The 68,661-nt window shown below is 39.2% G+C and overlaps 7 protein-coding genes and 1 long non-coding RNA gene across 15 annotated transcripts in view; 6 read left to right on the plus strand and 2 right to left on the minus strand.

The window, feature by feature from the left end:
* The first annotated feature begins 6,361 nt into the window (after positions 1-6,361).
* Positions 6,362-13,022, plus strand: LOC311279456 (E3 ubiquitin-protein ligase TRIM47-like). The gene is made up of 8 exons (XM_084390975.1): positions 6,362-6,528; positions 8,382-9,022; positions 9,206-9,301; positions 10,349-10,582; positions 10,714-10,873; positions 11,715-11,741; positions 11,922-11,982; positions 12,914-13,022. The coding sequence occupies exons 2-7, from the start codon at positions 8,465-8,467 to the stop codon at positions 11,978-11,980; spliced, it is 1,134 nt and encodes a 377-aa protein (XP_084247101.1). The 5' UTR covers positions 6,362-6,528; positions 8,382-8,464; the 3' UTR covers positions 11,981-11,982; positions 12,914-13,022.
* Positions 13,023-15,315: 2,293 nt separating this feature from the next.
* Positions 15,316-17,981, minus strand: LOC311280114 (cobalamin binding intrinsic factor-like). 2 transcript variants are annotated; one of them, XR_014625637.1, is made up of 5 exons: positions 17,678-17,838; positions 17,255-17,396; positions 16,740-16,876; positions 16,467-16,615; positions 15,316-15,540 (listed from the first exon to the last, which is right to left on the minus strand). XR_014625637.1 is itself a non-coding variant. In XM_084392033.1 (4 exons), exons 1-4 carry the CDS (start codon positions 17,754-17,756, stop codon positions 16,521-16,523), a joined length of 453 nt encoding a protein of 150 aa, XP_084248159.1. In that variant the 5' UTR covers positions 17,757-17,981; the 3' UTR covers positions 15,316-16,520. The 2 variants fall into 2 exon arrangements, 1 of the variants encoding a protein (XP_084248159.1); XM_084392033.1 differs by having other exon boundaries at positions 15,316-16,615; positions 17,678-17,981.
* Positions 17,982-22,105: 4,124 nt separating this feature from the next.
* On the plus strand, positions 22,106-28,127 carry LOC311279453 (tripartite motif-containing protein 29-like). Of its 2 annotated transcripts, none has more exons than XM_084390970.1 (9): positions 22,106-22,219; positions 22,409-23,045; positions 23,310-23,405; positions 25,357-25,590; positions 25,693-25,858; positions 25,974-26,018; positions 26,396-26,438; positions 26,706-27,132; positions 27,963-28,127. In XM_084390970.1, the coding sequence occupies exons 2-8, from the start codon at positions 22,482-22,484 to the stop codon at positions 26,734-26,736; spliced, it is 1,179 nt and encodes a 392-aa protein (XP_084247096.1). In that variant the 5' UTR covers positions 22,106-22,219; positions 22,409-22,481; the 3' UTR covers positions 26,737-27,132; positions 27,963-28,127. The 2 variants fall into 2 exon arrangements, with proteins under 2 accessions (XP_084247096.1, XP_084247097.1); XM_084390971.1 differs by lacking the exon at positions 22,106-22,219 and adding an exon at positions 22,233-22,273.
* Positions 28,128-33,904: 5,777 nt separating this feature from the next.
* Positions 33,905-38,045, plus strand: LOC311279452 (E3 ubiquitin-protein ligase TRIM47-like). 2 transcript variants are annotated; one of them, XM_084390968.1, is made up of 9 exons: positions 33,905-34,063; positions 34,188-34,286; positions 34,503-35,096; positions 35,269-35,364; positions 35,644-35,877; positions 35,970-36,126; positions 36,496-36,534; positions 36,748-36,778; positions 37,304-38,045. In XM_084390968.1, the coding sequence occupies exons 3-9, from the start codon at positions 34,536-34,538 to the stop codon at positions 37,368-37,370; spliced, it is 1,185 nt and encodes a 394-aa protein (XP_084247094.1). In that variant the 5' UTR covers positions 33,905-34,063; positions 34,188-34,286; positions 34,503-34,535; the 3' UTR covers positions 37,371-38,045. The 2 variants fall into 2 exon arrangements, with proteins under 2 accessions (XP_084247094.1, XP_084247095.1); XM_084390969.1 differs by having other exon boundaries at positions 33,945-34,063; positions 34,602-35,096.
* A 1,535-nt stretch (positions 38,046-39,580) lies between these two features.
* Positions 39,581-49,213, plus strand: LOC311279454 (tripartite motif-containing protein 29-like). Of its 2 annotated transcripts, none has more exons than XM_084390973.1 (9): positions 39,581-39,695; positions 40,377-41,014; positions 41,793-41,888; positions 42,290-42,523; positions 42,623-42,779; positions 47,588-47,626; positions 47,803-47,839; positions 48,318-48,378; positions 48,863-49,213. In XM_084390973.1, the coding sequence occupies exons 2-8, from the start codon at positions 40,460-40,462 to the stop codon at positions 48,370-48,372; spliced, it is 1,173 nt and encodes a 390-aa protein (XP_084247099.1). In that variant the 5' UTR covers positions 39,581-39,695; positions 40,377-40,459; the 3' UTR covers positions 48,373-48,378; positions 48,863-49,213. The 2 variants fall into 2 exon arrangements, with proteins under 2 accessions (XP_084247099.1, XP_084247098.1); XM_084390972.1 differs by having other exon boundaries at positions 48,318-48,397; positions 48,836-48,979.
* A 2,948-nt stretch (positions 49,214-52,161) lies between these two features.
* LOC311279451 (E3 ubiquitin-protein ligase TRIM47-like) lies at positions 52,162-62,767 on the plus strand. 3 transcript variants are annotated; one of them, XM_084390966.1, is made up of 9 exons: positions 52,162-52,310; positions 52,426-53,378; positions 53,569-53,664; positions 56,725-56,958; positions 57,049-57,205; positions 60,002-60,040; positions 60,227-60,260; positions 60,804-60,919; positions 62,749-62,767. In XM_084390966.1, exons 2-8 carry the CDS (start codon positions 52,815-52,817, stop codon positions 60,880-60,882), a joined length of 1,203 nt encoding a protein of 400 aa, XP_084247092.1. In that variant the 5' UTR covers positions 52,162-52,310; positions 52,426-52,814; the 3' UTR covers positions 60,883-60,919; positions 62,749-62,767. The 3 variants fall into 3 exon arrangements, with proteins under 3 accessions (XP_084247092.1, XP_084247091.1, XP_084247093.1); XM_084390965.1 differs by lacking the exon at positions 62,749-62,767 and having other exon boundaries at positions 60,804-61,238; XM_084390967.1 differs by lacking the exon at positions 62,749-62,767 and having other exon boundaries at positions 60,816-61,020.
* Positions 62,768-64,787: 2,020 nt separating this feature from the next.
* On the minus strand, positions 64,788-67,227 carry marcksl1a (MARCKS-like 1a). The gene is made up of 2 exons (XM_084390976.1): positions 66,948-67,227; positions 64,788-65,472 (listed from the first exon to the last, which is right to left on the minus strand). The coding sequence occupies exons 1-2, from the start codon at positions 67,017-67,019 to the stop codon at positions 64,879-64,881; spliced, it is 666 nt and encodes a 221-aa protein (XP_084247102.1). The 5' UTR covers positions 67,020-67,227; the 3' UTR covers positions 64,788-64,878.
* LOC311279459 overlaps positions 65,363-68,661 on the plus strand; it is an 8,555-nt gene continuing 5,256 nt past the window's right edge. The window contains exons 1-2 of one of the 2 annotated variants that reach the window (XR_014625561.1): positions 65,363-65,495; positions 67,716-67,771. This is a non-coding gene — a long non-coding RNA (uncharacterized lncRNA). Of the gene's footprint in view, positions 65,496-66,119; positions 66,234-67,715; positions 67,772-68,661 lie in introns of those variants that run through there. The other variant, XR_014625562.1, reaches the window with a different exon arrangement.

The raw sequence follows: 68,661 nt of genomic DNA on the forward strand, positions 1-68,661 counted from the left end.
TCTGTCTGTCTGTCTGTCTGTCTGTCTGTCTGTCTATCTGTCTGTCTGTCTGTCTATCAGGTTACCAATCATCATATGCATTCTGTAATTAATTTGCCTTAAAAATATTATGCTTATCATTTTCTTTTATTAAAATATTTTAACATTCAGTTCAGGCAAGACAGGTTTTTCATGTGGAGCAATAATTTCTCATGCGCAGAGATCAGAAAGAAACCAAATACCAGCAAAAACACAGCCACCAACTGGTTTAGATTTTCACAGGCTGAAATAATGACTCCCATTATTCAAACGGATCATTTCTCCCTTAAGACATCTAGAGAATGTTGGTGAAAAGATTTGATATTATAATGTTATTTTAATATTTTGTAAAAATCTGAGCCCGTTAGTGTTCTTTTTTTTTTTTTTGCTGCGCTATTGTCACGAGGGCTGTCAGAAAACGTCCAAGCAGAATTCACCACCACACACAGACACGAGAACGGAAGCCGTAAAAACACTGAGATATTTGACTGCACGGAGTTCTCCAAAATACACTGAATTAATCTGCCTGAACTTGTGATTTATTCCCTGTATGAAAAACTTCAAAAGCTCTGAAACTTGACCTGCTTGAAGACCACAGTCTCTACATGAAATATGTGCAGTGTGAATAAGGAGCATGACAGCTGAGGGGGATTTTATTAGCCTAGGCATGAAAGTAATTTGCCTTTGATGACAAACCTTGGACAGAAAAAGTGATAAACACATTCATTTGTACCTTTTACTGACTTCTAGTGTTTTTAATTGAAGCAAATCAGTGGTATTTGCTAAGGCTCACACTTAGGGTTAGCGATCTGAACAAACCTCTGATGTTTATTTCTAACATGACAATTCTCGATGTGTTTGGCATGGTAATGGATGAAAGTGTTGATATATTTAGTCTTAGATCTGCTATTCTTCTGCTGCAGCTGCTTCTTCCTCAGAGAAAGTACGGGACTTGCAACTGCCAATATAAACACGATACGCTGCTGTTAGCAAGTCGTGCCGCTGCTGTACAATATAGCGTATACATGAATTACCCGTAGCAGATTTATACAGGTGGAGCTGGGGAAGATGGAGAGCTGAAAGCTACAGCAAATGCTGACCAAGTATTTGAAGGTTGAGCAGCGAGCTCATTGGCTACTGAAACAGCATGAACCAATCAGCTATGCCCAATAGAGAATGATGTGATTGCAAGCAGATTGAGTTCGGGTGCTTTCACATCTGTAGTTCGGTTCATTCGGTCCGGACCAAGGGCGAAAAATGATACTTTGTAGCATTTTTCAGGCGTTTTGGTTCCTTTTCACACCACACTGATAGCTGATCAGTTGATGAGTTGAAGAAACGAACAAAAATGCAGTCACGTGACAACATCCACATCCACATCACTCATTGGCCAGATGTGTCTTGAACGTATTTCCATAACTGCACTTCGATTGGTCAGAATTAAAATGCGGGAAAATTCCAACAGAACTCCCGGAAATAAACAAAGAGGAGGAAAATCCATTAGACAACACGCCTCTTTTTACTATGGAGAGACGACTGCGTGGGCTGATTGTATCCCTGGTCATAGTTTATTATATAGTTTGTCTACACCACTTTAGGCAAACAATAACATTTGAGAATGAAGCGGGGCATGCAATGCACTGCACATGGCGAAGGCGCATCTCAAGTCACTTCAGGACCTCCTCACAACTCCAAGTTTGTCCGCAAGCTGCCATGCTAAAAGTCCAAACTGTCAACAAACATTAGTCTTCATCCCATAATGCGCAGCGCAGCTGACTACGGCAGCTGATTTAGTCCAAAAATGTGCAGTTCTTTGGCAGTTGGGTCTGTTCGAGGTCGGATCACGTTCTCACCACAAACGAACCGCTCCAGAGTTTGAAAGCGTACCGATACCACCTCTTCGAGGAGGTCTTCGTACGCTTGTTTGGTCCGCTTTAGGTGCGCACCCGAGTGCGATTGCTGCATTCACACCTGCCCAAACGAACCGCACCAAGGGGGACGACGAACTCTAGTGCGATTCAAGCGAACTAAATGAGGCAGGTGTGAAAGCACCCTTAAAGACCAGATCAGCCAGCGCCATCTAGAGTTTCATTTCAGAACTTTGTATTAAGTATTAAACTTCTGTGCTGATCAAATCATGTGAATTTTTAGCGCAATTTTCCACCGGACAAAATTGCGATTGTTAACTCATGATTTCTGTTCTGTCTGTGCGCACCAATCTTGCACTTCTATCTACTCCTCCACCAGACCACCTAGAGACTTCGGGTTTTCGGCATTATGTTAAGGAAGGTCTAATCTCGGGAACGCACAAAAAAAATCCAGGAAAAGATTTACTATCTCTTAGTGTTGTGATCCCATGAGGTCAGAAAATTGCGCTAAAACACTCACTGAGTTTTTATTACTTGTTTATTCTTATTATTAAAAATTGCACTGAAGGACCCGAACCATTTTAAAAGACCAAAATATTACAGAAACCGGTAACCCAGATAACAGAGAACTTTCTCAGAACTTTAACTGTTGTGGCGATGTTCTCTGAAAGGTATGAACAGGCGTTCTTTGCAGTAACGGTATAATAAAACATTTGTTTAAAAGTTTTCTGGACTTTAGTAACGTTCTCCGAAAGTTAGCACAAAAACATTATATTTATACATCATTCATGAAAAGTCTTTAACCTGAATCATTGCGTTGCGTGTTTGCCTAAAGTTTTTTTTTTTTAAATGTTACTACTTGTTTTATTCTCGTCATGTTTTCAAAATGATAAAAAATTGAATGTTCCCGTAAGATTGACATAGCCAACAATGTTTTTTTTTTAAAACATGTTTATAATGTTCATTTAAGACTGCATTCAGAAATAACATTTTGTAACTCAATAACTCCACAACTCAATGGAGACATATTTTTGTTAGCAACTACCCAGAATGCTCTAGTAAATGTATATACTCTAGTCTAGTGTATACCTAGACCTTATAGGCACATTTTTTATGTAAGAAGTTATTTGGCCCATTTATGAACCCCTTTTTTTTTTTTTTTTTTACTAATGAGGATCATATTGACAACTTAGTTGTTAGAGGTTTTACTGTATTTGAGAGGACGTTTTCAGAAATTTGGCTCTCAAAGTGAAACACACACAGCCCACCCTGGCACTTATATTGGCGGCTGGGAATTTATATATTCGAATAAAATAGCAAATAGATGTTCTGTTTTAGAAGGGCCTCCTCATACCTCATTTACAACGAGGTCGTTTTTATGAGTGTTTAGTAATTGTTGGTCCCATTCGCTGCTCCTGGAGCTCCATCTGCATCTGAAACAACATTGAGTCACTATGAATCACATTTTTTTTTAAATAGTTTTTTCTACATTAAGGGTCTAAGTTACCTAAACCAGCTGTGCATACTGCTTTTTTTTTAAATGGGTTACCGGGTTAGGTGTGTTAAGATGATATGCCTGTGGAAACATTGTGGGAGAAATGACTGTAGTCTGTAGTCTGTGTTTGTGTTTGTGTCTTTCCCCTGAGTTTGCATGTTTCAGGCCTGTCTAGGAAATGAAGACAGGGTACCTTTATATTCACTGTGCTGTATATTCATAAATGGGTCATTCCTGTTATGAAGTACCTTTTGAACTTTAATATGTTTGAGTTATAAAAACATTTACCAGACTTTCAAAAATCTGCTTTGATCAGGCACTTTAACTTGATTCATTGTGAATGAAAAGAACATGCCTAACATATTCTAAAGAGGTAAAGTTGGTTAATAAAGTTAATAAAGAGCCAAACCTTGACCTCTAAGTTAATTCCCATAAAAAATAATGTTACTTCCTGTATAATGTCACTGTGGACACTGGCTTTTGTTAGTTAAAGGAATTCAAAAGAATGGAAAATGATACTGAGGACACGGGGGGGGGGGGAATACAATTTAAAAATATATTCCCAGAAAGAAATGGTTTTGAGAAATTTCAAGTGAAAAAGTAAAGAAACACATGGAATATTTCTTTATAATCTGCTATAGTTTTTCAGTAACCAAAATGTCATAACCAAAACCACTCATAATGTAAAACAAACTATGATTTCATCTTTATAATTTTGTGTTTAAAATTTGATCGAAAATATTAAGACATACACTACCATAAAAATGTTTGGGATCAGTAAGACTTTAAAGAAATTAATACTTTTATCCAGCAAGGAACCATTCAACTGATCTAAAGTGACAGTAAAGACATTTATAATGTTAAAAAATATATATATATATATATATATATTTTTTTTTTTTTATAAATGCTGGGTTTTTTTTCAACTTTCTATTCATCAAAGAATCCAGAAAAAAAGTATCATGGTTTTTCACATAAATATTAAGCAATTCAACTGTTTTCAACATTGATAATAATGTTTCTTGAGCAGCAAATCAGTAATAATTTTCATTTTTAAATATATTTAATTTGAAATATTATAACATTTATTATATATTATGAAATATAAATATATTATACAATTATACAAAAATATATTATGATATATTATAATATATAGAAATATATTAATACCTACATATGAAGGTGACATTAGTCATTGAAACATTAAAAATATGTAGTTTTTCAAACATGTGTTTAACTTAAAATCTTGCACTAATGTCTTTGAGACATTTGTGTTCTTACAGCATGTTATAACAGACACTGAATGATGAATTGAGCATATCTGAAGGAAAGAGCTGCATCAAAATAAGTTGGGTTTACTCATGATGGTGCTCAGTGTTCTGAATCAGTGTGCGTTCATGCAGTTACGGGTTACCCATTTAGCCTCACATTGATCCACAGATAAAGCACACAACAGGAGGTGTCGTGATAGATCTGCACGCTGATAGCCTGAACACGACGCCACGTCCCTCCTGTTTTGATATGGATGGAGCGGATCTGGGATTCCGTACAATCACTCAACCAGCGCATTCATCCTGCTATTCCTAAAAGTGCAATGTTGTCAGGTCTAACTCACAGAAATCTGTACTTATTTCATCAATACTTGAGCATGCTGATTTGCACTTTTTAGACAAGAAATGGTACGGATGTTACTTTACAGGCATGCTCTGATCTCCCACGTGAACTCTACTTTATGAGTGTGATTTAGTATCGAAATCTGGCAACCCAGAGTTGTGGGAACTTGAGACAGGCACTAAATGTGTCATTTACTGGTGATTTGTATTCATAAAAGTCTAAGAGGTCATGTGTGGTGCATGTGGCCTGTGTAATGTTCAAGAGGTGGACAGGAAAGGAAAGAATCACTGCAAAACCCGGACTGTGCTGCCATCTAGTGGACAAGATGAGATGCCACGTAGTCTAACACACACAGAAGCCTGGGTTCTTCAATCTAATCTGTTCATAGACATAATAATATATACAGTTGAGTGTCTTTTTTTTCTATTTAGTGCCCCCTTGATTAATAATAATAATATGTTTATTTTTATAGCGCCTTTCAAGTGCCCAAGGTCGCTTCACAAAATAATACAGTTGACAGACAAAGAGACAAGCAATCTGCTTATTATATCAAACAAGCAGAAAAGCAGACGGAGACAACTAATAACTACAAATAATTAACATGAGTTATATAATCAAAGAAAACATCAATTTCGATAAATTCAATTGCATAAACTCATTAAGCCTGTATATGCTTGAGATTACCGTATTTAATTTGTTGTGTGTTCGGGAAGTTGCAGTGACTAAAACAGTGACAATTTAAGGTGGAAGGGGATAAAGCCTGTGTTTAGGCTATTAACTTAATGCAATTTGTAGAAGAACTTTTACTTTTAAGCTGCAGTCCGTAACTTTTTTTGTGTTTAAACTGAACAAAATGTATAATGTAGCCTACATCATGAATTCATTTTCCAAAACGTGTTTTTGTCTTATCCTGAATCACTACACCAGCACCTATAATAAGTGTTTATATTCGGACTATTTTAGACTGGTTCGGTTCGTACCACTGAGAAGTAGTTCAGTACCTGCGGGAGTCATTGGCATAAACAGAGAGAAGTAACTCGGCTACAATGTCCTTCCGCAAGACGCATGCAGTTCTGTTTATTAACCGCTAGAGCGCCAAAAGTTACGGACTGCAGCTTTAAATTGCTAAATGTTAATTAAACATTCGCCTAAACTATTCCCGACCCTTTTTGATGAAAAGTAAATGGTATCGATTCGACTCCTCAATAGCAAACTTGAGTCGAATCTGCTACCCCCCTTTTTTTTTTTCTTATCCAACAATAATATAATTATAAACAGAAAAGCCAGTGAAAGCAAGTTAAATAAAAAGCAAGTAAAATAAACAGACAAAAAATAGAAATAAAAAGTCAGCTACCCCCGCAGTGACGTAGCTGTGACGTCTGCTCCCAAACGGTCTATATGTACTTGCTCATTAACGCGATTGAGTGGAGTGACTGACTGATACCTTACTTGACGGTGATTCGCGAAGTTAAACCAACACTAGTGGAATGCCATCCAAGTTGTTGTGAGTCTAACTCTACTGGATCTAAGGTGAATTAAACTACTATATTTAAAAACGCATTACACGGTGTTTGCGACTGGACTGAGTATAAGTGAAAAATACAATTAAAGCTATGTTTCCTCACTCTAGTGTGTAGGCCTACATCAGCAGGTTCAAGATTGTATTGCTGTATTGTTATTTGTTCCGGGGGCTTTCATACCTGGCACGTTTGAGGGACAGTCCGAGTGCGACTGCAGCGTTGATCCGGTTTCACACTCATTTGATTCCATCGAACCCTCGTGCATTCTACTTCAACCTACATCATCACAAACGTGCACGTCGCATGATAGAAAAAAGAACGCGGTTTATTTTTATTTTTATTAATTTGGTGCTGTTATGCGCAGCAAAGTGAAGGACACTTGAGTTTACTGTATGCATCGCTCGAAGACTTGCAAACGAACTCTTTTAAGGGGAAAGCTGATTCCACTCACTCGGCACGATTACACTACAGTCACTTTCGCTCGTATCAAAGGTAAATCATAAAACTTCCATGCCCTACATTGTTTTGTGAAATTAATGATGTGCAGGCTACTTCCTGAACAAGTGCGCACATGTTTGAGTTGCTTTCACATGCACGCGAATCGATCCACAGTTCTAGAACTTCCAGTGCAACCGAACACATAGACCACCTCCTTCTGGTTGTCTCAGGTCTGCATGATGATGACAACTTTAACATTACCGGTTTATGTGAACCGCGCCCTGTTTCGAATTAAACAGTCAGTGTGAAAGCACCCTTAAAGGGATAGTTCACCCAAAAATGAAAATTATCCCATGATTTCTACAAGCCATCCTAGGTGTGTATGACTATCTTCTTTTAGACAAACCCAGTCGGAGTTATATTAAAAAATATCATTGCACTTTCAACATCTATATAGTGCTAGTGAATGGTGGTTCTGATTTTGAAGTCCAAAAAAGGGCATCCATCATAAAAGTAGTCCATTCGACTCCAGGGGGTTAATAAAGGCCTTCTGAAGCAAAGTGATGGGTTTTTGTAAGAAAAATATCCATATTTAAAACTTTATATACTAAAATAACTAGCTTCTGGTAGACTGTGCCTACGCAAGTCGACTTGCGCCAAAAGAGTAACCCCGTATGACGTAGGAGTAGCGTAAGCAAACCAATAGGGCTGGGCAACAAACTCAAGTTCCTCTTCTCTTTTATCGAAATCCTTTAACATTTCTCTTTAAAAATTCTAATTTTAGACTTCTAATTTGTGATCGGCGTTTTGTTTTGCTGTATCCTCTGCGATTCCGCGTTTGTCAATATTTCATACGTCAAGGCTTACTCTTTCGCCGTAAATTGATGCATACAGCCGTCTGTTGGAAGCAAGTTATTTTAGTTTATTAAGTTTTAAATATGGATATTTTTCATACACAAACACGATTGCTTCGCTTCCCCCACCCCCCCACACACACACTTGTGGAGTAGTGGATACTGAGATGCACTTTTTTGGGGCTTCAAAATCGTATTATTATTATTCTTTTATAACTCCGATTGTGTTTGGCTGTAAGAAGAAAGTCATATACACCTAGGATGACTTGAGGGTGAGTAAAATATTGGATAATTTTAATTTATGGGTGAACTATCCCTTTAATTGAATATGTAGTAGGTTTGCACAAAATACCCTTTGTACCCCTATGCATACATAAAGTGGGATCTCAACTTCTTTGTCAAGATCTTGTGAGATTCTTTTGAGAATTGAGCAGCAAGTTGTATTTACAGTAGGGCAAATGTGTTTCTGAATTTTAAATGTATGTATCGTGCTTTTCAGGATGGTGCAGATATATAGTGAAACTTGAAGTAGGAAATAACGATTCATTTTCATTTGGTCATGTTTGTACAGGAGCCACTCCCGTTCTGATTTCAAAAGATTCCAAAGCGCTGTTATTGTACAGTGAATCGTCCACTGGGTTTGAAAACCCCGGAATGGCAGAATCTCTTTTTCATACTCAAAATCATTTAAAATGTCCGATCTGTCTGACTCTGCTTAAGAACCCAGTGACTACATCTTGTGGGCACAGTTTCTGCATGGACTGTATTAAGAGATGCTGGGATGTGGATTTTTATAGAGGCGCCGTTTACAGCTGCCCTACATGCAGGACAACATTCAACCAAAGACCAGCTCTCAGCAGAAGCACTGTGCTTGCTGGTATTTTAGGGGGAATGAAGCAGAAAGCTCCAGCTAGGCCTGTGACATGTGATGTTTGCAAAGGAAGAAAAGTAAAAGCCATCCAGTCTTGTTTGGTTTGTATGGCTTCTTACTGCCAAACTCATGTTCGTCCTCATTATGAGTCTAAAGCTTTTAAAATACACAAGCTGGTCAAAGCTTCACCAAATATACAGCATCAGATCTGCCCTCTCCATCATAAAGCACTGGAGATTTACTGCTACAATGACCAGAAGTGTATTTGTGTAGTTTGTATGGGGAATCAGCACAGTGGACATAAAACAGTCTCCGCTGCAGCTGAAATGGCAAAAAAACAGGTAAGATGAGGTAATTATATTTAATATATACTGCATGAAGAGAGTTCTCAATTACATGCACTTCATTGAGCTGTTTCTACTAACTTTTTTTAGTCTGAGGCCAGTTTGAGATTAAGATCTTTACTCCAGTATTCAACAGTTGCTTAAGAACAGGATTCTTACTGATTGTAAATTCATCCACAGGAGGAACTGAAAATAAAAAAGAGGGAATTCATTCAGAAAACCATTGACTTGAAGAAGGAGGTTCATCAGTGCAAGAAAGCTGTGTTCTCTTTTGAGGTAGATGTGATTGACCGCTAAAACTAGGGTTTGAACAAGATGAGAAATGGTTCCTATTATAGCCAAACAGCTGCTAACAGAAATACTAACAACAGAGTTGTGCTGGTTAAATAAATTCGGTGGTCCTTTCCTGGTCCTGTTCCTCTCTTATTGTTTTCTGTCTATCTCTACTGTCCTAACATCATTTGGAGATATGTTTGTGACTGTATGATGGAGAATAAAACTCGCTTTTGGTGCCATTCAGTGGACATTTCACTTGGAATCTGTTGCTATACGTAACTGCAGGTTCATTTCCATTTTTAATTGTTTAGAAGGGACTAAAATTATTTGCACTTATTTGTTATGAGATCAGACTTAATATTAGCTGTCAGCATGCAGCCAGATGGTGCTTAGATTAGAGTTGATCCTGCCTATTAATAAGGATTATGGATCAATAGTAGAAATTGTTAACAATTGTTAAGAACTGAAATGAAAATGAAAAATGAAAATTCTGTCAGTAATTACTCGCCCTCATGTTGTTCCAACCCCGTAAGACTTTCGTTCATCTTCGGAATACAAATAAAGATATTTTTGGTGAAATCCGAGAGCTGTCTCCCTCCTTCATAGGCTGCTAGGTCATTTCATTCTGCCGGCCCAGAAAAGTTAGTAAAGACATCGTTAAAATAGTCCAAGTGACTACATTGGCTCAACCTTAAGTTTATCAAGCGACGAGAATACTTATTAAAATACGCATAAAAAAAACAACTAAATAACGACTTTATTCAACTATTCATTTTCTTCTGTGTGGGCTTCAGACGTGAGTTCACGAGAGCGCCACGACGCATGCGTGAGAACTGAGAAGATTTCATCAAACATATCTTAATTTGTGTTCCGAAGATGAACGAAAGTCTTACGGGGTTGGAACAACGTGAGGGTGAGTAATTACTGACAGAATTTTCATTTTTGGGTGAACTAACCCTTTAATGTTGGTTAATGCATTAACTAATGGGACCTTATTGTAAAGTGTTACCAAAATGTTGACCAAGTGTTTTGTGTGTGTTGTGACAGCGCTTTGCACAGGCAGCAGTGGAGAACAGTGACCGAATCTTCACTGAGATCATCCGCTCCATTCAGAACATACAAGCCGAGGTGAGAGAGAAGATCAGAGCTCAGGAGAACAAGGAAGTGCGAGATGCAGAGAGTCACATACAGATGCTGGAGCAGGAGATTGTTAAACTACAGAAGGAGAATTGTAAAGCGGAGCCACTTTTACGCACAGAGAATCACGTTTATTTCTTCAAGGTAGTGAAAAATATCTAGAGGATGGTTTTTTTTTTTTTTTTTTTTTTTTTTTTTATGAAATGCTGCGTTGATTTGTACTTTTTGTAGGAATTATTATTATTATTATTATTATTATTATTTATTTTTTTCAGTTGCAGAAGTACTACTGCTTCTATTCTAGAGTTTTCCCGTCCAGTTCATCCAGGGATGTTAATAACCTGACATTTCAGAGAGTAAACCAATCTCTCTCAGAGCTGAAAAGCCAACTGGATGAAGTCTGTGAAGAGCGCATGCATGAAATATTATACGAAGGTAAAAAATTAAAAGACAGTTGAAAATTTAGCCTTTTTTTGGCAGTTCGGTCTTTCCCCATTCATCTAAATAAGAGCTGAACTTGCATTTTTAGTGATCTCTACCTCTGGGGTATTACTAATATGGCTGAGAGTGGACAGTCTTGCCTTAAAGGTTGTATCAGTGATTTCAGGCCCAAAATACAATATCACATTCGTCTAATTTTTCCTAACGATCCGCTAGCTGCCCGCCCCATAAGCATGCCGTCAAAAAACCGTGTCTCTGTAGGCAGCCTAGGCTCTGAGATCTGCACACAAAAACAATTGGTTTCACCAACCACTCAAAACCAAAACAAATAGTGTTCCAACCAATCACCGACATGGAGGGTGTTGTGAGGTTTTGCTCTGACTTCGTGCAGCCGTACACGAGCACAAAACCTCACAACACCCTCCCCCTGTCGGTGATTGGTTGGAACACTATTTGTTTTGGTTTTGAGTGGTTGGTGAAACCAATTGTTTTTGTGTGCAGATCTCAGAGCCTAGGCTGCCTACAGAGACACGGTTTTTTGACGGCATGCTTATGGGGTGGGCAGCTAGCGGATCGTTAGGAAAGATTAGATGAATGTGATCTTTTTTTTTTTTTTGTGGGCCTGAAATCACTGATACAACCTTTAAAGGGACATTATTGTGGGGCACTGACTGATTTAAATTGTGCCATAAAGGTGTCTATTATAAAGGCTGCTGACTGAAAATGAGTTTAAATCTCAGCTGTTCCTCAACAGCTGTATAATATTATGTTATTCATCATACATTTATACAAGAGAAATTTCACATTGTAAGTTAATCTGTGTCTGTCTTTGTAGTTGATGATGTCCAAATATTCCAGGATGGTAAGTACACCATTCTAAAGGGGAGAAATGCGCACCCACACAAAAAAAGAATTGCCAAAATATTTTAATAACCTCTGCTTAGGAAATCAACCAGGCTCACATTATACTTGATCATTTTTAGCACTTAACTGTCATACGTTTGCTCTTTACATGCATGCTTCCTTTTTCTTTTTTATATAGATGACCTCTCAGAGGAGGAAGAAGAGAAAGAAGAGATGGTTGATGAGAATTTGTGGTAAAGGTATTTATTACACATAACAGTTATTGTACCTGCACTTTTTTTTTGTTGGAAACATCTTATTTCGAAACAATGTGAGTTTTGATTGCAGTGGCTGAGATGTTTATTAAATAAATAAAGCTTTGGTGAATGTAATAATTTTCCTTCAAAAAGAAAAATCGTACTCATCCCAAACTTTTGATCGGTAGTTTTTGTGCATAAATATTTTGTATAAACACACGCGCACACACATATATATACACACACACACATATCACAGTTTATTTGCTATAGTTTAGAAAATGGTACTAAAATATGACAAGAACTTGTCAGATCAGTTGATATTTGACTGGTTTTGGCCATCCTTCTGTTAGACTCTCACACAAATGATTGAGGTTGAATAGCTGTCAGCTGTTAAATTTAAGTACACCATTAGATAATACCAATTTAGCTCAACCAATTACCCAGCAATGCTTAATTGTATTCAGTCTGTGGTTCAAAAAGGTTGCATTTGCAATTACAGGAAAAACATTTGAGCATTCATGGTCAGGTCAAAGTGTCTGAATTTTGGGTCCCAAATTTGGTAGTCCACTGTATGAAGAATATTTGGGTATAACATCACAGTTTACTTTATTTTCCAATCCTCACTTACATAAATGAACTATAGTGTCCAGCACCCACTAGTAAAAAATAGCAAAAATTATATCTGGTCTTAATTTTTGGTTTGTATATACATGCAAATATTTCTTAAATGTATACATGCACGTGTGTGTGTGTTTTATACAAAATAACTATACACAGTACAAACTTTTATTTTGGATGTGATTTTAATTGTTGTCCAGCACTAATATATGCACAAACACCAGCGAGCAAAAGTTTGGGATGAGTACGATTTATATATCTATCTATAAATCTATCTCAAGTTTGCTCCTTAAAATGTGAACTTTGATTGCAGGGGCTTTGGCGATGAGAATAAGATGCTTCAGGTATACCTTGATGACCCTTCAAAACATCTGGACATCATTCTTTCCTATAGTAAAATAAAATTTGAGCACCAAAATTGGAGATGGTCTGCGTCTAGGTCCTTGTATGGCTAGATTTGTTACATTACATGTATTATAATTAGTAACATGACTTTAAATTATTGCAAACAAATTTTTTTTTTTTTATGTCCCCAGTCAGCCAGTTAAATTTACTTCTATAGCACATTTTAAACAAACAAATGTAGACTCGAAGCATAAATCCAAACGTGGATTTATCAGATCAGATTACACGCATACACAAGGACAGTTCAAATTAACATTGTTGACCCTGCATGGTTCCATAGGCTGCAGAGAAAAGGAACGTCTTCAGAAAAGACTTTTAGCCATTTAGTCCCTTACAAATAATGAAACCTTAAACTATATTTTGTATTGAATAGAAAGGCAGTGAAGAGAGACCAGGGGCCTAAACCATGAGGTTGGTTTAGGTGGCTGGCCAGGTTGGTTTCAGTTTAGTTTGTGGCTCTGCTTTTATTGGTGTTCATAGCCATAATATATTGGCGCTCCATGGCTAACCTGCTCCAGGTTAGGTTATGTTCTGAGTAAAAGATCTCAAAGGGAAATTGGATCTATCAGCTGTGAGCACCCTTTGTATTTGTAAGTGGTGAGTTTTTCTCTCCAAGAAACTCAAAATGAACAGACCACGAGTAGAGACATGAGCAGATGGGTAACTGAGGCAGCAACATGTGAGATCCCATGTTGAATCGTGCTCTGGACCCCAAACACACAATTCAAAACGGCTGATATACAATATGTGGCCTGGCAGTAGTAAGAGGAAGTTAAGGGTTGGCTTCACAGCAGACGGCCACTATAAGGATGATCTCATAGTCAACCAGTCCAAACACTCTGTCACTCACGTGAGATCTACCAATAGCCAATCACAACCATCCAATCAATCGCCCATGGACAAAATCAAGTCCCACATAAAAAATAAAAAAAATCTTGTTTGAAAAGCCATTCTATTTGGATATGTCTAAACATGGAAGAAAAGACTATCGCACCTTTTGTTTCATGCCGGCTTAAAACATTGAAGGCTCTTTTTTTTTTTTTTTTTTTTTTTTTTTTACTAAAACTCATTGGCTTCTATTAATAAACTGTGAAAAATATGTAAATGAGCACATTTTCATTGATAGCACAGTTTTCCCCTCTCCAACTCTTACACATTTATATTAAATGTGCTGTGTCCGAATTCACATACTATTCCTCCTAAATTTGTATCCAAATCCCAGTATGTTGAAGTGCGTGACCGGATAGTCTACGTTAGAATCCGGAGTACAGATCCATGCACACTCTTTAACAGCTAATATTACCCACAACCCATTGCATGTTGGACAAGGATTAGAACTACAAACACAAATAAAAAGTGTTAAAAACTATAAGCATTGTGTACAGTATGTGCTAGACCTACGGTTTTAGATTAAGAGGTTTGAGTGATTGTAATCACTGTCCAATCTGACAAAAATATATTATTCAATGTTATTCCACATAACATTCCACATTATATTTTATCTGCAACAGCATTGGGAACTTTTATAAAGATGCATTTGGTCATTCACTTTTAGATGCATCATTTTGCAAACATAGTCTCTGGGATTGTCTTGGATATAGTCTCTGCATGAAAGTAAATCAGAAAATACTTTTAGGGCATAGAAGTAGATTAATGGACTTGCACTGAGCTTCGTGACACGCATCTGTTTTGAAATAGTTCAACTAATTTATTTCCGGTTATGTATATTTTCAATGTGCTGTAGTCGCCTTGTTGTCTAAACGCCACCTTACAATGAGTGTCCGCAAGAAGATTTAAAACTCTGGACTTTTTCAGAGGCAGGAGAAAAGATATTCTGAGCCGATCTGAGAAAGAACATACGCGATTAATTCACCACAGGGTGTCAGTGACCGCAATGCTAAAGTGTGTGAGACCCGATGAATACGAACCTTTATTTATTTGTATTAAATATTTTAAACACTATTTTGTGTCATTTTTCATAGTCAATCATTTTACTGTATGCATTGTACATGTTTATGTCCAAAATTCTTAATTAATATTCAAAGTAGTTGACTATCATTCTCCTCTATTCTCCTCAACATGTTTTAAGATTGATTAAATATACATGGTTAAATTTAGAGCACATAGGCTACTGCACATTCATTCATTCATTCATTCAAATATTTTAATATTATTTATCAGTCAATGTCATTTAAAAATGTAAACTCAACAGGTATGAAATATGATCAGTAAGAGAAACACACTGTTAATGAGAAGACGAGCACTGGACTGCTGCAGGTTAGTAGGGAAATATATTTATTATTCAGAATGCACAGTTGGAAAGAAAATATATTTATTAGGACCATTTCAGCAGGTTCAAGATAGTTCATGTTAACGCAGAAAACATGATTCAAAGTTTTAATCAATTGACAGCCATAGAATAATGATGTAAAATAATGAACAGCTAAAAGCTGTGACCGGAAACTCCCGAGTTGTTATAAAGCGGAAGTAGTTGTGTAAGAAGTCCATGTTCGGGTTGTGTTCTTGGCAGAGCTCCTGAGAAAGGAGCTGTAAAATATATATTGATATGTTTTTTGGTACTTACACCGAAAATATATATGCTTAAGGACATCAAAACCTAAAATAAAACTTCAGAAAGGTGTACAATATGGGACCTTTAAGGTTTAAATTAATCAGTAAAATATACTAAAATGTAAGCCTTGAATCAAACTTAAATATAAACACTAATCCATTAATACTAACGCTTTCTTTTCTCTTCTCTTCTACTTTATATCTGTTTAAAAAAATTAAATAAACGAATACTGCGTCAGACTAAACTGGGAAGGGTCACAGCACTTACATGTTGTTGTCCTACTGTTAGTTTAACTGCTTCTATTGCTCTCCTCATTTGTAAGTTGCTTTGGATAAAAGCGTCTGCTAAATGATTAAATGTAAATGTAATAATAATAGGATAATAAAAATCTTGGCCTCACAGAACCATTGGGTTCCTCCAGATGCTGGCTTTAACATAAGAGATCTTCCAGGAACCACTTAAATGTTAAAATATCTTACAATAACCCTTTTATAGAATTCGAGTTCCTCTAATTTCCCCCAAAGCTTCGAGGTCTCGTGGTAATGAAAAGGTGACTCTGGGTCCTCTGAACTGAATACAAAGTGCTTAAAGGATCCCATAAGTTAAGACTGTCAATGCTCCACCAGTAACCCTAGGAGAAAGAGCTTTGAGGCACTTAAATTACATTTTTAAGTTCATTGAGTATCCGACAGGACATTTAGTTTTTACAGTGCGGGTGAAGAGGTAGTGTTGAATACTGCACTGGTAATGTACACTATTTATTTGAATCAAATTAGTTAGGAATGTTTGTTAAAAGATCTGGGAGGCTTTTCAGTTCCGTCAGTTCTATATGTTTATTAGAACGTTATCCTACTGTAGATGCAATTAAATGATGAGTTTATCCACTCACTTAAACTTTACACTGATGACATGACTGATGTGGTATTAATTCAGCAGTCACATTTCATAGATCATGATGAAACAAATGTCTTTTTTGGGTGTAAGAGGTGAACTTCAGGATCAAATTCTCATCTCTCTGGGGTTGGTAGCAGCCAATTCCTGCAAAACATTGAGGCATTCCAGAGTATAAATAAAAATTAATAATTATTGTGTGTTGTAAGTTAAATTAAACTTTCCTGCTCAGTAAAGTAATACTACAGTATATAATTATCTTTTCCCTTACCCACTTCCAGTGGGGTGATATCTCCTCCTGGTTTCTCAGACAGAAGCTCCCAGTATGTCTTGTCCTTTTTAGATCCAGGCAATCCGTTCACACTCTCCAGATATATGCCAAAGTTTTTGTCCATAGTGTATGAGAATCTTTTGTTAAAAAAGAAATAAAGGTAGCAGAATTAGCACAAAAATGTAATTCCATTCAAAGTCTGCTTTCTAGAAATGTTGTTAGTCCTGGGCCTTGTTCAGTTGACTGACAAGACAAGCGTTGATTCAGCATCTGCAGGCTTATCGGAAATGAATAAAAAATAATAGTACATTACAGAACTGCGTTGATCTTTTTGTTCCTGTTTTCCTTAGTGGTCACAGTGGTAAAGTATGCCCCATTTTCCTATAACCTTGATTTTGATTAAGTATGTGGGTAATCACAACCAGTAGTAAAGTTAATCAGGTATGATATAATTACATTACTGCATGTGAATTGCACTAAACTTCAGATCAATCAAGTAAAATGTTAAGGAATACTTGAAGCTGGAGTTGGTGTCCTGCAGTTCATTTAAGGCCCCAAACATTGGCCCTCCCTCTATCACAGTGGTGGAGTAGGAAATCTTCTCACTGTCATTAATGACAGTCACCTCAACGGGGATCGTATTCAGCTGGGGAGCAGCTTCATTTGGGAGAGAGAAAGAAAGAGCATTATATAGTTTGAATACATCATGCAGTGGTAATTTAGAGTTATTATAGTGTAGCTTTAATAACAAATACACAGTGCTGGGTGCAATGCATTACTGTAATTTAATTAGGCTACATTTACTCTTACTTTTTTTTTGTAATTTAAATATTGTATAGAAAAATGATATATAAAACAATTGTGGAGTTAACAGCAAAATGTAACATCCAATGTTAAAATGTATGTTTTTAATGTAACATTTATAGAAGATACCTCACCTGAGTGGTCACGCTCTCCCAGCCCTGGGAAAGGCAGCAAAGCTGCGAAGCACAGAAGAATAATCGCTGTCAGAGCCATTCAGTCTGCTCAGTGTGTCTGAATGTCTCTTTCAACTGCACAACCTATTTATGCATTTTTGTATGCTAATTTTTTTTTAAGTTTCTGGGAAATGCATGCCTTACAAGAACTGGTCAGTCAAGAAACACAAGGAAACATGACAAACTAATCTTGACTGTTCCAGTCTCACTTCCTGAGCCTTGTGCAATACACTGACAAGACAAGTGTTGAGTCAGATCTGACTGTAAAAGCATCTGGAATAATTAGTTATATTGATTTTGTTCATTAATGTCACAAATCCAGCCTCTGATCACCACCAGAGGAAACCATCACCTGAGTGCTAATTTCATCACGGACCTCATTTCCCATAATCCCGTACTTGGTGCTGACCGCACACCTGATTCCCATCCCATGGACTATAGCACTCCCCCAAACCATCATTGCAACGTTTTTTTTGTGTGTGTGTGTGGCTACATTTCTAAGCGTATTTTCCTGTTTATGATTTCCCCGGTTATGACCTTGGACCGTTTACCTTATGATTCTCTGCTGCCTGCCTACTTACCTGTGCTCTGTCTTCCTGGATTAAGTCTGTACTGTTTGCCTACAAAAGATTGCAAGCGTAAATTAAATTTACATGCGCAAGAGAAGATTTGTAAAGGTGTAAATCGCCTTTCAAGTTTAAGAAAAAAATATTTGCAGCATTTTACTGTTGTTCGCAAGTGTAATTCATGTATTTTGAAACTGCAGCTTGGTGCTAACGCAAAATAAATAGGATCTGTATTCTTCTGACTAGTGATGTGACATTTGAACCGAGGCGTCGGAGCTTGTGTCGAGAAAAAATGGGCATGCCAGATGAAGCCGCGATTCGAGGCTTGTGTTGTTAACGTGAAAATCACGCGACTAATGACAAATGAGGCCTCGGTTTGTGCATAGACAAAGAAATGGACACAGCGACCCCATTGCATTCAACGGAGAAAAGTGAAGTCAATTAGAAGCACTCACTTCCTGATGGTCGAGCGTACTGCGCAGACTCAAACTGAGCTTGACGACGTAGATGTGACGTGAGCAACCCGTCTGTCTTCTAGTAGCTGTGCCAAGAGAAATCTGAATCATTCCCTTCCGAAACTTGCAGAGACGGAGATCGTGAGTAGGAGGTGTCCATGAGCCAGGAGCAGGAGCAACTTTTGCTAAGTATTCTGATTAATTATTTTGTCATTTTGCCTCCACGCCCCCCCGATTGCCCGCGAGCTTCTCCTCCTGTCCATACGGTAATCTCTATACTGTGCGACAGAGAGTCGCGTGGTTATGACGCAACCGTTAGCCAATTTTTACAAAAACTGCTTCTACGGGGCCATAACGTAAGATGCAAGGTAATGGAGCCTTTTATATATTTTCGTGTTTCTTTAGAAATAAATAATGGAGAAATTGAGTCTTTAAACGCCTCAGATGTAAAGTTATTCGCTGTCAAAGTGATGCCAAAATGAATGGGAGTCAATGGAATGCTAACAGCAGGTGATGGTCTGCTAATCAATGGCGGCCCCCGGGGAAGCTTCAGTTTTTTCTGAAACATTACCCCCTTGGGTTTGTGTGGATACGTCATCGGTTTGGTCTGAGTGTTGCTTCCGGATAAAGGGGGTTCGAAACTTGCGCCACCTTGTGGGTGTTGTCAGGAGTAGAGTAGTAGAAGCAGTTGTAGTTGTGTCAAAGAGTCAGAGAGTTAGAGAACTCCCATTGTCATTGTCGTTATTGTGTCATATATGTGTTGTTAGGGCTGTATATTATTACATTATATCAGGTTAGAATAGTTATAGTATATTGTTATTATTAATTATACTAGGCCTAGCTATATTATAGTCTTGTTATATTAATTAGATAGGATTATTTGGATTGGTCCTCATTTATACCAGCTGGCACTGGCATTTTTATGTTCCCTTGCATCCTCTTGTGGCAGGAGAGGTTTTGTCCAAGAAGAGGAATTGTCTAAACCCCAACACACTTGAAAAAATTCCCCAGTCCCATAAGCACAACACTGCACTAAAACTAGTAACAGTTCATTGCACAACTTTTCCCACCCCAGACTATTCTGTTGCAGTTTACTTTATTACACTCCCTCCACCATAAGCACTGCACTCAACACAGAGTCACTTTTGCTGTTTATACTGTCACTATCCAAACAATTAATGAATAATTAATCAATTGTGTGTGTGACCGTTGTCTCTGCACAAGCAAATTCAGACAGAGAAAGATACATATTTTATTTTATACCCAGGCAATGGACAAATATCTGCTCAGGTCATTGGTTCAAAATTAATTAATTTGTCTGCTATTTCTTTGCACAGTAGCTAGGTATCACTAGTGCGCAATGCTGAATTAAGTTTTGAGTAATGAACCTTTGGGTGAAGCAATGGGCTGCGAGGTCTGGCTTCTATAAGGATTGCTAATGTGACGTCATCATGACATATTCCCAGTGGTGAACGCAAAGCATTTTGGGAATCCGCGGCACAAACATAAGGCGCCAAACTTCATTGCATGGAGGGAAGAACGCAGTGTTCAAGATGCCTGCATTTTGTAGGATTATATTCTGTTTTTCACGCTAATTTTTCATTATTTTCATGCCAGAACACTTGCCTGCTATGCCAGCCTGGCCAAACATACCCATAATTATTTGCGTTCTGAAGAGGTTGCCGCCCATTTGGTCACGTCTTAGCGATCTCTATACTCTTTCGTCTCAGTGGTTCAGGAAGCCTCATTTTGCCATCACTACTTCTGACTTACATTTTTCTGCGCTTACACTTTTGGCACGTTTTTTTCGTACAAATACAGCCAAAAGCACTGCAAGCCTGTGAACAGCAATTTGCAACCGAAAACAACAGAGTCAGGAACTGCAAAACAGATTAATTGCGTAAAATCAAACTTTGTGTAAAAAATAAGCTGTTGCAAATGTCTAAATGACTTCTTGTGTGCATGGGGCAAAAAAGTTACCGAAATAACCCGATTTGTACAGTTGCGTCTTTCTTTTACCTGCGTTTCCAGTTTTGGGATGATTCCCACTTGACTTACATTCCGACTTGTAAGTCATAATTCGACTTGCGTATGGCCATCTGCCGGAGGCTAGTGATTTTAGTGCACTATTAACCCCTCGGAGCTGTTTCAAGCACTTTTATCTTGGATGGAGAGGCTTTGATGGACTTCCAAAAAAATATACCCAATCAACTCAATTATAGCTTGGAAGAGCCAGGACATTTTTTAATATAACTCCAATTCGATTCGTCTGAAAGAAAAAAATTAGCTGTATACGTTAAAAAAATTTTTTATCGCATCAGCGTTTTGTTGGATCCGCCGTTTTAGGAGACTGAGACCGGGTCCCAGAGTGGATAAATCTGAAAATGACACCCTTGCATTTTCATTTATACAGCCAATCTGTATATTTTGTGAAACAATGATGTCATCACCCCACTTGTCGACCCTAGTCAGACAACGCTACGTCATGTAACGGCAACAACAACTGCAGACTATATGCTTGTGTTCGTGCTGCAGAAGCTACTGATTCTCTCTTATTTATTTATTTACTTTAATGTATTTTTGTTATTTCTTTATTTTACTTCTTTATTTATATTATCTTTCTTATGCTATGATGCTTGTCTGTTGTCTGATTAAGACATTTCATATTTTGTACCAGGCCATTTATTGTTGTTTATATTGTTCAATAAAGTTCTTGGTAAAAATAAAGAAGCAGCTGCTGAGCCTATTATTAATATTGTATACAGCGCGCAAGGTTTATGCGCATGCTCCAAGTCTTCTCCATTTTTAGTGGATTTGTACAGTTGCGTCTTTCTTTTACCTGCGTTTCCAGTTTTGGGATGATTCCCAATTTCCCTCACTCATTGAATTTTGCAAGCGTGAAGAGGAGGGCGGGTTCACATTCTTCATGTAGCCAATCAAATGAGCGTCACTCTCGATTTACTCTAGGGCTAAGCTGCAGTTTCAAAATAGGCTACATGAATTACACTTACAAATAACAGTAAAATGCTGAAAATATTTTTTTTACACTTGAAAGGCGATTTACACCCTTACAAATCTTCTCTTGCGCATGCAAATTTACGCTGGCAATCTTATGTACACTTTCATAAATCTTACCCTGCACATGCGATTCTTTATGACATCATATTTCCTTCATAAAATTAATTGTTTCTACGAATTGTTTCAGACGAGGACGATTCGGTATTGGTTCAGTAATAGACCACAACAACAGATTATAATGTACTGACGCCTTTCTGACGTCAACAGGTAAGAACCGGGCACCAGCACTTTAAGAAAAGCGCGCTTTTTTTCTGTTTAGTTTGAGCACTTCCTTCTTTTGCGAAAAACACGAATCGCTCACTCATTAATCTGTTCCATTTCTGTTGCTCATTTGCGCTATTGTATTATCTCCAGTAACACGGTTGACAGTGAAGTGACTGATAGCCTACTGGGCCAAGAGAGAGGTAATAAAAGCGTGTTTGTACGGGTCTCCGCACATGACATGCAAGGGAAAAAAAGTAAATCGTGCGCACGTGCATTTCATGCTTCGTATGTTTGTGTGTATAGATTAACAAAATATGAAAGGTATTTTTCCACACTCTAACGTTACCTCAGTAAGTTATGGCTGTATTATTTTAATTGTTGTGTTGTAGGTCTACACAAAATACCTTTTACCACTACTGGGAGGACCTGACAAACACGACAGACAACTTGAAAGCACCAAAAATGGCTGATTCTCTCTTTGATACTGAAAATCCTTTAAACTGCCCGATCTGTCTGAATCTGCTTAAGGATCCAGTGACTACATCTTGTGGGCACAGTTTCTGCATGGACTGTATTAAGAGCTGCTGGGACCAGCAGGTTCATAGAGGTGTTTTTTGCAGCTGTCCTACATGCAGGACAACATTCAACCAAAGACCAGCTCTCAGCAGAAGCATTGTGCTTGCTGATATTTTAGAGGGATTGGAGAGGGAGGATCCAGCTGGACCTGGAGACGTGACGTGTGATGTTTGCAAAGGAAGAAAAGTAAAATCCATCCATTCTTGTTTGGTTTGTATGGCTTCTTACTGCCAAACTCACATCCAACCTCATTATGATTCTGAAGCGTTTAAAAAGCACAAGCTGGTAAAAGCTTCCCCAAATCTACAGCATCAGATTTGCCCTCAACATCATAAAGCACTGGAGGTTTACTGCTACAATGACCAGAAGTGTATTTGTGTAGTTTGTATGGGGAATCAGCACAGTGGACATAAAACAGTCTCAGCTGCAGCTGAAATGCCCAAAAAACAGGTAAGACCTCAAGTCTTTCAAGTCAAATTTAATCTTACTTCTATGATAAATAATTGAGATATAAGAATATCTTATTTGTAAGAATAGGTAGCTCATGGTAGCAAATTAGTAAATAATAGGTGATGGAAGCTGTTTTTATTGAAAAAATGGACCAAAATCCTGTACAAATGCAAATATTTTGATTCCATTCAACAGTTGATTTTTATTTTGTTATTTGAAGTCGCTTAACAACAAGATTCTTATTGATTGCAAATTCATTCACAGGAGCAACTGAAAATGATAAAGAAGAATTTAATTCAGAAAAACAATGACATGGACAAGGAGGTTCTGAAGTTCAAGGAAGCTGTGGTCTCTCATAAGGTAGGACTAAAGCCCAATTTATACTTTTGCATCGAACTCACTCCGTAACTACGTCGTAGGCTGTGTGTAGCACGCGTAGCCTACAGCGTACCCTGACGTGCACCTCTCCAAAAATGTAACAATGCGTCAATTCTACGCGGACCACAATTGCTGTGATTGGTCTGCTAGAACCCCCTCCCTCGGGTTTCACATGCGCATGTGTAATTACACGTCAACGCGGAACACGGCGCAAAAGTATAAATGAAAACCCACGCTAAGTCTACAGCGTAGAGGATACGGCTTAGGTCCGACACAGAAGTATAAATCACCCTTAAAGGGATAGTTCACCCAAAAATGAAAATTAGCCCATGATTTACTCACCCTGAAGCCATCCTAGGTGTATATCACATTCTTCTTTCAGACGAATACAATCAGAGTTGTATAAAAAAATGTCCTGGCTCTTCCAAGCTTTATAATGGGAGTCAATGGGTATATTTTTTTTGGAAGTCCATCAAAGCCTATCCATCTGAGATAAGTGCTCCACACTGCTCTATGGGGTTAATAAAGGCCTTCTGAAGTGAAGTGAAGCGATGCGTTTGTGTAAGAAAAATATCCATATTTAAAACTTTATCGACTAAAATAACTAGCTTCCGGCAGACAGCCATACGCAAGTCGATTTACGCCAAAAGAGTAATCCGACTTGTAAGTCATAATTCGACTTGCGTAAGGCCATCTGCCGGAGGCTAGTGATTTTAGTTCACTATTAACCCCTCGGAGCTGTTTCAAGCACTTTTATCTTGGATGGATAGGCTTTGATGGACTTCCAAAAAAATATACCCATCAACTCAATTATAGCTTGGAAGAGCCAGGACATTTTTTAATATAACTCCAATTCGATTCGTCTGAAAGAAAAAATTTAGCTGTATACGTTAAAAAAAAATTGTATCGCATCAGCGTTTTGTTGGATCCGCCGTTTTAGGAGACTGAGACCGGGTCCCAGAGTGGATAAATCTGAAAATGACACCCTTGCATTTTCATTTATACAGCCAATCTGTATATTTTGTGAAACAATGATGTCATCACCCCACTTGTCGACCCTAGTCAGACAACGCTACGTCATGTAACGGCAACAACAACTGCAGACTATATGCTTGTGTTCGTGCTGCAGAAGCTACTGATTCTCTCTTATTTATTTATTTACTTTAATGTATTTTTGTTATTTCTTTATTTTACTTCTTTATTTATATTATCTTTCTTATGCTATGATGCTTGTCTGTTGTCTGATTAAGACATTTCATATTTTGTACCAGGCCATTTATTGTTGTTTATATTGTTCAATAAAGTTCTTGGTAAAAATAAAGAAGCAGCTGCTGAGCCTATTATTAATATTGTATACAGCGCGCAAGGTTTATGCGCATGCTCCAAGTCTTCTCCATTTTTAGTGGATCTCTGTGGCAGGATTACAGCGCCACATACTGGTCTGGCATATATACTATATCATTTTGAGTTGGTTTCAGTGGTTTCGTGTGTACGCAGATATTTCTTGTGACGACGCAGTTTACGGAATCTTTGTTAGAACGAGGGGAAAAAAGATTGGATAGGGAAAGCTCTGGCTTTGTGGGGATGTGGCTTAAGTGTGATTTAACAACTATATGAGGGTTTGAAAAAGATGAGGCAAGTTCCTATTGCTGATAACAAATAAATAGTAAATAGTAACAATAGAGTTCATTTCCATATACATGAAGTGCCACTGTTTTCACTTTGTAGGACCTATGAATGGCTTACCTTAAGATCCTGCCTATAAAGGATAAGGTTAACAAAGATTAATACATTTTGTAACAAATGTATTGCTATGTTAGAAGTTAATGCATTAACTAATGGGACCTTGTTGAGGTGTTATCAATTTTTACAAATGGTTTCCTGGTACAATGTGTCAGGAGTTTGACCAAGTGTTTTGTGTGTGTTGTGACAGCGCTCTGCACAGGCAGCAGTGGAGAACAGTGACCGAATCTTCACTGAGATCATCCGCTCCATTCAGAACATACAAGCCGAGGTGAGAGACAAGATCAGAGCTCAGGAGAACAAGGAAGTGCGAGATGCAGAGAGTCACATACAGAGACTAGAGAAGGAGATTGTTAAACTACAGAAGGAGAATTGTAAAGTGGAGCCACTTTTACATACTGAGGATCACCTTTATTTCTTCCAGGTGGTGGAAAAAAAATATCTAGAGGATGGTTATTTTTAATGAAATTCGGCACTGTTCATTTTGTAACTTTTTTTTATTCTTTGTTTTGTCTTACAATTGCAGAATTACTTTTTCTCTTCTGGAATGTTACAATGCATTCAAAATGTTACAATTCCATCCAAAGATGTTACTAACCTGACATTTGAGAAATTAGAACAATCTCTCTCAGAGCTGAAAAGCCAACTGGATGAAGTCTGTGAAGAGCACATGGACAGAATATTTAACAAAGGTGAAATAACATTTCACAAGTCATTCAGCCTTTTTTAGTTTGGCAGTTCAGTCTTCATACATTTATTCTGAGAAATCTCACAATGTAAGTGAATAATGTGTGTTTGTCTTTGTAGTGGCTGATGTCCAAATATTCAATGAAATCGAAAGGTCCCAGAGCAGTAAGTACTTTTTTCTATAGAAAAAAAAAGAGATTCAATACTCACAGCGACCGTTGTTTTTTGTTCTCCATTTCATGTGTAATAGAACGGAAGAGAGGCTCTTGGGAGAGCGGGTAAAAGTCACATCATTTTAATTTTCCTTGCAAAAATGTTCTGAGTCCTTACACATGAAAATCCGTACATATAGGCCCTTTAATATTATTATATTTTAGCCAGTTTATTCTCTTAATTTCTTATTCTTTAGTTCTTGTTCTTTTTGTTGTGGCAAAAGGTTTCAATAAACACTACGTAGAAAACAGGCTCACATTATACTTGTTTTCAGCACTTAATTGTCATGTGATTTGAGCTCTTTCCATGTTTCATTTTTTTAAATCTAGTTTACCACTCGAAGATGGAAGTAGGGATGGAAGTGCAGATTTGGTAAGTGTTTTTATTAAGTTAAAAAAATAGAAATAAAACATTTCTAAAAATGTGATTTGTTTTGATTGAAATGGCTAAGATGTTTATCAAATAAATGAAGGCTAAAATAAATTACCAACTAAATTAAATTTTTTCAAAAACAAAAATATTGCAGATCCCAAAATTTGGACAGTAGTGATTGTGCACATTTGCTCTTTAGTTGATTTAGCAACAATCTAATAATTTCTCATGTAAGCTTGCCCACTAAATTGTGAACTTTGATTGCAGGGACAGTTGTGATGACTACATATATGGATAGATGGAGACAGTTTCACACATAATTTGACAACACTTAAAAACATCTGGACATCATCATTCTTTTTCCTAGAGTACAATAAAAGGTTACAAGACACCAACATTGGAGATGAACCTCATATGGGTAGATTACATCAGTAATATGGCTTTACAAACTGAATTTTACAAACTACCATTTAGATTCTTTTTTTCCCTAGTCTGTTACATTTAACACCGTTGCACACATAATTCCATAAGCTACAGAGAAAAGACATGCTTTTGTGTTGTGAATAATCTTCCAAAACATTCGAATTGAACAATGACTTTTTGGAGGAGCCACACAAAATATTGTCAAATTCTAGCACTAGGTGGTGCTATAACAGAAATGTTCACATAATTCTGCAACCATTTGATGATTTGAGTTAAAGGGATACTCCACTTTTTTCGGAAATATGCTCATTTTACATCTCCCCCAGAGTTAAACAGTTGAGTTTTACCGTTTTAGAATCCATTCAGCCGAACTCCGGGTCTGACGGTACCACTTTTAGCATAGCTTAGCACAGATCATTGATTCTGATTAGTCCAGTAGCATTTCTTTCAAAATGACCAAAGAGTTTCAATATTTTTCCTATTTAAAACTTGACTCTTCTGTAGTTAAACCGTGTACTAAGATCGACGGAAAATGAAAAGTTGCGATTTTCTAAGCCTATATGACTAGGAACTACTCTCATTCCGGCGTAATAATCAAGGAACTGTGCGGCTGTACCATGAGTGCAGCAGGCGTAATGATATGACGCAGCGCCTGAAAATAGGTCTAATAGGTTAGACAAACTTAGTCCCGGTCACGTTGGAAGAAGTTACCGAGCTGGGGACTATTTTCAGGCGCTGCGTCATATCATTACGCCTGCTGCACCCATGGTACAGCCGCACAGTTCCTTGATTATTACGCTGGAATGAGAGTAGTTCCTAGCCATTTAGGCTTAGAAAATCGCAACTTTTCATTTTCCGTCGATCTTAGTACACGGTTTAACTACAGAAGAGTCAAGTTTTAAATAGGAAAAATATTGAAACTCTTTGGTCATTTTGAAAGAAATGCTACTGGACTAATCAGAATCAATGATCTGTGCTAAGCTATGCTAAAAGTGGTACCGTCAGACCCGGAGTTCGGCTGAATGGATTCTAAAACGGTAAAACTCAACTGTTTAACTCTGGGGGAGATGTAAAATGAGCTTATTTCCGAAAAAAGTGGAGTATCCCTTTAAAGTTCAGTGTTCTTTTTCTTTGTCATAGATATGTTAACAGATCCTTTTGTTCCAAAGATCATCTGTATAAAAAAATTGTAAATGTTCAAAAAATGTAAAAAAAAAAGAAGAATAATAATAAATCCTCTAATTTCAACTGATTGTAATGAAATGTATTATATTTGTGTTGTTTTCAAATTTTGTGATAGTCAGCCATGAGGTGGCACTACAACAAGGGAATATACAGCGGGGGAAATAAGTATTGAACACATCATCATTTTTCTCAGTAAATATATTTCCAAAGGCGCTATTGACATGAAATTTTAACCAGATGTTGGTAACAACCCAAGTAAGCCATACATACAAAGAAACAAACAAAAATAACTTCAGAAATTAAGTTATGTGTAATAATGTGAAATGACACAGGGAAAAAGTATTGAACACACGAAGAAAGGGAGGCGCAAAAAGGCATGGAAAGCCAAGACATCCAAGAACATGAAAAAAAAAACTTTTGGTAAATTACAGTAATTTCTAAAATAAATTGTTTACTGTGCTACAGGTGAAATTGCACCAATACCCCTGTTAATGTTTTTATTTTAATTTTTTCATGTTCCAAAGATTGTAGTATGTTCCTAGCGACAAGCCTGACTTACTACAGGTGAAATTGTGGCAATACCTCCGTTGATGTATATCACGCAGTGTCACTCTCACCACCACCTGTGAAATGCCAGCCGCGTTGTAAGTCTGTCTGTCTCTACTGCAGTGAACTTGGTGAATTTAACTACTAAATTAAAAAACGTATTACGGGGTAATGTGCCCAGAGGTAATAAAAGTGTGTGTTTGTGTGCATAAGTGAAAAATAAAATAAAGGGTATTTTCCCATACTCTCTCAGCAGAGGCAAGTTAAGTTATATGGCAGCATTGTTTTGTGCAGATGCTGTTTGTGTAGTATAGGCTAGTCTACACTAAGGAATCCTGTTCCCGCCATGAAATAAAAAAGGAAGAAGGTGATTGCGACGTGTTATCACACAGTTCTGACTTTTTTTCCCATCTGCTGTTGCGTTATATCTCAATTCTGAGAATAAAAAAAAATTAACACTTTTGTGAGGCAGTTAGCTGTCACACCTAAGAGTAAGAAAGAGAAGGGCTTTACATTATATATTTCGAGCTACATCGACAACTTTGAGGGTGAGTATTCTGATTCTCTCATATCATGTGAAATCTGACTAGCGAATCGGTTTCTAAAATCGTTGTCTCCGTTTCTGAGAAAATTAATTTTATGGAAGTTTTCTCGCTAGTACACTTCGCTATAGAACGCGCTATGCGTAAGTAAAGATGCTGGCTGAGATTCTACTGGAAATACGTCAGCAGCATTCGTCCATAGAGCGTTTTGGAACCATAGACAGTATATAAACTGGACACAGCGACCCCCCCATAGGTTTCAGTGGAGAAAAGTGAAGCAAATTAGAAGCACTCACTTCCTGATGGCTGAGCATACTGCGCAGACTCAAACTGAGCTTGACGACGTAGATATGACGTGAGCAACCTGTCTGACAGTTGTAAGTCTTATAGTAGCTGTGCCAAGCGAAATCTGAATCATTCCCTTCCGGATCTTGCAGAGACGGAGAGCGTGAGTAGGAGCTGTCCATGAGCTAGGAGCAGGAGCAACGTCATGACTCTCTATGGGCTTCTCCCTTGCCTTAATCGGACTTTGTGCCTCCACGTCCCCCCGATTGACTGCGAGCTTCTCCTCTTGTCTATACGGTAATTTCCAGAGAGTCGCGTGGTTATGACGCAATCGTTAGCCTATTTTTACAAAAACGGCTTCTATGGGGCCATAACGTAAGATACAAGGTAATGGAGCCTTTTATACAATGTCGTGTTTCTTTAGAAATAAACAATGGACAAATGGAGTCTTTAAACGCCTCAGATGTAAAGGTATTCCCTGTCAAAGTGACGCCAAAATGAATGGGAGTCAATGGAATGCTAACAGCAGGTGATGGCTTGTTAGCCAATGGCGGCCCCCGGGGGCGATATTTTTTTTCACAGGATGGTAGGGGAAGACTCATGAATATTCATTAGGGAAGTCATCCCTGATTGGTCTGATGACCTACCCCTAACCCCACCCCTAAACCTACCCGCCACTGGGGGTCTGATGACCTACCCCTAACCCCGCCCTAAACCTACCCGTCACTGCGGTTAAGACCAATCAGGGATGACTTCCCTAATGAATATTCATGAGTCTTCCCCTACCATCCTGTGAAAAAATAATATCGCCCCCCGGGGGTGGTACGCTATTCGAGAGCTCTATTTGATTTGAACGCAATGGTGTTCGGGTTGTTGCGAGAAGCACCTGGCTGCAGCCTGCAGATTTGGGCGGGGGTGCACCTGGGGCGGGGCTGCACGTGCAGCCCCGCCCACAATGCTTCTCATTGGTTAGTGGCAAGTGATGACGTCGATCGAGGCGGGGCCGCACCTGGGGCGGGGCTGCACGTCTCTTCCCGCCAACATCTCTTCTCATTGGTTAGTGGCGTAAAGTCATGACGTGATTCTAACATGTTTTCATTTCCGATCTTCATCGCTGCATGGTGAGTACATTACAGGCAAGCTACTATTTTATTTTACAATTTTTAATTCTGAAGTGGCGTTTAGTGTGATGTTAATTGGTGTAAAAATGAGATCGTGTAGTGCTAACTTTACTCATCATATCACACAAATAACTAGGACAGCGTAGGTCTGTATGTGTGTGTATGTGTGCGTGGTGTGTGTGTGTGTGTGTGTGGTGTGTGTGCGCGCGCGCGTTTGCGTGGTGTCTGTGGTTTTGGTGGGATTAGGATATAGTGTTAAAAGAAACCATAGGTTAATACAGTGGCAAAACTAAACCAGGAGAAGAAATATAGGATTTAAGAGTTAATAGTAATATACAAAGATATATTGGAGGATATTTTTTTCTATGAATACATTGATTAAATCATTTAAATGTATTTTGATATTATTGTTATTAATATATATAAATATATATATAAATATAAGGTTATGAAAACCTTCAAGCTTTAAAACTATTTCAAACTTTATGATAGGCTTTCTCAAGCCAAATTAAAGTTTGTGTTGACAAACTTTTTTAACAAGTTTGTTGTTCATAAACCAAGTAAGTCTCTTAGGTATTTTACAGACAAAGCCAATAACACTCAAGCATATCTTGTCTAACATTTTCCTATAATATGTTTAAAATATATAACAAATACATTTCTTGTATGACTCTGTACTATGTTAATGCCTCTCTTTAAAATGATTCCATATTGTTTGTTCTGTATTTTATCTAAATTAGGTGTTGTGAACTGGAGTGCATTTTCCAGAAAATATAGGCAAGAGTTCCGGGTGCCCTACTCGCTGACCCTGTGCTTGCACTGCACTGAAGTATACAAGCACTGCCCACCTGGGTCTGTGGGTGATGGCCGAAGGGGAGTCCTGCGGGGACTTTATTCTGAGAAGGAGGCTGAGGGCTATTGCTCAGTTGACTGTTTTTTTTTTTCAGGCTGAGTAGATTGTGTGTGAGTGTACGTACGTGTGTGAGTGTACGTACGTGTGTGAGTGTACGTACGTGTGTGAGTGTACGTACGTGTGTGAGTGTGTGTGAGTGTACGTACGTACGTACGTGTGTGAGTGTGCGTACGTGTGTGAGTGTGCGTACGTGTGTGAGTGTATGTACGTGTGTGAGTGTACGTATGTGTGTGAGTGTACGTGTCTGAGTGTACGTACGTGTGTGTGAGTGTGCGTACGTGTGTGTGTGTACGTACGTGTGTGAGTGTACGTATGTGTGTGAGTGTACGTGTCTGAGTGTACGTACGTGTGTGTGAGTGTGCGTACGTGTGTGAGTGTGTGTGAGTGTACGTACGTACGTACGTGTGTGAGTGTGCGTACGTGTGTGAGTGTGCGTACGTGTGTGAGTGTATGTACGTGTGTGAGTGTACGTATGTGTGTGAGTGTACGTGTCTGAGTGTACGTACGTGTGTGTGAGTGTGCGTACGTGTGTGTGTGTACGTACGTGTGTGTGTGTGTGTGTGTGTGAGTGTGCGTACGTGTGTGAGTGTACGTACGTGTGTGAGTGTACGTACGTGTGTGTGTGTGTGTACGTACGTGTGTGTGTGTGTGTACGTACGTGTGTGAGTGTACGTACATGTGTGAGTGTACGTACGTGTGTGAGTGTGTGTACGTGTGTGTGTGTGTGTACGTGCGCATGTGTGTGTACGCACGTACGCGTGTGTGTGTACGTACGCGTCTGTGTGTATGTACGTACGTACGTACGTACGTACGCGTGTGTGTGTGTGTACGTACACGTCTGTCTGTGTATACGTATGCGCGTGTGTAGGTACACGCATGCGTGTGTGTAGGTACACGCGTGCGAGTCTGTGTCGGTACATGCGTGCATGTGTGTACGTACGTACAAGTGTGTGTGTGTGTGTGTGTGTGTGTGTGTGTGTACGTACGCGTGTGTGTGTACGGTTGATGTATGTGATTATCTGTATGTGTGCATATCTCTTTTACACAATTATTTTTGTTTTGAAATAAAAGTTATCACTGGTTTGAGTTGTTTTTTTTTTGAGTTGGCATGCATAATATGGGATACAGACAGAGATTGACAATGTACTATATTTAGTTAGTTTAACTTAAAACTACTTTATTGGCATAAATGTTTTATAATAACCTAATGCACAAAAATAAACAAGAACTATTACAGAGGAATGATTAAAATAAAAAAATATATAAGGTGCCATTAATGTTTACAGTAATTTTGTAATTTACACAGTGAAGTGTAACAGAGTGTAAAAAAAAAACTCTGTAATTCCTTATGTTTACCTTAGATCAGACATAGTTAAAACTATGGATATAGAGCTGGTAAGTCCCGCCCCTTCCGTAAAACCCCGCTGGACCTCAAAGTTGAAAAACCGTCAATGCAAGTGAATGGGAGAAAATAATTATTTTCTGGTCCCGTTTGAATTGTGCCATGAATGTGAACATATGTTGTCTGTGAATTTTTTATATAATCTTTCATGTTACAAGTTTGACAGTATATGGTATGATTCGTCGGCTAGCAGTTGTGGAAAAGACATAACGAGAAAGACTACATGTCGCCTATGTGACGTCACCCCATAAAGTTGACTTACCCGTGGTTTTCACCAACCTCAACGATTTTGTCCTCTCCCTGAAAGAAGGCGGTGAAGTGCACCAAAGACACAGTCATGTTTAGCGGGATCCGTGAGCTAGTGTCCGTGTGCTAGTGGTGGTGACGTTTCAAACGCGTCGAAAGCAGCGAAGAGTTGTAGTCCACAAAGTGCTTTCACACAAAGTCTAACCGTATCAAACTTCTACCCGCTAAATTGTAGCATTCTTCACACGAAAAGTTCTATAAAAAATTCACAGACAACATATGTTCACATTCATGGCAAAATTCAAACGGGACCAGAAAATAATTATTTTCTCCCATTCACTTGCATTGACGGTTTTTCAACTTTGAGGTCCAGGGGGATTAGCGGAAGGGGCGGGACTTACCAGCTCTATATGCTCAACTACTTTTTGCTGCTTTCATTATTACTTTAGAATTGTTTTAATACTTTATCATTTTATTAAAGTATTATGTCAAATTTGCGCAAGCGTTTTTAAGACGCGTGATGTCACCACTTAACGCAAATACAACGCCTGCGCTGTCAGCGCGACATGGCATGAGTTTTCAACCGCATTTCCTGTTTACCGTGGCGTCGACGTCATTACTGTGCCACTAACCAATGAGAACCAGGTGCGGCCCCGCCTCGATCGACGTCATCACTTTGCCCCTAACCAATGAGAAGCGTTATGGGCGGGGCTGCACGTGCAGCCCCGCCCCAGGTGCAGCCCCGCCCCGATCTGCAGGCTGCAGCCAGGTGTACTTGGTTGTTGCAGGCAGAATTGGGCACTGTCGCTTTAAGAGCGGCGCACTTTTTTCTGTTCAGTTTGAGCACTTCCTCCGAATCTCGCACACATCTGTTCCATTTCTGTTGCTCATTTGCGTTATTTTATTATCTCCAGTAACACGTTGACAGTGAAGTGACTGATACTAACTGGGCCAAGAAAGAGGTAACGTTAGGCCTAATAATAAAAATGTATTTTGTGTGTATAGGTTAAAAAATTAAAGGTGTTTTTTCCACACTCTACCTTAGCATTTTGTTATAGCTGTATTGTTTTAATTGCTGTGTTGTAGGTCTACACAAAATACCTTTTACCACTACTGGGAGAACAAACACAACAGACTACACTGTGCATACCACGTGGGATCTCAGCTTGTTTGTCAAGCTCTTGTGTTAGTATTTTGAGAATTGAGCAGCAGGTTTACAGTAGGGCAAATGTGTTTTTTGAATTTGAAATGTATATGTATATGTATAGTGCTTGTTGGGATGGTATGGTGCAGATAGTGACATTTCTGAAACTTAAGAAAAGTCCAGGAACAGGAAATAGCGATTCATTATTTTTATTATTCTGATTTAAAAAAAAAATCCTATCTCCTGTTATTCTACAGTGAATTTTCCACTGGGTTTGAAAGCACCAAAAAATGGCAGAATCTCTCTTTGATACTGAAAATCCTTTAAACTGCCCGATCTGTCTGAATCTGCTTAAGGATCCAGTGACTACATCTTGTGGGCACAGTTTCTGCATGGACTGTATTAAGAGCTGCTGGGACCAGGAGGTTCATAGAGGTGTTTACAGCTGCCCTAAATGCAGGACAAAATTCAACCAAAGACCAGCTCTCAGCAGAAGCACTGTGCTTGCTGGTATTTTAGAGGGATTGAAGAGGGAAGATCCAGCTGGACCTGGAGACGTGACGTGTGATGTTTGCAAAGGAAGAAAAGTAAAAGCCATCCATTCTTGTTTGGTTTGTATGGCTTCTTACTGCCAAAATCATGTTCGTCCTCATTATGAGTCTAAAGCTTTTAAAATACACAAGCTGGTCAAAGCTTCACCAAATCTACAGCATCAGATCTGCCCTCTCCATCATAAAGCACTGGAGATTTACTGCTACAGTGACCAGAAGTGTATTTGTGTAGTTTGTATGGGGAATCAGCACAGTGGACATAAAACAGTCTCCGCTGCAGCTGAAATGCCAAAAAAACAGGTACAGTAAGATGTCTCTCTCTCTCTCTCTCTCTCTCCTTCTCTCTCTCTCTCTCTCTCTCTTTCTGTGTGTATACAATGTGCAAAAACAAAATAATGACCTGCAGATTTATAGACAAATAAAATGATTCTATAAAGAACGGGATTCTTATTGATTGTGAATTCATCCTCAGGAGGAACTGAAAATAAAAAAGAGGGATTTCAGTCAGCAAGCAAATGACATGGTCAAGGAGATTCGACAGTCTATGAAAAATGTGGACTTGCATAAGGTAATGCTCATTAAACCTGGAATATTTTAGAAATTTGCATAAATGTATGTACACTGCATAGTTATGTTTGTATCGTGGGATCAGGCTGGATATTATTACCAGCAGGGACTGAAGCTAACCAAAACCTTGACTTTGTGACACAATCAAGCAGCAATGTTTTCTGTCTTTACACTTTTTAGGACAACCAAATGGCTTACCTTACAGTTTACTCTGCATACTGTATATGATCTGTCATGTCAATGTGTCAGGAGTTTGACCAAGTTGTGTGTGTTGTGACAGCGCTCTGCACAGGCAGCAGTGGAGAACAGTGACCGAATCTTCACTGAGATCATCCGCTCCTTTCAGAACATACGAGCCGAGGTGAGAAAGAAGACCAGAGCTCAGGAGAACAAGGAATTACGAGATGCAGAGAGTCACATACAGATGCTGCGGCAGGAGATTGTTAAACTACAGAAGGAGACTTGTAAACTGGAGGCACTTTTACGCACTGAGGATCACATTTATTTCTTCCAGGTAAAGAAAAATATTTTGAATGAAATCTTGACAGTGTTTTTGATTCAGTGTTGATTCTTGGTTTAAAGTTATGTTTTTTCGTCCAATTGCAGAATTATGCTTCCTGTTCTACATTCACTCAGCACACAGCCTCACCCAGGAAGATGAATGACATCCAGACATTTGAGAATGTAGAGAAATCTGTATCTCACCTGAAGATACAACTGGACAAACTCTGTGAAGAGCACATGGGCAGAATATCAAAGACAGGTGAGATAACAATGTCAAGAACTATTCTGCTTTTTAAAAGTACAAAAATTGTAGCCAACTTTATCTGTATCAAATCTACCGAGTGGCCTGATACAATGTACTTCAGTATGCAACCAAAAAGTACAAATACAGTGTGTTGTCTCAACTTAATCTATAAATAAATCTATATAATGGAACAGTTTGAGATGGAGTGCTTATTAGCTGTGAAATTCACCACAACATTGGAGACAGAGACTGTATAATGTCCTGTTATAAATGAGAGAAAACACATCGCTGTGGGAATGTTGACTGAAAACTGTTCATTGTCATCTGACTGATGCAGTGAATTTCCACATAATGTAAGTTAATATTGTATATCTGTCTTCATAGTTGCTGATGTCCAAATATTTAAAAACAGGTTCCAGAGCAGTAAGTACACTTTTCTATCAGAAAAAGAAACACCATTTTTTTTGACATAACATCATTCAATACTAAAGGCCATAGGTTGTTCTTGTTTGAACAACCAATACATATCAAGGAGTTCAAAGATGTTCACATTATACTTAGCAAATAACTGTCATGTTTGAGTTCTTTACTCACTGAAACATGCATGTTTTTTTTTATTTTATTTTTTTTATCAAGATTGCTCTCTGTTGCTGACGGATTTTGAGTCGTAAGTGTCATAAGTTTTAAACCACTCTTATCATTCTTGCTAATCTTTTTTTTTTTTCTTTAAAAAACTGATAGCAGTGGCTGAGGTATTTATTAATCATAGATATTTCCTGTCATCATGTATTATCACTTAGATCTCATCTAAGACATGTTCACTCTAACACACAGCCTTAATCGTTTTATTGCTTTAATAAAGCAGCAATATGAGAAAATACACAAATGTTAAATAAATAATAATATTTTAATAATTACAGTAATCAATTCTTCCACCAAGTAATTTATTTCATTGGCATAATTGGATGCTGGAAATTAGTGCTTTCATATAATATTAAATTGTTAACCCTTGAACATGACCCTTGAATGAAATGTTAACCCTTGAACAGCCTGTTTGTCAGCTTTAATGTTTTTTAATCAGTTATCACATCTGTGCATATTTTCTGTAGTTGATTTAGAAACTACTCTTTTCTATGTAAAAACTGATTTCTAAAAAAAATATGACCTTGTATTAATATGAACTTGATTGCAGTGTCGAGGATACGGAACTGGAATTGGAACCGGAATTGAAATCGGAATCGGAATCGGAAATGGAATGATAGACTGGATCTACCAAAGGACCTTGTTAGTGAATGGGTATTGTTATATTAGCATAATACTTAAATGGCTATAAAACTATTGCTCAGTTACTCAGCAAATCTTTCTGTGTGATTTAATTATGAAAAACATTTGAACAGAACAATGGATTTTTTGGAATGGCTCATTGACTTATTAACCTGTTATGTTTGGAGGTGCCATACAAAATATTGTCAAATTCCAGCACTAGGTGGTGCTATAACAGAAATGTTCTCATAGTTCTACAACCATTTGATATTGGAAGTTGAAATTCGCCCTGCTATTTCTTTGTTATACATGTGTCAACACAAACTTATTTGTCCAGAGATCATCTTCAAATTTCAACTGTTAGGCTATTTCAATAGTAAGATAATAATGATATTATAATTATTATAACTGTCATGTGTCATAATTATATTTAAGTTGAGTATAACACAAATATAATTATACGATAATATAAATATATAATGTTTGTTTTTGTGTCTTTAATTTTGTAAAAGTCAGCCATAATGTGGTGCTAATATAAACGAATGTATAGATTTTTTTTTTTTTTTTTTTACTTTAACTCAGGAACTATATGGTTGAAATATAGATTGTTGTTCTCAAGTCACATAATTTCCATTTTTGCCTTTGGAAAATTAAAAATATCTCCGTAACAAACAGACTGTTTAGCTGTTTTTTTTACATATTTGAATGAACTTTACTTGGGTAAATCATTCAATAATTCCACTGAAACGTTGAAAACTCATAAAAATGCAGTAATATTTATTTATTTTTTGGCGGAAGCAAAAAAAAAATGAAGTGGGCGGAGTTTCCTTTACAGCGCTACAGCAGTTCGCCGCGAATCTTCAAAGAGTAGCAGGTAACGGTAAGCTAATACGGAAAAGTTACATTTATCCTTCCATGCTACTGTAAAAGTTGCGACAGCATGCGAGTTATGCTTACCTACAATAAAAAGTATAACTCGATTTCAGCCGTATTCTGAGTCTGACAATGTAATTCGTTTTTACCCAAGGCCATAGCAAGTGTTACTAGCTTGGGGAAATACATCTAGTGAAATGAAATCTTATCTTAAGTCCATGTCCAACTCAAAATTGTAAGGAATTTATATCTTTGATTTCATAGTAACACTTTACAATAAGGTTCATTTGTTTATTATTCATGTATTAATAACATGAACTAACCATGAGCAAACACATTTGTTACTGGATTTGTTAATCTTAGTTAATAATACAACTGTTAATACAGCTGTCACAGTCGGTGCATTAACTAATGTTAACAAATACAACTTTTGATTTTAATAATGTTTTAGTAAATGCTGAAATTAATATTATCTCAGATTAATAAATGCTGTAGAAGTGCAGTTCATTATTAGTTCATGTTAACAAATTTAACTAATGAAACCTTATTGTAAAGTGTTACTGATTTCATGATAGCTAACACTTTCATGCATATAATACATAGGCCTACTACATAAAATTTACAACATCAACAAAACTAAACATGAATTCATCATAATAATTACCTTCTTGATTCTCACTGTTTTGTTTGGTAAAGTAAATAATATTTAGTAATATTATCATAATTTCCCTATTTTCGTTATGCATTCTAATTGTATTAATGTCTTTTCATAGAATGCCAAGGAAAGAAAGGATAAAAAACAAAACAAGGAATTCTTTTTTTTTTTTTTTTTTTGCCCTTTTAGGTCCTTCTGCCCCTGCCCCTGCGGAGGTCTGTTCACGCCACTGGTACTACAGGTGAAATTGTGCCAATACCTCCATTAATGTAAGTCAGTATGGTCACTAGGAACGTACTACAACCTTTGGAACATGGAATTTTTTGTTGTTGTTGTGAATTATAGTTATTTCTAAAACTGTTTACATACATACATTAAGGCAGGTAGGCTGTTGGCACAATTTCATCTGTAGTAAGTCAGTATGGTCACTAGGAACGAACTACAACCTTTGGAACATGACAAAAATAACACTTTTGGTGACTTGGTCACCTTTAAAAAAAAATTTTTGTACTGTACAAGCAAGATATTGGCAGAAGCTCATATAGCCTACAGAAAGTCAATCTGCCCACTAGGCATTTACTATAAGCTTGTAAATATCGTTCATTTTAATGAATGATTGGACGTTTATATTTTTGGACTGTGAGTGAAATTTGCTGATGGTCCCTTTAGCAGTCTGTAGGCGAATATGCAGCCAACTAACTTTACCACGCTACACAAGCTTCCTGTTCCGTTCAAAGCATCGTTAGGCACGCACTGTCACTCTCACCACCACCTGTGAAATTCCAGCCGTGTTGTAAGTCAGTCTCTACTTTAATTAACTAAATTAAAATTTAAAAACGCATTATGGGGTAATGTGCCCAGAGGTAATAAAAGTGTGTGTTTGTGTGCATAAGTGAAAAATCAAATAAAGTGTATTTTCCCATACTCTACCTCAGCAGACGCAAGTTAAGTTATATGGCAGCATTGTTTTGTGCAGATGTTGTTTGTGTAGTAGGCAAAGGAAGCTTGTTTCCGCCACAAAATAAAAGAGGAAGAATGTGATTGCGACGTGTTATCACACAGTTCTGACTTTTTTCCTATCTGCTGTTACTTTATATTTCAATTCTGAGGGAAAAACCCCCCGGAAATTTGACTTTTTCCCTCCGATTTGTGAGGCTAAACTCACAAGTGCGAGTTATAAAATCAGCATAGAGAGATTAGATTTAGATTGAGACATAAAAGATTAAAAAAAAAAGAAATGATGAGAAACTTTATAAAAACTTGCTGACAGTGTATACCGTTCTGAACTTGTTTAGCAAGCCCTTTTGTGAATGTTTTAGAATACGATGCACTTCTGATTTTTAAATGTATTTGTAGCCTATAGAAAGTGTTTTTCAGGATGGTGCAGATATATATCAAATGTTACGTTGGTGCAGGAAATTATTTTTTACCATTATAATCATATTATAATTTTCATTTGGTCGTGTTTGCACAGGAGCCCCACCCATTCTGATTAAAAAAGATTCCAAACTCCTGTTATTCTACAGTGAATCGTCCACTGGGTTTGAAAGCACCCAAATGGCTGAATCTCTCTTTGATCCTGAAAATAATTTAAACTGCCCGATCTGTCTGAATCTGCTAAAGAACCCAGTGACTACATCTTGTGGGCACAGTTTCTGCATGGACTGTATTAAGAGATGCTGGGATGTGAATAGAGGTGTTTACAGCTGCCCTACATGCAGGACAACATTCAACCAAAGACCAGCTCTCAGCAGAAGCATTGTGCTTGCTGATATTTTAGAGGGAATGAAGCTGGAAGATCCAGCTGGACCTGGAGACGTGACGTGTGATGTTTGCAAAGGAAGAAAAGTAAAAGCCATCCATTCTTGTTTGGTTTGTATGGCTTCTTACTGCCAAACTCATGTTCGTCCTCATTATGAGTCTAAAGCTTTTAAAAAGCACAAGCTGGTCAAAGCTTCACCAAATCTACAGCATCAGATCTGCCCTCAACATCATAAAGCACTGGAGATTTACTGCTACAATGACCAGAAGTGTATTTGTGTAGTTTGTATGGGGAATCAGCACAGTGGACATAAAACAGTCTCAGCTGCAGCTGAAATGGCAAAAAAACAGGTACAGTAGGCATTTACTATAAGCTTGTAAATATCGTTCATTTGTGATTGGACGTTTATATTTTTGGACTGTGAGTGGAATTTCCCGACGGCCCCTTTAGCAGTCTATAGCAGCAACTTTACCACGTTACACAAGCTTCCTGTTCCGTTCAGTGTTTGGCACTTTTGCTTGCTTCAGCATTTGTCACATGGCTGGTGACCCTCTTACTTCACAATGTCCAGACCTGAACCCCACTGAAAGCCTCTGGAATGTAAGCAAGAGAGTCTCCAGCCATTAAATAAAGCCAAGCTGCTTAAATGTTTTCTCCAGGAGTGGCATAAAGTCGCCCAACAGCAATGGGGATCATGCCAAGACGCATGAAAGCTGTGATTGGAAATCAGGGTTATTCCACCAAATATTGATTTCTGAACTCCTCCTAAGTTAAAACATTAGTATTGTGTTGTTTAAAAATGAAGATAAACTTGTTTTGCAATATTCGAGGTCTGAAAACACTACATCTTTTTTCGTTATTTTGACCAGTTGTCATTTATGAAAAAAAAAAAAAAAAAAATGCAGGAGGAAATTTGGAGGAAATGTTGTCAGTAGTTTGTAGAATAAATTAAAAATGTTTGTTTTACTCAAAAAAAAAAGAAAAAAAAAGAGAAACTGCTAATTTTTCAGTGGTCTCTAATTTAAGTAATTTTTATTGCAAAAACAAGGTAATGAACAGCAGATTCATGTACAAATAAACTGATTGCATAAAGAACAGGGTTCTTATTGATTGTGAATTCATCCTCAGGAGAAACTGAAAATAAAAAAGAGGGATTTCATTCGGAAAACCAATGACATAGACAAGGAGATTCGGCAGTCTACGAAAAATTTGGACTTTCATAAGGTATGCTCATTAAACCTGGAATATTTTAGAAATTTGCATGAATGTATGTACACTGCACAGACACAGTTATGTTTGTATCGTGGGATCAGGCTGGATATTATTAAATGGCCATCAAGATGAAGTCAGATGATGTCATACCAGCAGGGACTGAAGCTAACCATCAAAACCTTGACCTTGTGACACAAACAAGCAGTAATGTTTTCTGTCTTTTCACTTTTTAGGACATCAACTAATTAATTGCTTAACTTATAGTTTACTCTGCATAATAAGGAAAAGGATTATGGATAGGAGAAAGTATTTTAACATAAAAATTAAAAAAAATCCACTAACATAGTATATTTTAGCTACTGTATATGATCTGTCGTGTCAGAAGTTTGACCAAGTCGTGTGTGTTGTGACAGCGCTCTGCACGGGCAGCAGTGGAGAACAGTGACCGAATCTTCAACGAGATCATCCGCTCCATTCAGGACAAACAAGCTGAGGTGAGAAAGAAGATCAGAGCTCAGAAGAACAAGGAAGTGCGAGATGTAGAGAATCACATACAGAGACTGGAGAAGGAGATTGTTAAACTACAGAAGGAGAAGTGTAAACTGAAGCCACTTTTACATACTGAGGATCATGTTTATTTCTTCCAGGTAAACTTATTATTATTATTATTATTATTTATTTTTTTAATATTTTAGATTCTGTGTTGATTCTTGTTTTAAAGGTATTGTTTTTATATTCAATTGCAGAATTATGCTCCCTGTTCAACATTCACTCAGCGCAAAGCCTCACCCAGGAAGATTAATGACATCCAGACATTTGAGAATGTAGAGAAATCTGTATCTCACCTGAAGAAACAACTGGACAAACTCTGTGAAGAGCACATGGGCAGAATATCAAAGACAGGTGAGATAACAATGTCAAGAATGTCTCGGTTACATCTGGTAACCCTCGTTCCCTGAGGGAGGGAACGGAGACGTACGTCGTGGTGACCGACGAATAGGAATCTCGCTGGAGAGGCCAATCTACTTCGAGTGAAACTAAAACAAGCCAATACACATTGGCGTGCAATCATTTGCATCAGCTGTGCAGCCTCGCAGCGCGGGTATAATAAGCAGCTGGTGATGATTGCACTTCAGCTTTTTGCTGAGGAGCCAAGCCTGAAAAACTGGTCGCCCTGGCGGGCAGCAGCAGATGTGGCGACGGGATGTACATCTCCGTTACCTCCCTCAGGGAACGAGGGTTACCATATGTAACCGAGACGTTCCCTATCCCTATAATAGGAATCCCTACCAAAGCACCACAGCTGCTGCACCCCATCCAGCGCCCTGTGTAAGCCTCCACACCTTCTTGCCTGGAAGGACGATAGGAGAGGGCTTACACAGAGAGTATCTGTCACTGTTGTTCCGTGATAACCCATACAGTGAGATTATTGGATAACACTGGGAAAGCGTGCCTGATCTGAGGGAGGGGAACGCTGCGGGAGCCACATTCTTAAAGAGAGTTATGTGGGAATACACACATGGACTAACCCGAGGGTTGTACTGCATATGAATAGTGGGTGACTTAGCCCAAGGGAAAGACACAGGCTTCCGTTAGGAGCAGCCGTGGAGAATATACACACGGGATCCCCGTAGGGTCAACCATGTGGGACCCAGCCTAGACCCGGTTCTCAAGGATTCAGCGGATAAAGGCCTGGCACCGGACGCTCTGCCATGTCCGGGCCGAGGGTGTTGGAGGACTCAACAGGTTTGACACTGGAGCAATAAGGATGCACAGTAGGGTGCAGCAAGCCAACAGAGCCGGTACTCACAGTGCTTCTACCCGTTTAGGGTGAGAACACGGGAGGACACGGGCTCTACACGTAGGCTATAGTATCTAGCGAACGTGTTAGGTGTCGCACAGCCCGCAGCTCTACAGAGATCTGCTAGCGAGGAACCACGTGCCAGCGCCCAGGAGGATGCAACGCCTCTCGTGGAGTGTGCATGCAACCTGAGCGGGCAGGGCACTATCCAGTGGGCCATTCTCTGCTTGGAGACAGCCTTTCCCTTCTGCTGGCCTCCGTAACAGACAAAGAGCTGGTCTGAGGTCCTGACGCTTTGAGTTCTGTCCACGTACAGAGCGCAAACGGGACAGAGCAAAGCCAGAGCTGGGTCTGCCTCCTCCAGCGCAGGTTCACTACCTGATCTCTAAAGGGAGTGGTAGGAACCTTGGGCACATAGCCAGGCCGGGGTCTCAGTACAACATGGTTGTCACCCGGCCCGAACTCTAGGCACGATTCGTCGACCGAAAATGCTTGCAGGTCCCCTACCCTCTTGTTCGAGGCCAGTGCAATCAGCAGCAAATTCTTCAAGGAGAGAAGCTTTAAGTCTGCTGACTGCAAAGGCTCAAAGAGAGCATCCTGAAGTGCTTGAAGCACCAGGGAAAGGTCCCAAGAGGGTATGGAGGGGGGGGCGAGGAGGATTTAAACGTCTCGCCCCCCTAGGGAAACTGACGACCAGGTCGTGCTTTCCAACTGTTTTGCCATCTATGTGGTCATGATATGTTGAAATAGAAGCAGCATGTACTTTGGGTGGAGGGAGACAGCCTTCGCTCCAACCCTTGCTGCAAGAAGAAAAGCACTGACCCTATCGAACCACCACTCGACGAACAGGTTCCACTTCAAGGCGTACGCACGTCTCGTAGAGGGCGCTCGCACAGAAGTGATGGTGTTAAGTACCTCTGGGGGTAAGTCACCTAGAACCTCCACGTCCTGTCCAGGGACCAGACATGGAGTTTCCAGAGGTCCGGACGCGGGTGCCATAGGGTGCCCCCGTCTCTGAGTCAGAAGATCCTTCCTCAGAGGAATGGGCCAGGGAGGGACTGTCACAAGGAGCATGAGTTCTGGGAACCAAGTCCGGGTGGGCCAATAGGGAGCCACCAGAAGGACCTGCTTCTCGTCCTCCCTGACTTTGCACAGGGTCTGTGCAAGTAGGCTCACTGGGGGAAATGCATATTTGCAGAGGCCCCGGGGCCAGCTGTGTGCCAGTGCGTCCGTGCCGAGTGTTCCCTCGGTCAGGGAGTAAAACAACTGGCAGTGGGAGATCTCTGAGGAAGCAAACAGGTCTACCTGAGCCTCCCTGAACTCTCTCCAGATCAGCTGAACCGCCTGGGGGTGGAGTCGCCATTCTCCTGGGAGCACAGCTCTTGATAGCTCGTCAGCCACAAGGTTGAGCACACCAGGGACATACATGGCTCGAAGCGACCTCAGATGCTTCTGACACCAGAGGAGGAGATGGCGGGCGAGTTGCGACATGTGACTGGAGCGTAGACCACCTTGACGGTTGATGTACGCAACGGTAGCAGTGATGTCCGTACGGACCAGTACGTCTCTGCCCTGTAGCGTCCTCTTTAAGCGGCTCAGAGCGAGACAGTTGGGGGCCCGTCCACACCCCTGACACTGCATGCCTGCTGTACGTGGCACCCCAGCCGGTGGCAGAGGCATCTGTGAATACCACAGCATGCCTGGACACCTGTTCTAAGGGGACTCCTGCCCGAAGGAACGAGGGGTCTGACCACGGGCTGAAGGTCTGGCGGCACGCCGGTGTGATTGTCACCCGGTGAGTGCCGTGATGCCACACCCATCTCGGGACTCGGCCGTGAAGCCAGTGCTGAAGCGGTCTCATATGGAGCAGCCTGAGCGGAGTTACCGCTGCTGCAACCGCCATATTCTCCAGGAAAGAACTTCAGTGGGACCGCCATCCTGCCTTTGTACGTGTTTAAGCAGTTCAGCACCGACTGAGCGCGTTGCTCTGTGAGGCACGCTGTCTGTGCGACCGAATCCAACTCCATACCGAGAAAAGAGATCCTCTGCACGGGGGCGAGTTTGCTCTTTTCCCAGTTGACCTGAAGGCCCAGCTGGCTGAGGTGCATGAGCACGAGGTCCCTGTGTTCGCATAACTGATCTCGAGAGTGTGCTAGTATGAACCAGTCGTCGAGATAGTTGAGAATGCGAACGCCCTGTTCTCTCATGGGAACAAGGGCCCCCTCCGTAACTTTCGTGAAGACACGGGGAGACAGGGACAGCCCGAAGGGCAGGACCTTGTACTGATATGCTCGACCCTCGAACGCAAAGCGCAGAAGGAAGAATTGAGACATGAAAGTACGCGGACTTCAGATAACTGCAAACCAATCCTGGGGACGGATGCATTTGAAAATGCGTTTCTGCATGAGCATTTTGAACGGTAGCTTGTGAAGGCTCTGATTCAAAACTCGCAGGTCCAAGATCGGTCGTAACCCATGAATTAGGGACTGTAGTGCCCTGACCTCATATCGGATGGAGGGACCGGCTCTATCGCGTCCTTCGCCAGTAGGACTGCGATCTTCGTTCGCAAGACATGGGCATCGGCTGCTCTCAATGTAGTGGAGTGAATGGCCCGAAACTTGGGGGGACGCCGGGCGAACTGAATCGCATAGCCGAGCCTGATAGCCTGCCCGAATGAGCCAGCTAGATTGTCGGGAGGCTCTTTCTGGGAGGCGTGTTCAATGCCCAGACACACGAGGCAGCGATTGTGACCATCCCGTGATCCCAGGAAATGACCGCATCCAGAAACACACAGATAGAATGTCATCTTTAAAAAGACGCATTCTATCTGTGTAAGCTCTTTTAGGGACTGCTCTCACTGGTGCTGAAGCACGCAGGGGAACGGTCACCGCGAACACAGACAGGAATGTGCACCTGTCTGTGCGCTGACGTGAAAACGGCCGCTGAGCGCTCTCAGGCACACCTTACCAGCTGTGATAACAGCTTTTTTTTTTTTTTAGCTCAATTGACAAAAAAAAAAAAAGGGTCCCACTTTATATTAAGTGGCTTTAAGTACTATGTACTTACATTGAAATTAATAATTTGATACAATGTACTTATTGTGTAACTACATGTTTTTACATTGTACTTACATTTTAAAAATTCCTGCATGTAATTACAGCTGTAATTAATTTATGTAATTACATTTGTAATTACACAGTTGACCCTTCCCTTACACCTTAAACCTACCCAATCCACCACACCTGTCCCTAACCTTACCCGTATCACACCTCAATAGCAGCAAAAGTGTTTTACAATACAAGATGAACACAATGAGTACATTGTACTTATTTTTTGCTGTAAGTACATAGTACTTAACGCCACTTAATATAAAGTGGGACCGCTTATTATACCCGTGCTGCGAGGCTGCACATCTGATGCAAATGATTGCACGCCAATGTGTATTGGCTTGTTTTAGTTTCACTCGAAGTAGATTGGCCTCTCCAGCGAGATTCCTATTCGTCGTCACCACGACGTACGTCATAGTGACCGGACGATAGGGAAATATCCTGCTTTTTAAAAGTACTAAATTTGTACCCAACTTTTCATCTGTATCAAATCTACCGAGTGGCCTGATACAATGTACTACAGTAAGCAACCAAAAAGTACAAGTACAGTGTGTTGTCTCAACTTAATCTATAAATAAATCTATATAATGGAACAGTTTGAGATGGAGTGCTTATTAGCTGCGAAATTCACCACAACATTGGAGACAGAGACTGTATAATGTCCTGTTATAAATGAGAGAAAACACATCGCTGTGGGAATGTTGACTGAAAACTGTTCTTCAAATGTTGTATAACATTGTCATCTGACTGATGCAGTGAATTTCCACATAATGTAAGTTAATATTGTATATCTGTCTTCATAGTTTCTGATGTCCAAATATTTAAAAACAGGTTCCAGAGCAGTAAGTACACTTTTCTATCAGAAAAAAAAACACTTTTTTTTTTTTTGACATAACATCATTCAATACTAAAGGCCATAGGTTGTTCAAAGATGTTCACATTATACTTAGCAAATAACTGTCATGTTTTAGTTCTTTACTCACTGAAACATGCATGTTTTTTTTTTTTTTTTTTTAAGATCAAGATTGCCATCTGTTGCTGAAGGAGATGGATTCGTAAGTGTATTTATGAATTTTAAACCACACTTTTCATACAATATTATTATTATTATTTTTTTTTTTTTAACTGATAGCAGTGGCTGAGGTATTTATTAATCATAGATATTTCCTGTCATTATCACTTAGATCTCGTCTAAGACATGTTCACTCTAACACACAGCCTTAATCGTTTTATTGCTTTAATAAAACAGCATTACGAGAAAAGACTTTAATATTTTAATAATAACAATAATCAATTCTTCCATTAATGAAATTAGTGCATTATAATATGAAATTGTTTTGTGGTTATGTGGTTATGTCTTTGTGTTTAATTAACCCTTGAATGTGAAACTTCATTTTACAGCCTGTTTGTCAGCTTTAATGTTTCAGTTATACATCTGTGCATATTTTCTGTAGTTGATTTAGCAACTAATCTTTTCTATGTAAAAACTTATTTCTAAAAAATATGATTGTTTGAATATGACCTTGATTGCAGTGACGAGGATTCGGAATCGGATTCGGAATCGGATTCGGAATCGGAATGGGAATGATAGACTGCATCTACCAAAGGACCTTGTTACTGTTGTTGTTGATACTTTATTGATCCTTTGCAGGAAATTATATTGTCACGGCAGCTTTAACACTCAAACAAAACAAAAAAACAACAAAACAAAACAACACCACATTAAACAGAACAGATTACTTCTAACCAATCTACAGTTAAACAACAAATAATAATAACAATAATACTAATAATAATACCTATATAGAATATTCAGTAACAGATGCATATTCAGCACAGAATATTCAGTAACAGAAATTAATATAGAATATTCAGTAACGTGAATATTCATAACACATTAAACATTCTAATGGCCGCTGGTACAAAGGAGTTCCTGGTACGTTCAGACTTGCACTTCGGTGCAATCAATCTATGACTGAAAGTGCTCTTGTTGATGACCCCAAGAGCATGGATTGGATGTGAGGAATTGTCCATGATTGATTTTAGCTTAGCTTACTGAATGGGTATTGTTATATTAGCATAATACTTAAATGGCTATAAAACTATTGCTCAGTTACTCTGTAAATCTTTCTGTGTGATAATTATGAAAAACATATGAACAAAACATTGGATTTTTTGGAATGGCTCATTGACTAATTAACCTGTTATGTTTGGAGGTGCCATAAAAATATTGTCAAATTCCAGCACTAGGTGGTGCTATAACAGAAATGTTCTCATAGTTCTACAACCATTTGATGATGGAAGTTGAAATTTAGCCTTATTTTTACTTTAACTCAGTAACTATATGGTTGAAATATATAGATTGTTGCTCTCAAGTCACATAATTTCCATTTTTGCCATTTTTGATATTAAAAATATCTTCGTAACAATCGGACTGTTTAGCTGTTTTTTCTTGCATATTTGAATGAACTTCACTTGGGTAAAACACGGTCAATAATTCCACTCAAACATTAAAAACCCATAAAAATGCAGTAACTAACCTGACCCATCAAGAGCAGCAGGGCAACACTCTCTGAGGACACGCTAGGAGGACACTATCTGAGGACACGCTCCTTCCTCTGGAAGGAGTTATGGTTGACAAACCTAGCAGAATGGAGAAGTTGATGAAGTGTTGGGTTGGTCGAGACCACAAGTAGTTCTGTTTTCGCAAGGTTGAGTTGAATGTAGTGGTCCTTCATCCAGCAAGAAATGTCTGTCAGGCAGGCCGAGGTGCGAGCAGCTACTGTTGGATCATCTGGTTGTAATAGGAGGTAGAGATGTGTGTCATCAGCATAGCTGTGATGGGAAAAAACATGTTTCTGAATGACAGATGACAGTGAGGATTGACATGTAGATGGAGAAGAGAAGTGGTCCAAGCACTGAGCCCTGAGGCACCCCAGTAGCTAGATGTTGCGACGTAGACACCTCATCCCTCCACGACACCACAAAGACTTTAACCATTGGAGTGCGGTATCTGAGATGCCCTTCGCAAAGGCTGCAAAGAGATCCAGCAAGATGAGTACTGGGGATTTGGAAGCTGCTCTTGCCAGTCTCAGAGAAGGAAACATGAAAAGGAGGTATTGGGAAATTTCACCTGAAGTAAGTCAGTCTGGTCAGTAGGAACATGCTACAGTCTTTGGAACATAAAAAAAAAAAAAAAAACCTTTCGGTGAATTACAGTAATTTCTAAAAAAAATTGTTTACTGTGCTACAAGTGACATTGTGCCAAAACCTCTGTTGATGTATGTAACTGTAAACAGTTATTTTTTAGAAATTACTGTTATTGAACTAAAGGTTTTTTTTTTTCATGTTCCAAATATTGTAATATGTTCCTAGTGACTTACTACAGGTGAAATTGTGCCAATACCTCCATTGATGTATATCACGCAGTGTCACTCTCACCACCACCTGTGAAATACCAGCCGCATTGTAAGTCTGTCTGTCTGTCTCTACTGCAGTGACCTTGGTGAATTGAACTACTAAATTTAAAAACGCATTACGGGGTTATGTGCCCAGAGGTAATAAAAGTGTGTGTTTGTTAGTGCATTGGTGAAAAATAAAATAAAGGGTATTTTCCCATACTCTACCTCAGCAGAGGCAAGTTAAGTGTGTAGTATAGGCTAGGTCTACACTAAGGAATCCTGTTCCCGACACAAAATAAAAAAAGGAAGAAGGTGATTGCGATGTGTTATCACACAGTTCTGACTTTTTTCCTGTCTGCTGTTGCTGTATATCTCAATTCTGAGGAAAAAAAAATCTGAGAAACTTTATAAAAACTTGCAGGCAGTACTGTTCTGAACTTGGTTAGCAAGCCCTTTAGTGAATGTTTCTGATTTTTACATTTATTTGTAGCCTATAGCCTAGTTTTTCAGGATGGTGGACATATAGTGAAATCTTCAGAAAATGTTTAGTTAGTGCAGGAAATACATTTTTACCATTATAAATTTCATTTGGTCATGTTTGCACAGGAGCCCCACCCATTCTGATTTAAAAAGATTCCAAACACATGGGCAGAATATCAAAGACAGGTGAAATAACGTCAAGAACTATTCTGCTTTTTAAAAGTACTAAATTTGTACCCAACTTTTCATCTGCATCAAATCTGCTGAGTGGCCTGATACAATGTACTACAGTAAGCAACACAAAAGTACAGTATGTTGTCTCAACTTGAATCTTAATTCATTCTACTGGGGTCCTAAGCTGGGACTCATCATTTTGCTAGGACTCAGCACTTCACCACACCGACGTTAGCATTAGCCGTTACGCTTTTTGGGCTAAAGGTGGCAGGCTTGTCATCTAGTGGCTTTGGAGGAAACGAGGAGGGGTCTTTTTTTTTAGGGAATAGGCTCTATGCACAGTTACATCCGGTAACAGTTACATCCGGTGCTGCGTCGGAAGCCGTTTTTGCATTCGGTGGCGATAATGGTAAATTACACTCGCTGTTTACAAGAACTTCCAGTGGTTAACATGAATGATGTTAACAATATTGTAAGGCAGTTAGCTGTCACACCTAAGAGTAAGAAAGAGAAGGGCTTTAAATTATATATTATCAGCTACATCGACAACTTTGAGGGTGAGTATTCTCTCATATCATGCGACTAGCGAATCGGTTTCTAAAATCGTTGTCTTCGTTTCTGAGGAAATGAATTTTATGAAAGTTTTGCCGCTAGTACACTTCGCTATAGAACGCGCTATGTGGAAATAAAGATGCTGGCTGAGATTCTACCGGAAATACGTCAGCAGCATTCGTGCATAGAGGGTATTGGAACGCAGCAATGGTGTTCAGGTTGTTACCAAGCAGCAACCTCCCTGTCTCTCTCTTGAAACCAACTCGGAAGTGAATTAAACGGCAATTCATCAACTGGCCGCTTGAGGCTGGCTGCAAAAGTGAGTCAAATCTGCATCTCTCCCATGTTGAAATGCCCAACTTTACAGAAAACATGTTTACAGCCTGGAGCAAAAAGTGGCTTTGGTCTATACAGCTAATTTTGCCCTTCATGACAACTGTGAGGGGGGGGTGAATTTTTTTTATAACTCATCTGTTTAAATTATATTAAGCCTTAAATTTTGGCATAATTAAGGGTGTGTCCGCTGTTGAGTGACAGGTGGATTCCATCTGCTGTGGTCATTAGTCATCATTAACCATTAGTCTGCTGTCTGTTAGCCGTCAAGTTACCTCAGCTCATTGTCTGACTGTAAAAATAAATAAATTCGGGAGTGACGCGCTGCCAAGATGGCAACGGTAGGCTACGCCCACTTTAGGCTTCAGAAACCTACGGGTGACGTCACGGACACTATGGTTGTTACAGGCAGAATTGGGCACTACCCCTTTAAGAGCAGGGCACTTTTTTTTCTGTTCAGTTTGAGCACTTCCTCCGAATCGCGCACACAAAAGTCTGTTCCATTTCTGTTGCTCATTTATGTTATTTTATTATCTCCAGTACGGTTGACACTGAAGTGACTGATACTAACTGGGCCAAGAAAGAGGTAATAATAAAAATGTATTTTGTGTGTATAGGTTAAAAAAATAGTGTATAGGTTTTTTCTACACTCTACCTGAGCAGTTTGTTATAGCTGTGTTGTTTTAATTGTTGTGTTGTAGGTCTACACAGAATACCTTTTACCACTATTGGGAGAACCTGACAAACGCAGCTGTCTTACATGCAGGACAACATTCAACCAAAAACACAGACGATCCCTAAAGTGGGATCTCAACTTGTTTGTCAAGCCCTTGTGTTAGAGTGTTTTGAGAATTGAGAAGCAGGTTTACAGTAGGACAAATGTGTTTTTTTAATTTGAAATGTATAGTGCTTGTTGGGATGGTATGGTGTAGATAGTGAAACTTAATCTGTTTCTGAAACTTAAGAAAAGTCCAGGAGCCGGAAATTTATTTTTACTTTCATTTTCATTTCATTCCCATTCTGATTTAAAAAAAATCCTATCTCCTGTTATTCTACAGTGAATTTTCCACTGGGTTTGAAAGCACCAAAAATGGCAGAATCTCTCTTTGATACTGAAAATCCTTTAAACTGCCCGATCTGTCTGAATCTGCTTAAGGATCCAGTGACTACATCTTGTGGGCACAGTTTCTGCAAGGACTGTATTAAGAGCTGCTGGGACCAGGAGGTTCATAGAGGTGTTTTTTGCAGCTGTCCTACATGCAGGACAACATTCAACCAAAGACCAGCTCTCAGCAGAAGCACTGTGCTTGCTGATATTTTAGAGGGAATGGAGAGGGAGGATCCAGCTGGACCTGGAGACGTGACGTGTGATGTTTGCAAAGGAAGAAAAGTAAAAGCCATCCATTCTTGTTTGGTTTGTATGGCTTCTTACTGCCAAACTCATGTTCGTCCTCATTATGAGTCTAAAGCTTTTAAAATACACAAGCTGGTCAAAGCTTCCCCAAATCTACAGCATCAGATCTGCCCTCAACATCATAAAGCACTGGAGATTTACTGCTACCATGACCAGAATTGTATTTGTGTAGTTTGTATGGGGAATCAGCACAGTGGACATAAAACAGTTTCAGCTGCAGCTGAAATGGCAAAAAAACAGGTACAGTAAGATGTCTGTCTGTCTCTGTCTCTCTCTCTCTCTCTCTCGTTCTCTCGTCGCGTGTATGTGTGTATATATATATATGTACAACGTGCAAAAACTAAATAATGAACAGCAGATTTATGTACAAATACAAATAAACTGATTCCATAAAGAACGGGATTCTTATTGATTGTGAATTCATCCTCAGGAGGAACTGAAAATAAAAAAGAGGGATTTCAGTCAGCAAGCCAATGACATAGACAAGGAGATTCGACAGTCTATGAAAAATGTGGACTTGCATAAGGTAATGCTCATTAAACCTGGAAAAGTTAAAAAATGTGCATAAATGTATGTACACTGCGTAGTTATGTTTGTATCATGGGATCAGGCTGGATATTATTAAATGGCCATCAGGATGAAGCCAGATTATGTCATACCAGCGGGGGATAAAGCTAACCAGCAAAACCTTGACTTTAGTCAGGTCCGAATCTTCAAGATTGTGTAACCCTGTAGGCATTTTTGAGGAAAAGTTGTTATACCACATTTTTAGAAAGTTCAATGTCTCCTGAATAAGGATCCACCGTATAACATTGAAATAAGGGTCCCATTTTCTTGTAATTGTTATTGAAACAATAGGTGCATTATTCACAGCCGACACACTACAAGTGTATCTAAGTTATAGATATCACCATAAAACCTTTCCAGTTTTTCACTTACATAGAGACAGACATTTTTTGTATTACAAGTTTTCTGAAATGTCATGTTTACATATGCAAATGAGGCATACCAGTATATATATATATATAATTTGAGGGGCAGGCATACCAGTACGCGGTTCTCCCTTTCGGGCTAGCCCTGTCTCCTCGCGTCTTCACGAAGGTTGTCGAGGCAGCCCTCGTTCCTCTCGACGACTCCGACTAGCTCACTCTCGAGACAAGGTTTGCGAACACAGGGACCTAGTGCTCCGGCACCTAGCTTGTCTGGGCCTTCGGGTCAACTGGGAGAAGAGCAAACTCTGCTCCGTGCAGAGGATCTCTTTTCTCGGTATGGAAATCGACTCGGGTCGCCATGTGCGCGCAGCTTACGAGCGAGCGCGTGCACAGTCACTGCTAACTTGCCTTCGTCAGTTCGAGGGCAAGAGTGCGGTTCCACTGAACCTATTTCAGAGGCTCCTGGGGCATATGGCATCCGCAGCCGCAGTAACGTCGCTCGGTTTGCTTCATATGAGACCGCTTCGCGATCAAGTCCCGAGGTGGGCATGGCAACACGGCACGCTCTGAGTCCCAGTGACTTCGACCTGCCGTCAGACCTTCACCCCGTGGACGAACCTCAGTTTTCTATGGGCTGGAGTGCCCATAGAACGAGTTTCCTGCCATGTTGTTATATCAACAGATGCCTCCACAATGGGCTGGGGCGCCATGTGCAATGGACATGCTGCCGCGGGATCCTGGACAAGACCCCAGCGCCTTTGGCATGTCAATTGCCTCGAGTTGCAGGCTGTACGTCTCGCCCTGCACCGCTTCTGTGCGTTGCTCAGGGGTCAGCACGTATTAGTCCGATCAGACAATACCGCCACAGTAGCGTACATCAACCGACAAGGTGGTCTGCGCTCCCGTCGTATGTCGCAACTCGCCCGCCACCTCCTCATACGGAGTCAGAAGCATCTGAGGTCGCTTCGAGCCATTTATATCCCGGGAGACCTGAACCGTGCAGCCGATCTGTCTCGGTTTCGGCCTCTCGCTGGAGAATGGAGACTCCATCCCCAGTCGGTTCAGCTGATTTGGGATCAGTTCGGGGACGCACAGGTAGATCTGTTTGCCTCCCACGACTCGTCCCACTGCGACCTGTTTTATTCTCTGACCGAGGGCACGCTCAGCACGGATGCACTGGCGCACAGCTGGCCGCGGGGCCTCTGCAAGTATGCGTTTCCCCCAGTGAGCCTTCTTGCGCAGACTTTGCGCAAGATCAGGGAGGACGAGGAGCAGGTAATTTTGGTTGCCCCGTATTGGCACAACCGCACCTGGTTCCAAGAACTAGCACTCCTCTCGTTCCCTCTTGGGACCTCTCAGTGGTTTTAACTGCTCTGCAGAGTGCTCTCTTTGAGCCTCTGCAATCAGTGGAGCTTAAGTTCCTGTCAATGAAGATAGTGCTCCTGGTTGCATTCGCCTCCATCAAGAGGGTAGGGGACCTGCAGGCATTTTCGGTTGACGAAGCGTTCCTGGAATTTGGACCGGCTAACTCTTACGTGATCCTGAGACCCCGGCCTGGATATGTGCCCAAGGTTCCCACCACACCCTTTCGAGACCAGGTGGTGAACCTGCAAGCGCTGCCCTCGGAGGAGGCAGACCCAGCCTTGGCACTGCTCTGTCCAGTACGCACCCTCCATGCTTACGTAGACAGAACGCAGTGTTTCAGGACTTCAGACCAGCTCTTTGTCAGTCATGGTGGGAAGCTGAAGGGAAAGGCTCTCTCCAAGCAAAAGTTGTCTCACTGGATAGTGGACGCCATTGCTTTGGCATACCAGCAGCAAGGTCGACCATGCCCCCTTGGTGTGACGGCCCACTCCACCCGGAGTGTGGCATCCTCTTGGGCTCTAGCGCATGGCGCCTCGCTAACAGACATCTGTAGAGCTGCAGGCTGGGCGACACCTAACACGGCCTCTGGGCGACCCCCACGTGTGTAGTCCACTGTAAGCCTCTCTGAGCATGTGTCTTTCCCTCGGCAAGCCACCTTGCCACCCCTGGGTTTGAAATATTCCACCTGCGGCTGGACACCCCAGTGATTCTCAATATGCAGCCCCCTGGGGTCATGTGTATTCCAAGTTCCCCCCTTCGGGCTAGGCATAATTGCATATTTCCACTGATATATGCTTCCCAGTGTACCTTGGTACCTTGGCATAATTCCAGCAGCCATTAAAAACTGTCCCTTTCATGTTAATGTTGTTTTTTCATTGTTTACATGTTTAAATATTCTGAGAATGCATAGTTTAGTTATAATGTTTAATGTTTAAACTGCAATAAATGCATTAAAACGTTTTTTTTTTTTTTTTGGCAGGCATTTTGTTTTTATTGTTTATGCCAAAACAGTGATGTTTACAACTTGTTATACGGCAGAAATGGATTCAGCACCTAAAAATCATATAGAAACAACACTTGAAGTACTTTTCCTCAAAAATGCCTACTGCATCTTATCCAGGGCTATTTATCTATTTTGGGACTCGACTAATCAAGCAGCAATGTTTTCTGTCTTTACACTTTTTAGGACAACCAATGAATGGCTTACCTTACAGTTTACTCTGCATACTGTATATGATCTGTCATGTCAATGTGTCAGGAGTTTGACCAAGTTGTGTGTGTTGTGACAGCGCTCTGCACAGGCAGCAGTGGAGAACAGTGACCGAATCTTCACTGAGATCATCCGCTCCATTCAGAACATACGAGCCGAGGTGAGAAAGAAGACCAGAGCTCAGGAGAACAAGGAATTACGAGATGCAGAGAGTCACATACAGATGCTGCGGCAGGAGATTGTTAAACTACAGAAGGAGACTTGTAAACTGGAGCCACTTTTACACACTGAGGATCACATTTATTTCTTCCAGGTAAAGAAAAATATTTTGAATGAAATCTTGACAGTGTTTTTGATTCAGTGTTGATTCTTGTTTTAAAGTTGTTTTTTCGTCCAATTGCAGAATTATGCTTCCTGTTCTACATTCACTCAGCACACAGCCTCACCCAGGAAGATTAATGACATCCAGACATTTGAGAATGTAGAGAAATCTGTATCTCACCTGAAGATACAACTGGACAAACTCTGTGAAGAGCACATGGGCAGAATATCAAAGACAGGTGAGATAACAATGTCAAGAACTATTCTGCTTTTTAAAACTATTAAAGCAGCACTAGGTAACTTTTCAACCTTCATAATATATTTCCAAGACTCTTGTGATGGTACATCGACTTACAATAGGTTGAATGACATGTCTGCCATAGCCTGACGGGGTCTGTATCGTTTTTAATTGTACTTTTAAACTTCGGGGTTCGGGTAGTAACCCCCGCGCACAAAAAGAACTACAAAATTCGACTGCTTTACGGCATAGGCTACCTCACTTCCCCCAACATGTCCTCACATGCTGTTGGACTTGTAAGTATATTGCTTATATTGTATATCACTCGGACAAGCTTTCACTCGTTGGTGTGAGCTAAAAAGCACCTGGCGTTCTTGTTGATGGATTAGTAACTTAACGTTAGACATCTTCGGAGGCTAGCTGTGCTTGTTCGATGTCCGACGATTTGTAACGCGTTGTGTTTATTCTCCAATAGAACTCGTTTAACTGTCTGTCACACGTTCTACCGTCCACAGCATTACTTGATAGACAAAAATAGGACAAGAATGAGCATCAAATAGAAACAACCAGCTTACGGGGTGTTCGAGGCACACGTACAATACAGACTGCCGACAGTTAAACAGGGCACGCGCAGCTCTTAAAGGGGACACACCTTATTTCCACTCGTTACAGCTTCCATCCGACTGAACAGGGACCGGTATACAGGGGGGAGGGGATCAGGCCGTGAGTGAAGAGACTGCTCTGCGTGAGTGGTATTTACGACAGTAACGTTAAATACAAATAGTCCACAGCGACTCTAGGGGTCGTTGTTTGACCAAAACGGAATTCTTACCTAGTGGGGCTTTAAATTTTTAGCCAACTTTATCTGTATCAAATCTACCCAGTGGCCTGATACAATGTACTACAGTAAGCAACCAAAAAGTACAAGTACAGTGTGTTTTCTCAACTTAATCTATAAATAAATCTGTCTATATAATGGGACAGTTTGAGATGGAGTGCTTATTAGCAGCTAAATTCACCACAACATTGGAGACAGAGACTGTATAATGTCCTGTTATAAAGATATAAAGTGGGGAGAACAAGTATTTGATACACTGCCGATTTTGCAGGTTTTCCCCCTTACAAAGCATGTAGAAGTCTAATTTTTATCATAGGTACTCTTCAACTGTGAGTGACGGAATCTAAAACAAAAATCCAGAAAATCACATTGTATAATTTTTAAGTAATTAATTTGCATTTTATTGCATGACAGAAAAGCAAAACGTAATATTTTGTACAGAAACCTTTGTTTGGTCGGCGCCAATGACCTTGTGGTCAGTGCGCTGACATCTAGCGCCTTTGTGCTCGGGCGGCCCGAGTTCGAGTCCCAGCTCGTGGACCTTTCCCGATCCCATCCCCTGTCTCTCTCCCACCTCGTTTCTGGTCATCTCTCTACTGTCCTGTCACAATAAAAGGAAAATCACCAAAAAAACAATATACAAAGAAAAAAAAAAACCTTTGTTTGCAATTACAGAGATCATACGTTTCCTGTAGTTCTTGACCAGGTTTGCACACACTGCAGCAGGGATTTTGGCCCACTCCTCCATACAGACCTTCTCCAGATCCTTCAGGTTTCGGGGCTGTCGCTGGGCAATATGGACTTTCAGCTCCCTCCAAAGATTTTCTATTGGGTTCAGGTCTGGAGACTGGCTAGGCCACTCCAGGACCTTGAGATGCTTCTTACGGAGCCACTCCTTAGTTGCCCTGGCTGTGTGTTTCGGGTCGTTGTCATGCTGGAAGACCCAGCCACGACCCATCTTCAATGCTCTTACTGGAGTTTAGACAAAAAAGCTCTATTTTTGTCTCATCAGACCACATGACCTTCTCCCATTCCTCATCTGGATCATCCAGATGGTCATTGGCAAACTTCAGACGGGCCTGGACATGCGCTGGCTTGAGCAGGGGGACCTTGCGTGTGCTGCAGGATTTTAATCCATGACGGAGTTGTGTGTTACTAATGGTTTTCTTTGAGACTGTGGTCCCAGCTCTCTTCAGGTCATTGACCAGGTCCTGCCGTGTAGTTCTGGGCTGATCCCTCACCTTCCTCATGATCATTGATGCCCCACAAGGTGAGATCTTGCATGGTGCCCCAGACCGAGGGAGATTGACATCTTGAACTTCTTCCATTTTCTAATAATTGCTCCAACAGTTGTTGCCTTCTCACCAAGCTGCTTGCCTATTGTCCTGTAGCCCATCCCAGCCTTGTGCAGGTCTACAATTTTATCCCTGATGTCCTTACACAGCTCTCTGGTCTTGGCCATTGTGGAGAGGTTGGAGTCTGTTTGATTGAGTGTGTGGACAGGTGTCTTTTATACAGGTAACGAGTTCAAACAGGTGCAGTTAATACAGGTAATGAGTGGAGAACAGGAGGGCTTCTTAAAGAAAAACTAACAGGTCTGTGAGAGCCGGAATTCTTACTGGTTGGTAGGTGATCAAATACTTATGTCATGCAATAAAAAGCAAATTAATTATTTAAAAATCATACAATGTGGTTTTCAGGGTTTTTGTTTTAGATTCCGTCTCACAGTTGAAGTGTACCTATGTAAAATTACAGACCTCTACATGCTTTGCAAGTAGGAAAACCTGCAAAATCGGCAGTGTATCAAATAATTGTTCTCCCCACTGTAAATGGGAGAATCACATCGCTGTGGGAATGTTGACTGAAAACTGTTCTTCAAATGTTGTATAACATTGTCATCTGACTGATGCAGTGAATTCCCACATAATGTAAGTGAATATTGTATATCTGTCTTCATAGTTGCTGATGTCCAAATATTTAAAAACAGGTTCCAGAGCAGTAAGTACACTTTTTCTATTTTTTTTATATAACATCATTCAATACTAAAGGCCATAGGTTGTTATTGTTTCAACAACCAATACATATCAAGGAATTCAAAGATGCTCACATTATACTTAGCAAATAACTGTCATGTTTGAGTTCTTTACTCACTGAAACATGAATGTTTTATTTTTATTTTTTTAGATCAAGATGGCCTTTTGTTGCTGTCGGATGGGTCGTAAGTGTCATACGTTTTAAACCACTCTTATCATACTTGCTAATCTTTTTTTTTTTTCTTTAAAAAACTGATAGCAGTGGCTGAGGTTTTTATTAATCATAGATATTTCCTGTCATCATGTATTATCACTTAGATCTCGTCTAAGACATGTTCACTCTAACACACAGCCTTAATCGTTTTATTGCTTTAATAAAGCAGCAATATGAGAAAATACACAAATGTTAAATAAATAATAATATTTTAATAATAACAGTAATCAATTCTTCCACCAAGTAATTTATTTCATTAGCATAACTGCATGCTGGAAATTAGTGCATGCATATAATATTAAATTGTTTTGTGGTTATGTCTTTGTGTTTAATTAACCCTTAAAGCCTGTTTGTCAGCATTAATGTTTTAATGTTTTTAATCAGTTATCACATCTGTGCATATTTTCTGTAGTTGATTTAGAAACTACTCTTTTCTATGTAAAAAAAAAACTAAAATAATAAAAATAAAATTCTAAAATAATATGACTATGTAATAATATGACCTTGATTGCAGTGTTGATTGCAGTGTTGAGGTTGAGGATACGGATTCGGAATTGGAATCAGAATCGGAAATGGAATCGGAAATGGAATGATAGACTGCATCTACCAAAGGACCTTGTTACTGAATGGGTATTGTTATATTAGCATAATACTTAAATGGCTATAAAACTATTGCTCAGTTAATCAGCAAATCTTTTTGTGTGATAATTATGAAAAACATTTGAACAAAACAATGGATTTTTTGGAATGGCTCATTGACTTATTAACCTGTTATGTTTGGAGGTGCCATAAAAATATTGTCAAATTCCAGCACTAGGTGGTGCTATAACAGAAATGTTCTCATAATTCTGCAACCATTTGATGATGGAAGTTGAAATTCGCCCTGCTATTTCTTTGTTATACATGTGTCAACACAAACTTATTTGTCCAGAGATCATCTGTACAAATCAACAAAAAAATTAAATGCTCAAATTTCAACTGTTAGGCCATTTCAATAGTAAGATAATAATGATATTATAATTATATTTAAGTTGAATATAACATAATTATAAGATAATATAAAGATATCATATTTGTTTTAGTGTCTTCAAATTTTGTAAAGGAATGTATATATGGTTGAAATATATAGATTGTTGCTCTCAAGTCACATAATTTCCATTTTTGTCTTTGGAAAATTAAAAATATCTTCGTAACAATCGGACTGTTTAGCTGTTTTTTTCTTGCATATTTGAATGAACTTCACTTGGGTAAATCACGGTCAATAATTCCACTCAAATATTAAAAACCCATAAAAATGAGTTAACTAACCTGACCCATCAAGAGCAGCAGGGCAACACTCTCTGAGGACACGCTAGTGTGATCAAAACCATTTGAACTCAATTCACTGCTGTATTAGTACTAATAAAATACAGTTCAAGATAAAGAACAAGCTACTTCATATTCACAGAAAGTGATCGTGATCTGAACGCAAGGGTAATACACTTTTAGGTACTTTCATCCTACAGGATCTTAAACTGATAGTTCAACCAAAAATAAAAATGCTGTCATCATTTACTCACCCTCGTGTTGTTCCAAACCTGTATGAGTTTCTTTCTTCTGTTGAAGATATGCGGACGATATTTTAAAGAATGTTGGTAACAGTTGACAGGTTTGGAACAACTTGAGGGTGAGTACATGACAGAATTTTCCTTTTTGGGTGAACTATCCCTTTAAGTGGGACAAACTTCCACTTAATTACCAGGAATATCAACATTCATTTAATTTTAACAGTCATTACAAAAAAAAAAAAAAAAACCTCCACAATACTTATATTATTACATCTGCAGGAAGCATCAGGTGTAGAAAAGACTGATGAGTTATTAGTTTTTTACAATCACTTTGTTACTATTTTCAGAACCTTGATGTCATTTTTCACAACTCTAGACACAAAACTCACAACCAATGATCAAAATGCACATTTTTCAAAACTCTAACCCTTTTCTCACTTGCTTGGATCCAATACACATAAAACTTAGATCATTTGTTCATTCAACAAAAATCACCTGTTCAATATGACACAACATCAAAGTACTACTATTTCAAAAGGCAATTCACACATTACATTTCAAATGAGTGTCTATTAATTTCCTTACAATGATCTAACTATCAATTGATACAACTGCTCAAAACGATAAGTAACTGTTGCATTACTCTTAATGCATAGTTGTATGGAAACAGACAAACAATCTTCCATGTTTAAATCATGAAAGTTTCAAGATAACGAGATTCATTGTCACCAATTAGCGTGGAGCATGAACCAATTAGACTACAATATCCATGGATGTAGCCTAATATTTTATCATAATGCTTCATCAGACACTGTGTCTATGGTCCCAAATACTGTACCACCTTTTCCACCTATTTACAGTATTGACAGTACTGCACTGTATAGATAATCACTCCTGTTTTGTTTCTTACAGTACAAGCAAGCAAGTTGAGGAACACTGAATTTGATGTTTTTACATAGCTAATTATTTTTGCTTTGATTCAAATAAACCTGTGTTGTGATTGTACTGTAGTGTTTTGCATCAATATATTACAAACTTTGTTCAATGTTTCCACTGTGTCTGTAGTATTCTCTCTACTACTGCAGTACTTTTACAGAGATGTATTTACTGTACATGTAGTACCATAATGAAACCTGTATCACCTATTTTGTTCTACAATATTTAATGATTGTACGAACAATGACACAGTGAAACTATCGGTTGCTTGTGTGTGGGTGATCTATAGTTATGTTTCAATGGTGTATTTCACAGTAAATTAGTTTTTTGAACCAATGATTGTGCAAGTGCAAAGATTTCTTTAAAGACGTGAATGCACAATGCAATGTTTTAAAACATTAGACAGCCTGTGTTACAAGTGATAACCGGTTTGAGTTTTGTTTCTGGAGTTTTGAAAAATGACATCAAGGTTCTGAAAATAGTAACAAAGTGATTGTAAAAAAACCTGTAACTTGTTCACCTTCTAGAACTTTCAGCATCTGAGGTTTGTACCTGCTGCTTTTGGACTCTTTTCTGGAGTGTTTATTTGACTTAGAGAAGAGAAGAAATCCTGATGGAATGAGCCATGGAGAAAATGCACCAATCTTGATCAAAACACAAGATTTTTTCAGTCAAAAAAATCAGTGTTTGAAAGCTTGTAAAAGATATGCTATCATCATTTCTAGTAAATTCTAACGTTCTCATGTCATTCCAAACTTGTCTGACTCGCGTTCTTCTGTGGAACTCAAGAGCTGATATTCTGAAGAATGCTGGACTTCGTTGACTTGGACAGAAAAAAAACAGACCCTGTACACAAAAAAATAAATAAAAAGTTGCAACTTGGATGTTTAAGTCATTTAAACTTAAATTACATTAAACTAACTTAAAAAAACGAGTTAATTTAGGACTTATTAAAGTTTAAAATTGCTCATTTTAATGTTAAAGCATTGTAAAAACATGTTGTCATATAAAAAATGTATATATATTTTTTGTTCCACAGAAGTATAAATGCATACAATATGAGGGAAATCATTTAATTCGCCCAAAAATGGGTCAAATACCTTTAATAATGGGATGGCATGTAATACTTTGACATTTCTGTCTTTCAGTTTCTTCGTGTGAATTAACATTCTTTTTCAGTCAGTCAGCTAAATGTGCATCGCAATTCTTTGTTCAATTCAAAACATGTTCTTTGTGATAATGTTTGATATTGTTTAAAAAAAAAAAAAAATCAATTTCAGAAAAACAAACAAACACAAGGGGGGTCAAACATTTATTTGGCCTAATCGTACAACATCTTATTAACACTTGGAAATGTTAGCAAAATAAAGAGTCAGAAAATGTATGTACAGAGACTTAACAGAACAAAAATATATATTTGATAAAAGCAGTGGTTTAATTCCCCTTTGTCCTAAACTTTGAAATGTGTAGCTAGATCTGATTAAAACTGTAAAACATCATTAAAAACAGACTAAGACTAAAACCTATATTCACTCGCCCAGATCTTCTGACACCCTACAGTCTTCAGGGCTAAAAATTGGAATGTAGAGCTATTTAAACACTTTTTAAAAAAAATTTTTTTTTTTTTTTTTTTTTTTTTTTTTTTACATTGTCCTTTAACCAACTCCTAAGAGGACAATTTGTCATTTCACTCATCAGCCCTGAAAAATCAAGGATCGGATGAAGTTTAAAAGAGAAAAATGACTGAAAAGTTTGTGAACAGGGAGCCACGCTCTTCCATCCGCTGCTTCTCCTCTGAGGCGGAAAATCCATCAGTCATCAATCCATACAGAGAGCATTACAGGCCCCGTTCCCAACAACGCTCTTGACGTGCGGCACCATGGACTGACTCGGGTCAGGAACACACCACTGAATGGTGACCGTTATCAGCAAAGGTGGTAAAAGAACTTGGGTTCTCTGTAGTATTGCTGTAACCGTAAGATTTGTGGCTCAAGTCTCATATATTTATATATATTTATATATATATTTATATATTTCAATCTCAAAAAAAAAAGGAAAAAAAAAAGGATAAAGATAAACAGTCTAGGTTGCCACAGAGAAGTGAGGTCACTCTGTAGCCGGCTCCGGGTCCGAGGTTGTGGTGGGCGTGGTCTCTTCAGCAGGGGCGGGGCTATCGTCAGATTTTGTAGTCTCCTCTGTGGGCGCGGCTTCTGTTTCCTGGGCGGGCTCTTCTGCTTTAGGCTCCTCCTCTGCTTTAGGCTCCGCCTCTGGCTTTGGCTCCGCCTCCACCTCAGGTGCCGTTGTCTCATTGGTCACCTCCTCCGCTGGCTCCTCCTCTTTGGTTTCCGTCGCAGCCTGGCCGTTCTCCTCGGGTTTGTCTTCGGTTGTGGGCGTGGCCGCGGTCGCGGTCTCTGTTGCCTCCTCGCTTCCCTTTTTGTTCTTCTTCAGGGAAATGCCTTTGAATTTGAAGGAGTTCTTCAGAGAGAATTTCTTCTTCTTCTTGGTTTCCTTTGGAGCTTCCCCATCGGATTTGGTGGCGTCTCCCTCGGTAGCAGGCGCGGCTTCAATGCCGTCTCCCGCCTCCGTTTTTTCGACCTCCTCCTCCTTGGAAACCTCCGCGGTTCCGTTTCCATCTGCGGCCACGGCTTCTCCATCTGGCTTGGTGGAAACGTCGCCGTTGGTTTTCACATGGCCATTTTCCTGAAGAGATAAGCAGAAACAGGGTAGATAAGCCAAATGCATCTTGGCACACACACAGAGAGACAGAAAAAAGCAAAGGGGTTATGCTGGCAAATGCTTGTTGTTATAGTTATAGCGAATATGAAATGCTTGCTTTATAGTATAGTTTATAGCACAGTATTTTTCAAGCATTTCATTTAACCTGTAGTGATACCACTCATTTTTATTTTTATCCAATACCAAGTACTTACAAAACATAGCTTATAGTGTGTGTGTGTGTGTGTGTGTGTGTGTGTGTATATATATATATACACTGCTATTAATATTTATAAATAAATAATACAGTCATTAGTTAAAAACACTTCAATATAGAATACCTCGCAATATAACAGTATCAGAAGAATTGAGATTTTAAGATCCCATCACAAACCCCTAAAATACCTCAAATAGATATTAATTACAGCATGTTAGTGAATTCCTAGAAAATACTATTTTTCAGGCAGAAAAGAATGTGTATGACTGCTGCATTACATTACATTAAAAACCAAAGCAACACCCAGTTTAACCCAAAAGCAGAAGCACATCGTGTAATTACACACTGCGTTGCACTAGGGGCAGTGTTGTTCCACTAATAATCATCCACAGCTCAGAAAACCAGCCGCTGCTAGACAGAACAAAGAAAAGGGAGACAGCAACCTAAGATTGCATTTAAACCAATATCTGACTCTAAAACACCTCATTTTTTCTAACATTTACTGGAAATCGGACAACTAGCCATTCAGGTGATGTATCAACCGAGCACTATAGCCCTGAGATACTGTGACTATCTCGTTTCAAGTATTGGGGTCTTTAAATCACATGCATAAAGATGCATGTGAAATAATACATTTAGTTAATTAATAAAGAGAAGAGCTCTCTCATGACCTATGGAGGGGGAAGGGTGCATATGCATTAAGGGGGGGTGGGTAGAATGAGTACTAATGAAGTACCAGAGGAATGGTCCGTGCATTCACACACACACATGCATTGCATTGTTTGCAGATCAGCAGAAGCGCTCTGCATCATTTGCATGCAGCTCTGCAACCTTTTGTTCTCAATTCGGGTTACTGCCAGTTTCAGCGCCAGCACACGACCACAGAGTCTGCCTGATAACTAACTAAAGCGACTAAAATATGGGCTCAGAAAACAAGATTCTTAAAAACAAATCAAAGAGAGAGAGAGAGAGAGTTTAAATACAGATTTTCTACCCTAAACTCACAAAATTACAAAAGCCATCTACACAAAATCTTCTTTCAGACCTGAGATGATAGCTTATTGTTGCCATAACCAATTGGATTATCAAAAAATGTACCACAAATTCCAATATTAATTTGTTAAAAACTAGTTGTTAGATAAATGGGATCAATAAAAAGGGGAAAAATCATTGATAAGATGCCATTCAAATGTATCAGAAAGCTGGTAGTTCAGTCATAAAAGTGCTTGGAATAGATCCTCACCTGACCATTGGCTTTATCAGCCACGGCTTTTCCGTCCACTGTCGCTTCACCTTTAGTCAACTGAGCACCCATCCTCCTTTGTGTCTTCTTCAAAGAGATAAAAATGAAAATAAAGGCAGAAAAAAAAACCTGAGGGTCCTCAAATTCAAACCCACACAGCAGAGACGGCGAGCGAGCGCGTAGATTCCTGGTGTGTGTTTTAAACTGCTGTGCTCAGCAGACAGAAAGAAAGGCTGGGTTCTGGTAGTAAATCCACACGGCTCTGCGGGGAGAGCAAACTAAGAGTTTCACAGCTACAAGTGTGAGTATTTGTCTGTGTGACTCCACCCAGAAGCTACGCTGCCCAATCTGCACCAGAGGGCTGGAGCTTCATCTGCCCCATTCAAACACACTTCAGAAAGCTTCAGAAAGACTCCACTGGATGGATGCACTACTGTTATTGGGAGCTTTATTGGGCATTTTATAATTATTTGAACAGTAGTATTCACAGCCTCGTCATATGTCTAAAAGATAATGAGATATAAAACAGTATTACATGAAGCGAACATAGGAATTAAATGATTTCATTACTTTGGTATAATCAGATGTCATTTGTCATGCTGCATTAACTTACATGAAAAATGGGCAATTTATTAATATTATTAACAAGATGTTTCTTTATGTTTAAATTTATTAAACTAAACATGATTTTTTGATCAGTTTGTTTTAATCATTAATGAATTTATCTTTTTTTTTTTCCTTTCTTTCTATTATATTTTCATCCTATAGAAAAGCCAGTCCTGTGATGACATCATTTTGGAGGGAAAGCAACAGCACCAACATCAGTGAGTATTAGCAATGGAATGAATGGATTCTGCGATGTTCTCTTAGTTAGCTGGTTTGCAAAAACACGCCGACCTGTAAAATGAAAGTACATTTGGTTTGATAATATCAGCATTTCAAAAGAGAGTTGATCTCTCAATCCCTCACTGAGCAATGGCTAATGTTAGCTCTTCCGTTCTGTTCCTTTCCTTGCCGTTGTGTAAATAATCAAGCTGTAAATGTAGTTTGACCACAGCATATTTTTGAATGTGTACTCTATACTTTTATAGAAATTCGTTGTTAAGGCATATCCGGAGTGAGGCATATGAGGGTTTTTTTCATTCACACCTCCACCTGGTTACGGCCCATAGTTGTGTGATATTATCATGACCTCACACGTGTGATTTGAGAAACCCTTTCCAGTGAACACTATAGATAAGTGCATGGCAGCTTTTGTTTTTACCCCCTGCAGTTGTGTAGCAACAGATACAAATACATGGACATCAGATGTTTTATTGATGGTCAGCAAAACAGATTACATTTGAGAAGCGTTTTTCCGACAAAATGAGCGAAGCCTTGAACCCACAAACATTTAGCATTTGAAGCATATGTAAATAGGAATAAAATAGTAAACCGCCACTACTCTATCATATTTGATACGCAAAGACCTCTAAATTATCAACATGATCTAAACATGAAAAACCTGTTCATGCAAAACACAATCATGCCTTCTGAGTCTGATTGATACTTGATACTTATTTAGCAAGTAAAAGGCCTTTTTGTGTAATTCTAGAAATGTCCACCTTCAGGTCATGGTTCATGTGTCTTATTTGCTGTGAAATTTTTGAATGAAGTAAATGTAAGAATAACTTTTATGTTATCAGAATCAGAAAGAGCTTTATTGCCAATATGC

This window comes from Rutilus rutilus (assembly GCF_951802725.1).
Source record: "Rutilus rutilus genome assembly, chromosome: 20".
NCBI classification, from domain to species: domain Eukaryota; kingdom Metazoa; phylum Chordata; class Actinopteri; order Cypriniformes; family Leuciscidae; genus Rutilus; species Rutilus rutilus.

Excerpts from the sequence above, each read along its gene's own strand:
- LOC311279456 (XM_084390975.1), top strand. The coding sequence starts at position 8,465 with ATGGCAGAATCTCTTTTTCATACTCAAAATCATTTAAAATGTCCGATC. Across the intron at positions 10,583-10,713 it reads ATCACGTTTATTTCTTCAAG|TTGCAGAAGTACTACTGCTT; the intron begins GTAGTGAAAAAT and ends TATTTTTTTCAG. Across the intron at positions 11,742-11,921 it reads TGTCCAAATATTCCAGGATG|ATGACCTCTCAGAGGAGGAA; the intron begins GTAAGTACACCA and ends TTTTTTATATAG.
- LOC311280114 (XM_084392033.1), bottom strand. The coding sequence starts at position 17,756 with ATGGCTCTGACAGCGATTATTCTTCTGTGCTTCGCAGCTTTGCTGCCT. Across the intron at positions 16,877-17,254 it reads GACACCAACTCCAGCTTCAA|ATTCTCATACACTATGGACA; the intron begins GTATTCCTTAAC and ends TTTTAACAAAAG. Across the intron at positions 16,616-16,739 it reads TATCACCCCACTGGAAGTGG|GAATTGGCTGCTACCAACCC; the intron begins GTAAGGGAAAAG and ends AATGTTTTGCAG.
- LOC311279453 (XM_084390970.1), top strand. The coding sequence starts at position 22,482 with ATGGCTGATTCTCTCTTTGATACTGAAAATCCTTTAAACTGCCCGATC. Across the intron at positions 23,046-23,309 it reads CTGAAATGCCCAAAAAACAG|GAGCAACTGAAAATGATAAA; the intron begins GTAAGACCTCAA and ends ATTCATTCACAG. Across the intron at positions 23,406-25,356 it reads AAGCTGTGGTCTCTCATAAG|CGCTCTGCACAGGCAGCAGT; the intron begins GTAGGACTAAAG and ends GTGTTGTGACAG.
- LOC311279452 (XM_084390968.1), top strand. The coding sequence starts at position 34,536 with ATGGCAGAATCTCTCTTTGATACTGAAAATCCTTTAAACTGCCCGATC. Across the intron at positions 35,097-35,268 it reads CTGAAATGCCAAAAAAACAG|GAGGAACTGAAAATAAAAAA; the intron begins GTACAGTAAGAT and ends ATTCATCCTCAG. Across the intron at positions 36,127-36,495 it reads GGGCAGAATATCAAAGACAG|TTGCTGATGTCCAAATATTT; the intron begins GTGAGATAACAA and ends CTGTCTTCATAG.
- LOC311279454 (XM_084390973.1), top strand. The coding sequence starts at position 40,460 with ATGGCTGAATCTCTCTTTGATCCTGAAAATAATTTAAACTGCCCGATC. Across the intron at positions 41,015-41,792 it reads CTGAAATGGCAAAAAAACAG|GAGAAACTGAAAATAAAAAA; the intron begins GTACAGTAGGCA and ends ATTCATCCTCAG. Across the intron at positions 47,627-47,802 it reads TAAAAACAGGTTCCAGAGCA|ATCAAGATTGCCATCTGTTG; the intron begins GTAAGTACACTT and ends TTTTTTTTTAAG.
- LOC311279451 (XM_084390966.1), top strand. The coding sequence starts at position 52,815 with ATGGCAGAATCTCTCTTTGATACTGAAAATCCTTTAAACTGCCCGATC. Across the intron at positions 56,959-57,048 it reads ATCACATTTATTTCTTCCAG|AATTATGCTTCCTGTTCTAC; the intron begins GTAAAGAAAAAT and ends GTCCAATTGCAG. Across the intron at positions 60,041-60,226 it reads TAAAAACAGGTTCCAGAGCA|ATCAAGATGGCCTTTTGTTG; the intron begins GTAAGTACACTT and ends TTATTTTTTTAG.
- marcksl1a (XM_084390976.1), bottom strand. The coding sequence starts at position 67,019 with ATGGGTGCTCAGTTGACTAAAGGTGAAGCGACAGTGGACGGAAAAGCC. Across the intron at positions 65,473-66,947 it reads CTGATAAAGCCAATGGTCAG|GAAAATGGCCATGTGAAAAC; the intron begins GTGAGGATCTAT and ends TTATCTCTTCAG.